Genomic DNA, 72,089 nt, shown 5'->3' with positions numbered 1-72,089 from the left:
ACCAGGCAGCTCGCCTAATCTATCATCAACCCAAACACCATCACGTCCACCCTCTGTTCCTTGCCCTTCACTGGCTCCCTGTATCAGAGCGCTGCAAGTTCAAACTTGGCTGTCTTACTCATAAATCTTTGGCCGGCATCGGCCCTTCCTTCATCTCTTCCCTCCTACATCGCTATGTCCCCTCCAGGCACCTCCGATCCTCTGACCAAGCACTCCTCCAGGTACCCAGACACAGGCGCAAAAAACATGGAGGTCTCAGATTTTCTTTTCTGGCCCCCTCATTTTGCAACTCTCTCCCATTAGAACTTAGACTCTCCTGCTCCCACCCTCAATTTAGGTCTCTCCTTAAAACCCACCTCTTCCGTAGTGTCTATTCATAGGCTTTTCTCACCCCCCCCTCTGCCTCCCACCGAATATAGTGAACAGCGCCAAGAAACCGTCCGGTGTATGCCGCGCTTTATAAGTAATTTTTACATTACATTACATTACACGGATGGCCTAACGGTGGCTTTTTATAAAGCATATCAAGATGTCCTGATACCACACTTAGTCACGCTCTATGAAGAAATGGTACAGACCGGAGTAATGCCACCTTTGATGCGCGAGGCCCTTTAGTTGCAATACCTAAACCTGGCAAACCTCCCAATGCCTGCTCCTCCTGTGGGCCTTTATCGTTATTAAATGTTGACGTGAAAATATACGCTAAAGTACTTGCCAATAGGCTGGAGTTGATATTACCAAGAGTGGTGGGGCCAGAGCAGGCGGGATTTGTCCCGGGTCGGAGTCTGAATACTAATCCTAAGGACGCTGCTGGATGCACTACAGCACCTGCACCAAGAAACAGAAGCGGCCGCAGTATTTTTGGACGCCGAAAAGGCGTTTGACTCAGTGGAGTGGGCATTCATGAGAGCAACCTTGAGACGGATTGGAGCGGAAGAAGTATTTCAACAATTGGTTAGGACACTGCACAACAAACTGGTGGCACATATTCGTATTGGTGCAATAACCAAGTCCCAAAGTCCGATTACAAGAGGCACCCATTAGGGCTGCCCACTATCGCCCCAGCTAATGCTCTCATAGTAGAGCTGCTGGGCTCATAGCTCTTATGAAAATGGTAGTCCTCCCTAGGTTTCTGAACACACCTATTCTCCTGTCTAAAGCAATTTTTGCGACATTATGCAGTTTTCTGACAAAATTAGCATGGACGGGAAAGCAGCCAAAAGTTCGGTGGGAGGTCCTCACTTTACCTTATGACATGGGGGGTCCTAATGCGCCAGACCTAGAATTGTACTATAAAGTGGTGCAAAGCTCCTTCCCCTACTACTGGATTCATGGCCCACACGATCTGCCTAATCAATGCTTGGAGAGAGACGACGCACACCCCCACACACTCCCACAGTAACCTTCGAGGCTCCAACCCGCCAAATTGGAGTCTTTGATCTACTGAACGCTACATCACATGCACGGTAGAGCTTGTGAGATAAACAAGGGGCACACTCTTGTATTCCCACGTTAAACTAGAGCGGTGCACCTGGCTCTCGTTAGTACTGGTAACAAATATGAGAACTGCCCTGCAAACACAAGGGGTAACAAAGATGGGAGATCTTATTAACAAAGTAAAGGTTGGGAATTGGAGGAATATCTCTGAGCAAATCACCCGCCATCAGCTCTGACTCGATATCACTGCCATGAATTGAGAGAACTATTAGGACAAGACTTGCAAGAGCCACCAGACATGCCGGCACGTTCTGACCTGAAACAGAAGAAGCCCCAGACAAGTTAGTAAGAGTGCTCTATGCTTACACACAGGCAGGCGCAGACCCAGTGCGATTGAAGCAAGATTGGACTAGCCGAGAGACTTGGGTCGGCCCGTAGAAGATAAGGTACGGCAGTCCTGCTGCGCTAGAACGAAGGAGGGATCTGTAAATGGGGACACCAGTTGATACACTTTAAGTACATAAACCGTGTGTATTATACGCTGGAAAGATTGTACCAATATGGCCTACGGGAATCTGCAAACTGCCTGCGATGCAGTGAGCAGGAAGAAGGGTTTATACATGCTGCTTGGTACTGTCCGGCGATACTTCAATTCTGGGAGGGAGTTTTCCAGGCATTGAAGGCTAGAACAGCCTCACTATACAGATGGAACCAATGCTAGCTTTATTGTGATATGATAAGGACCTAGGAAAATCGGTCAGGAAGCTAGTAACTATTGGACTACTATTAGCTAAGCGCAGAGTAGCGATGCGCTGGGCAAGGGACCCTGCCCCAAAATAGGGGGATCGGCACTCGGACATGGCACACTGTAATGAGTAGTTGGACACTTCTAATGAGCTTCAGTCTGTGCAGAACCACCCTAGGGACTACTGGGCCCTTTATATGGCATACTTAGTGGACAAAGGCGAAAATGCCGAGGAGGAAGGGCACACAGAGGGGCGATGCTGGACACAGGATACTAAAAGAGGATTGCAGGCTGCAGCGTGGTGGGCTATGGAATGGGGCTGCGGTAACCCCAGACCCCTGCAAAGGACGAACGAATGTATGCAGTTGAAGAATGTACTGACGACAGGTCCTCTGGGGCAGATGTGTGGGGAGAGGTCTATCGAATTAATATCAGCAGGAGAAAGGTATAATGAAGAGCGCCACTTTCCACTGAATGCTTTGTACTACTTTCTGTATCATACAAGAACTATGTTGTGCAGTGGGACTATGAGGTGGTCAAATGTGCATGTGTGATCTTTAAAATGTTAATAAAAAAAGAATTAAAAAAAACAGCAGAGAGGAGTTGGACAAGAAAAGAAAGGAATCCCCTGAGAGTGTGAAACATTTTTCTGGACTACACAGCTATTTCTGATATTTCAGGAATTGCCTTAAATAAATGGAAGATCCAAACTACCTGCTTGTGGAACGGTTGAGGATGAGTGGAGCCTGCAACCTGCAACCAATTCTCAATTGCATTTTGTTTTCGTTGGACTGGTAATGGTGAGCCACAGCACAGTGAACATGAAATGCAAAGTGCAAAGTGCCACAGAAAGAAAGTGCTTGTAGCTACGAAACAAAAAGGTTTAGGCGATCCTCTAAACCAAAACGTTTGTTGATCCTCAGTTACAATAGACACACATACAGCATTGTTCCTGTGTCTTAGTAAGCATGTAAGGTAGCGCAGATGGTTAAGGCATCCACTGCGGACTTCTGCAGCACGCAGAGCACAGGCTTGAAGCCTTTTAAGATGCAACACGTCCTCGACCCTCCTTTTGTGAAGGCGTCCCCTCCCTATAATGGGGAATGCTATACAACACGTGGAGTGGAGTATAATGGACATAAGGTGTGGATATTCTTAAAAGGGTTCATGAGTGTGTGTGTCTGTTTTTTATTTCCAAAACGCGTGCAGGTATAATCCTATGTGCTGTTCCTCCCACTAAAATCCAACTTTGCCGCTGCATTTAGGAAGCAAACTGCGTTTTTAAATGAAACATACGGGAAACTTATTTTAGGCAGAATGAAGTCCTGCATGAACCAAGAAGAGGTAGATGAAGGGTTCCTGCCGCTCAGGTGTCGGCAGTGCAGTGACTCGTAATAATGATTATTTTATCTGAGCATGGGCCTGAGAGATCGACTCTCCTTCCAAAGCGTACGCCAAGCTCGGGTTTATGCATATTTGTGGAAAGACCAGGATGCCATGAGCTCAGGTGCAAGCAAAGGGAATCACCTATTTGACTGTTGTTGGGCTGCTAATATACAGTAATTTACAGGGTCAACGGGCCCCTCATAGCCCTGGGCCCCGTGCCACTGCACCTGCCGCACCATTGATAAAGTGCACAGAAGCATAAAGAGTCAGCAAGCACCAGCAGGAGTGTGTGATGATTGGACCAAGAACAGCAGGAGCATCTGCCGTCTGCTGGGAAAACACGAACATGGACTTCAAACAAAATATTATCTCCAAGCCTAAGACTGAAAGAGACATCTTCAATCATGAGGAGCACAAATAAATGAATGCTTGCAGTGATTAATTTGTTTTTTTTAAAAACCTAAGTGCCGGTGCTCATGCCACCGCTGTTGCTGCACACGTGTTAAGCTCGCGCTGCACCATTAGTGTAGTGCCCTATTGGCTAGTTCTCCTGCTGGGGGAGTAAATCATTAGGGGCCCCTTGTACAAAGCATTTTTGCAGTCGGAAACGTCCAACCGCAAAAATGCTTTCACAAATCTACCAAATACAAATTGTGATTCAGTAAAACGCTACTTAATTGCATTTAGTGTTTGAGATTTGGTATTTAAAAGGGGCGTGTTTACGGCATTTCTTCCAATTACTGAATCTGAATGGGCTGTATGAAAGTTTTGCGACCGAATTAAGGTCAAGTTTTACTGACTCCCTGCAGGAGGTGGTAACCCATTTGCAAATAGGTACGGGACCTTTGAAGAATGGAAAACAAATATTTTTAAGAGCAGGCAGCTGTCCATCGGACCCCACTGTCTACTCTTAAAAAATTCAACGAAAAAGCTTCTTTTTTTTCTGTTTAAATGCATCCCATTATCCTTTAAGGAAAACGGGCTGCATTAAAAAAAAATAAACAGACTGCTTTATTAACAAGCATTTGCAATGCAATAGGTCTCGCATTATTAGCGCTGGGACGCTCAAGGGCAGCCATGCGCTCTATAAATCCAATTCCATTCCATTCCATTCCATTCCATTATTAAAGTTAGAGCTATTGGCATTGTAAATGGCAATGTCTTTTATTTATGTTTTTGCTTTTAAAACATAAATAAAAGGCATTGTCATTTACAATGCTAATAGCTTAAACTTTCGCAAAAGTGAGACCTATTGCATTGCAAATGCTTGTTTAAAGGACGCCCAAGACACTTCTTCCCCAACCTACCAACCTTCAGCGATAGGACAAAACTGCAAGCTTATCTTAGCAAGTCCATACCTGAATACAGCGTGCTTCGAAGAGCAGCACATGCGCTGCTCAGGATCGACCAAAAAAGTCTCCGTTTTAATAGCATTATACAATATGCTCGGGTATACAGGAAAGAGCTGGCAGTGTTGGATAGTTGTCAGGGGCTATTCATTCGTTTTTGTGTTAAGCGCTACACATGGAACATTGTTTAATGTAATTGATACCTAGTGTTAATTTGTCCTTTTTTTCAGTGACTTTGTGTGCATGCGTGCGTGTGCATATATGTGTGTGCGTGTGTTTATGTGTTTGGGTTTGTTTGTGTGTGTTTGTATGTACGTATGTGTGTGTGTGTATGTATGTGTGTATGTATGTATGTATGTGTGTGTGTGTGTGTGTTTCTCTGCAGATTATAGGTTCACATCTCTGCTGGGCAGCCTCTACCTTTCATCCTTTGGTGTCATTCTCCCTCTGACACGTCATTGGTTTCACACCAGTCTCACTGTGGTGAGAGTGCTTGACCAACCAATCACCTCAGACTGTTTGAGTGTTGAAAGAGGAGTGATCAATCTTAGGAAGCTTGTATAACTTGTTAAAATGAATACAAAACTATAGAAGAAGATACCAAGGAACGCTGTTGTAGACAATTTGATCAATCATGATACTTCTCCAGGTGTTCTATCCATTGAACACCACAAGCATGCAGGGGATGGCTTTCCAGGGCAGACAGGCGTCCACTATGTTGGGCACCTATGAGGATGTTAGCGGGGCCGAGCTCTGGTACTGTGAATTGGTAATGCTGGCCTAATAACAACAGTTATACTTTCTGAACATTTTACTTACTTGTGCGTGTAAGGCGTCAGTAAGTCATACTGCATACGGAATACTGCGCTCTGGATGGGTGAGCCCAGTATCTCCAGTGGCAGTCCAGGAAATTCTTCCTTAGTATCGATTGTTTTAAGGCCATTGGTTCTAGAACTGGGACAAGGACCACTACATATTTTTTTTGAATAAGCAAGGTCAGTCTTGTTATATGTTTTGAATTATTAGTAACAACAGTTACTGCAACAGGAGCCTTCCTAACGAAAAAGGTATGAATTTTCATGGGTATATTCGGTGGCTTGGAGTGAAAAATGACAGCTGTCCAATTCCCCAATGTATCCAATTATTTAAGTAATAGATTTAACACCATCAGGCCACATTATTGCCACTTTACGGTTCTGGAAGCGCCAAAAGAAGTAGATCATTCTTTCCACGTGGCCCACATAGGGTTCCTCCTGTCTCAGGTCAGGGGCTCTCTCACTCAGCACCAGTCAGGAGTGCTCCTCCTGTCTCAGGTCAGGGGCTCTCACTCAGCCACCAGTCAGGAGTGCTCCTCCTGTCTCAGGTCAGGGGCTCTCACTCAGCCACCAGTCAGGAGTGCTCCTCCTGTCTCAGGTCAGAGGCTCTCTCACTCAGCCACCAGTCAGGAGTGCTCCTCCTGTCTCAGGTCAGGGGCTCTCACTCAGCCACCAGTCAGGAGTGCTCCTCCTGTCTCAGGTCAGGGGCTCTCTCACTCAGCCACCAGTCAGGAGTGCTCCTCCTGTCTCAGGTCAGGGGCTCTCACTCAGCCACCAGTCAGGAGTGCTCCTCCTGTCTCAGGTCAGGGGCTCTCACTCAGCCACCAGTCAGGAGTGCTCCTCCTGTCTCAGGTCAGGGGCTCTCACTCAGCCACCAGTCAGGAGTGCTCCTCCTGTCTCAGGTCAGGGGCTCTCTCACTCAGCCACCAGTCAGGAGTGCTCCTCCTGTCTCAGGTCAGGGGCTCTCACTCAGCCACCAGTCAGGAGTGCTCCTCCTGTCTCAGGTCAGGGGCTCTCACTCAGCCACCAGTCAGGAGTGCTCCTCCTGTCTAAGGTCAGGGGCTCTCACTCAGCCACCAGTCAGGAGTGCTCCTCCTGTCTCAGGTCAGAGGCTCTCTCACTCAGCCACCAGTCAGGAGTGCTCCTCCTGTCTCAGGTCAGGGGCTCTCTCACTCAGCCACCAGTCAGGAGTGCTCCTCCTGTCTCAGGTCAGGGGCTCTCTCACTCAGCCACCAGTCAGGAGTGCTCCTCCTGTCTCAGGTCAGGGGCTCTCACTCGGCCACCAGTCAGGAGTGCTCCTCCTGTCTCAGGTCAGGGGCTCTCACTCAGCCACCAGTCAGTCTCAGGTCAGGGGCTCTCACTCAGCCACCAGTCAGGAGTGCTCCTCCTGTCTCAGGTCAGGGGCTCTCTCACTCAGCCACCAGTCAGGAGTGCTCCTCCTGTCTCAGGTCAGGGGCTCTCACTCGGCCACCAGTCAGGAGTGCTCCTCCTGTCTCAGGTCAGGGGCTCTCACTCAGCCACCAGTCAGGAGTGCTCCTCCTGTCTCAGGTCAGGGGCTCTCACTCAGCCACCAGTCAGGAGTGCTCCTCCTGTCTCAGGTCAGGGGCTCTCACTCAGCCACCAGTCAGGAGTGCTCCTCCTGTCTCAGGTCAGGGGCTCTCTCACTCAGCCACCAGTCAGGAGTGCTCCTCCTGTCTCAGGTCAGGGGCTCTCACTCAGCCACCAGTCAGGAGTGCTCCTCCTGTCTCAGGTCAGGGGCTCTCTCACTCAGCCACCAGTCAGGAGTGCTCCTCCTGTCTCAGGTCAGGGGCTCTCACTCAGCCACCAGTCAGGAGTGCTCCTCCTGTTTCAGGTCAGGGGCTCTCTCACTCAGCCACCAGTCAGGAGTGCTCCTCCTGTCTCAGGTCAGGGGCTCTCACTCAGCCACCCGTCAGGAGTGCTCCTCCTGTCTCAGGTCAGGGGCTCGCTCACTCAGCCACCAGTCAGGAGTGCTCCTCCTGTCTCAGGTCAGGGGCTCTCACTCAGCCACCAGTCAGGAGTGCTCCTCCTGTCTCAGGTCAGGGGCTCTCACTCAGCCACCAGTCAGGAGTGCTCCTCCTGTCTCAGGTCAGGGGCTCTCTCACTCAGCCACCAGTCAGGAGTGCTCCTCCTGTCTCAGGTCAGGGGCTCTCTCACTCAGCCACCAGTCAGGAGTGCTCCTCCTGTCTCAGGTCAGGGGCTCTCTCACTCAGCCACCAGTCAGGAGTGCTCCTCCTGTCTCAGGTCAGGGGCTCTCACTCAGCCACCAGTCAGGAGTGCTCCTCCTGTATTGCGATTTATATAGCGCACGTATCACCCGAAGGCATCAAGGCACTTGCCTTGGGAACCCGTCCTGGTATTCCCCTGTGAGATAACCCCAGCAGGGTATCCCCTGTCTCAGGTCAGGTTCTCTCACTCAGGCACCAGTCAGGAGTGCTCCTCCTCTCTCAGGTCAGGGGCTCTCTCACTCAGCCATCAGTCAGGAGTGCTCCTCCTGTCTCAGGTCAGGGGCTCTCACTCAGCCACCAGTCAGGAGTGCTCCTCCTGTCTCAGGTCAGGGGCTCTCTCACTCAGCCACCAGTCAGGAGTGCTCCTCCTGTCTCAGGTCAGGGGCTCTCACTCAGCCACCAGTCAGGAGTGCTCCTCCTGTCTCAGGTCAGGGGCTCTCTCACTCAGCCACCAGTCAGGAGTGCTCCTCCTGTCTCAGGTCAGGGGCTCTCTCACTCAGCCACCAGTCAGGAGTGCTCCTCCTGTCTCAGGTCAGGGGCTCTCTCACTCAGCCACCAGTCAGGAGTGCTCTTCCTGTCTCAGGTCAGGGGCTCTCTCACTCAGCCACCAGTCAGGAGTGCTCCTCCTGTCTCAGGTCAGGGGCTCTCTCACTCAGCCACCAGTCAGGAGTGCTCCTCCTGTCTCAGGTCAGGGGCTCTCTCACTCAGCCACCAGTCAGGAGTGCTGGTCCTGTCTCAGGTCAGGGGCTCTCTCACTCAGCCACCAGTCAGGAGTGCTGGTCCTGTCTCAGGTCAGGGGCTCTCTCACTCAGCCACCAGTCAGGAGTGCTCCTCCTGTCTCAGGTCAGGGGCTCTCTCACTCAGCCACCAGTCAGGAGTGCTCCTCCTGTCTCAGGTCAGGGGCTCTCACTCAGCCACCAGTCAGGAGTGCTCCTCCTGTCTCAGGTCAGGGGCTCTCTCACTCAGCCACCAGTCACGAGTGCTCCTCCTGTCTCAGGTCAGGGGCTCTCACTCAGCCACCAGTCAGGAGTGCTCCTCCTGTCTCAGGTCAGGGGCTCTCTCACTCAGCCACCAGTCAGGAGTGCTCCTCCTGTCTCAGGTCAGGGGCTCTCTCACTCAGCCACCAGTCAGGAGTGCTCCTCCTGTCTCAGGTCAGGGGCTCTCTCACTCAGCCACCAGTCAGGAGTGCTCCTCCTGTCTCAGGTCAGGGGGGCTCTCACTCAGCCACCAGTCAGGAGTGCTCCTCCTGTCTCAGGTCAGGGGCTCTCACTCAGCCACCAGTCAGGAGTGCTCCTCCTGTCTCAGGTCAGGGGCTCTCTCACTCAGCCACCAGTCAGGAGTGCTCCTCCTGTCTCAGGTCAGGGGCTCTCACTCAGCCACCAGTCAGGAGTGCTCCTCCTGTCTCAGGTCAGGGGCTCTCTCACTCAGCCAACAGTCAGGAGTGCTCCTCCTGTCTCAGGTCAGGGGCTCTCTCACTCAGGCACCAGTCAGGAGTGCTCCTCCTGTCTCAGGTCAGGGGCTCTCTCACTCAGCCACCAGTCAGGAGTGCTCCTCCTGTCTCAGGGCAGGGGCTCTCACTCAGCCACCAGTCAGGAGTGCTCCTCCTGTCTCAGGTCAGGTTCTCTCACTCAGCCACCAGTCAGGAGTGCTCCTCCTGTCTCAGGTCAGGGGCTCTCTCACTCAGCCACCAGTCAGGAGTGCTCCTCCTGTCTCAGGTCAGGGGCTCTCACTCAGCCACCAGTCAGGAGTGCTCCTCCTGTCTCAGGTCAGGGGCTCTCTCACTCAGCCACCAGTCAGGAGTGCTCCTCCTGTCTCAGGTCAGGGGCTCTCACTCAGCCACCAGTCAGGAGTGCTCCTCCTGTCTCAGGTCAGGGGCTCTCTCACTCAGCCACCAGTCAGGAGTGCTCCTCCTGTCTCAGGTCATGGGCTCTCTCACTCAGCCACCAGTCAGGAGTGCTCCTCCTGTCTCAGGTCAGGGGCTCTCTCACTCAGCCACCAGTCAGGAGTGCTCCTCCTGTCTCAGGTCAGGGGCTCTCTCACTCAGCCACCAGTCAGGAGTGCTCCTCCTGTCTCAGGTCAGGGGCTCTCTCACTCAGCCACCAGTCAGGAGTGCTGGTCCTGTCTCAGGTCAGGGGCTCTCTCACTCAGCCACCAGTCAGGAGTGCTGGTCCTGTCTCAGGTCAGGGGCTCTCTCACTCAGCCACCAGTCAGGAGTGCTGGTCCTGTCTCAGGTCAAGGGCTCTCTCACTCAGCCACCAGTCAGGAGTGCTCCTCCTGTCTCAGGTCAGGGGCTCTCACTCAGCCACCAGTCAGGAGTGCTCCTCCTGTCTCAGGTCAGGGGCTCTCTCACTCAGCCACCAGTCAGGAGTGCTCCTCCTGTCTCAGGTCAGGGGGGCTCTCACTCAGCCACCAGTCAGGAGTGCTCCTCCTGTCTCAGGTCAGGGGGGCTCTCACTCAGCCACCAGTCAGGAGTGCTCCTCCTGTCTCAGGTCAGGGGCTCTCACTCAGCCACCAGTCAGGAGTGCTCCTCCTGTCTCAGGTCAGGGGCTCTCACTCAGCCACCAGTCAGGAGTGCTCTTGGGAGGCATGTGGGTGTACGGGCCATTTCAGAGGCGGGGGCTGCTTTATCAATGGGAGATTTTTAAGCTCTTCTTGAAATTCAGCATGCAGGACTGTGCACAGTACGTTTTTAGAGACAGGACAGATACCACAACGTAATTGTAATTGCATTTATATAACGCTTACTACCCCTGATAATTATTTTATGTTTTAAGCGATGAAAGTGGTTCTATATGAAGGTTTTTGAAATTTGATAGCATCAACTCTACATCAGACAATGACGACAGACGGTGTCCCTCTGTCCCACTTCACCCCTGCACAACCATCCCTCCGCCACCTCAGTCACACAGTAAACTCGCAGCTGCCTGAACCAAGTAATCCTATAATGCTCGAAATGACATGTCTAATTCAAGCGAATCCAAATGCTGCAGGAATGCAGCCAACCTGGCAGGGGACATTCAGTATAAGCTGGGGGAGCCCTGGCAGGATGGTGCCCTTTTCGAGGGGCGAGAGGCCGAAACATAGCCAAAGGGCAAGTAAGGAGAGCCCTCCTTCCGCCGCTTTACTTCTTCATAATAGAGGACAGCTTAAAGGTATTTTGGTCTAAGGAAAAATCCCAACTCATATATAATCTTGTAAAGCTTTATTCGAGTTATACACTCATAAAAGCGCAACATACATATATATAAAAACATCACACTTAGTCAAAACATTTCATCTAGTACATTAAAACGGTTGCGCAAGCTTAGTCATTATAAAAACAAAAGATATACAAGTTAAAACAATAATCAAGAAACATTAAGAGAGAGAGCTCTCCGCCTGATGGACCAAGCCCACCCCAAGTACTTAGCTATTCCCATAACAATAGGCTCCTCAGAAGTAGTACAAATAATTCTCTGCGCCTCAGCTGCACTAGATGTCCCAAGGTTCTTACAGACAGGAGTTAACCAAACCCTTCTTGGGGAGGCATAAGCCTTACAAGCAAATAGGAAGTGTCCCACACTTTCGTTAATTGCGCCGCACGCTGGGCAGCACTGAGTATTCAAACTCTTCCATCTGCCTGTTAAGTATCTCAACGGGAGGGAACCAGATCTTAATTGGAAGAACAACTTTCTGTCCATAGGGACAGTTATACTGTCCCAGTACTTTTCTAATACAGGACACATTTTACTTTCCAGAAAACGACCTCCCATTGAGTCCGATTTAACCCCCCTCCAAAGCCTCACGTCTATCCATTCCCAATATAACGCTTTAAGTGTGTTTTTACTTGGGAATACTTCCCCCGATGGATTGTCCCAAAGGTTGGAAAGACCTAGTTCACCTAGCAATACCCTTAAGTTTTTCAGCCATGATATTTTATGGAAGGTATCAATTTTGATTATTGCCAGGAAACCTTCCGCATAATGCCTAATTTCAGGGGTGGACCAAAGTCGTCTCCAGTATAGGATGGGACGCAATCTGGCTCGGTCAGTAACCGATCTTCTTCCCAGGTCGAGGCTAAGAGGGATTAATGGGGTACTCTGGGGCAGTCCCGTGATTCCCCTAAGAAACCTGTTCTCTGCTATCTGCAGGGAATTAAATTTGTCAAAACCCCACAGCTCCGCCCCATATAAGGCCGACCCTACGACTAACTCATATATATTCATGAAGCAAGGAAGTGAGTTATATCTCAGGATTTCTTTTATTAAAGTGAACCATTTTCCTCCAAATAGTTCATGTGTGACCCCCATAAGACTATTTACAACATACTATATGTGTTATTACTTACATTGGAGTGATCTAGTCCCACCAGCCAATCCCTTTATTTTCTTCTTCCAACCCCACTCGCTATCACAACCGCAACATTTGAGAAACGTATGCACTCCTGAATCAGACAGACAGATGGGCGGTCAGGCAGGCAGACGGTCACAGAAGAGAGCAATGGTTTTCATCAAACTTTTGACCCTAGTGTTTACCATAAAATGCGTTATTGAACATGCCAGGGGCTCTTGGGACACAAAGGGAGCTAAAGCAATCTGGGAACCCAAGGACCTGACAGCTGACGGATGCAACGAGTTTCAGCTTTGGACTCCGCTCAAGGGTGTGGCCAGACTCAGCAAAGATTTTTCACAGTACACAATACCACAACTGGGACTTACAACGGGGACTTGCCATGGGGACTTTCAGGGAGGCATCGCCATAGTAAGAGCGCAGGCGAGAATAGGTGAACTCCTGCATACCGACAAACGTTGGGAACAATAGGATGGAGAAAGGACTGGCAACAAAAAGCAACCATGCACAAATAAATGTTCAAATCAGCCATTCTTCCTTCCCAAAGCTTAACCCCCCCCCCAACCCCCCCCCCCCATCTCGCCCTCTGCTGTATTTACCTCTGGAGGAAGTGACAGGGGTCTCAACAGCAGGCCCCTGTCCTAAAAGCAGCCACCAGAGGCTCCATCTCGCCGGGGAAGTGCCCTGAGGAAGCCAAACGAGCATTCCAGACCTGGAAACTGGCCCTCACTCTGTAGGTGTCATGGGAGAGCGGTCTGTTAGTTACAAAGGGAGAGCAACCCCTGATTCAGTGCAGCGGGTACCTCCATTCAGCACGGGTAGGAAGGGACCCTCATTTATTGAATAAGGCCACCTCCCCATTCACCAAAGCAGTCATATGTACCCACGTCTAAAGGAGTAGGGAACTGGGTTATATGTTGAGCCCAAATTAGAGGAGTGATCCCCACAGTCAAAGTAGTACTGAAGGGTTTTACCCATTCTGTGCAGCAGTATTTGAGGTCAAACAATAAGAGTAGCATGGATGAGCATCCACGGTTAAACGAAGAATAAATCCAGTGCTTAATTTGAGCCGGTGGATTACGGTACTCAGCACCATCGCTAAATTGTCAACACCGGCGCTGGAGAAAGTCTGCCTCAATGTGGCGCTGTCCGGATAATTTAGAGATGACCACAACCTCAGGTAATTTTTAATTTAATATACATAAAAAATGACTATTACCTGTCGCTCAAGCCATTCTTACAGCTTTTGGGGCCTGGAATAGTCTGAATTGTCATACTTGCAGAAATGTGATGGCTAGTAGTTGGCAGGATGACAGGGGCAATGTGTAGTGCAAGCAGCAGTATTCTCCTGACAAGAGCCCCGGCAATTATATATATATATTTTTTTACAAATTAAGCACTGAAAAAATCCCAATGCAGTAACGGGGAGTGGGGGCGGAGGGGTGGGAAGGATGCATCAGTGGTGCAGCAAGGGTGCACTAGACCCTAAAACAAGCACCAATAATGACCGCCCACCTCCTAATTTAATAATTTAAAAAGGTACTAATTGCAACTGCAGCTCCTATGATAGCTACGCCCCAGGGGAGCATTCGGTGCAGTAGGAAACGCACAATTTTCCCGCGCTGCACATCTCCACTGCACATGGAGAGGCTGCACAACCAGTGCAGCGGCAAGGGCCGCAAGCTATGCCGATTAAATAAAGAACTCCCCATGGAGAGTAGGATGTGAAATTTGTGCTGACGTGAATGGTTCAAGTCGACCAGTTACTTCTTATATCCACTCGGACTCAGGGATTCTCTGGATGCACATTCGATGCATTGGCTAAGGACCGAACATTACAGTACGTTCAGCACAATAGTCAGTCTACGTAAAGCGCTTTGAAGCTTCGTCAGAGCTAGTAAGCGCTATATAAATGCAATTACAATACAATACGTACATTCGGTGCAGTGGCCATACGGTACACATTCTGTGCGTGAGAAGACCAATTCAAAGTAAATTGCAGAGAAACCAACAGTCAATGACGTAGAGCGCGTTTCCCTAAAGAAACATCAGAACATCAGGGCGCCCAAATGTCACGTGGCACGCGTGTGCAAACGGCGCAGCAAAGGTGTATTGGTTCTAATGCAAGGGAGGGAAATAGGCCCCGTACCCCGGTTTGGTTAGTAAATCGAGGGTGGGTTTGAGATTCAATGGTACAGAGATGGCGTCATTCTGATTCAGGATAGGAAGTATAATGCCAAAATGTGGTGCCGCGGGTAAGCAAGACTGGGTGCAAGGCGCTGAGAAGACCAGCTGTACTTCACAATGCGCTACAGGAAGGTTTCCGCATGTATCCACCGAGAGATCGGCGCATACACCAGCGAGTACGGAAGTCTGCAGAAACGACTGGGGGCACTGGCTCTCGGGAGCACAAAGCAGCCATTCTCATTGGCTCTCAGGCGTGACGCGCTTTAGACAGCACCTGCCTGAGAGGTGTGCGAATCTGCCATCGCCTCGCATCAAGATTCAACACCTACGGCCGACAGCTCATGGTAATCCGAGGATGATGCTGGTGGCGGGTTTACGAAATATGAGTACGGCTTCTCAGGGTCTTATTCAGTACACGAGCCCAGGCTGCAGTCAGTGCGTGTCACGACTGTCGTGCTCGCGAGGCGCAGACCGCCGATCGGCGATACAGGATTATTTAAAGTTTCCATGCAGAGGGAGGGATGGTGCAAGGTGCCGATTTTTAACACCATGTTGCAAGTAACCTCAAAGCACCGTCAAGATAAAGTGTACCCGAAAATGCTACCCCTCGTGTGTCCCCCCGCATCACCGCCGCAGCCCGGTACAAACCGAAGATCGCCGCCGGCCTGCGACCAGGAAGTCAGGCAGGCCGGGCGGGACAACCGGAAACAGGAAGTAGGAGGGCGGGAGCCTACCCCGCCTCCCACGGAAGAGCCGCGGCTGTTTTGAGCATCGGAGCAGGCAGGAGCCTACCCTGCGCCCCGGTGCCGAAGGAGGGAGGAAGAGTCCTGCTGCCGGGCCCTGCAGCTGCCGATGAGAGGAGAGCCGCCGCCGCACCAAGGAAGCCGGTGAGTGGGGCTTCGCCTTGTTGCTGTGCTGCGAGGGCGGGGGGCATGTGTGTGTGTGCGCGTGCGGCGGCGGGGGGCTGTGTATGTTTGTGAGCGTGCGTGTGTGTATGTGTCTTGGAGTCTGTGTGTATGTGTGTGTGTGTGACTGTGGGGGGGGAGGGGGTGTGTGTGATCGAGTGTCTGTCTGTCTGTGTATATGCGCGCGCATGTGCACGGCGCGGGACGGAACGTACGCGTTCGCGCACCCAAATCTGGCAGCAAAAGCTCGTAACACTTTCTTGTCCCTCATTCCCCCGAGTCAGGCAGCTATAAGTCTCCGCCTGGACGCATCCTTCGGATGCTTATTCCAGGATCGACCTAAAAACCAATCATAGACATTGTAGTCTGCTGACCTCAGCAGGATGCCATCTCTGTGATGGCTGTGATTCCTAATGGGTCTCAAATTGCGAACTACCTCACTAATATGCATGAGGTAGGTCTATTTGTCACTTGCTAGCAAATCGCTAATGAAACTCAAAAGAGTTTCATACATTAGGAATTCCGATTTCAAAATTGCGACTCATTGAGAAAGGCAAATAGGAAATCGGTATTCCTGATGCTAGTACATCCTGCCCTAAGTCTTTTTGTATTTTGCATTCTTCGAATGAGGTAAGCAAAAAAGGGCTGGGATGAAAAAAAGAAATTAAAAAATCAGTCTGGACACAGTACTTACTCCTTACAAGAGGTAAATCAAGTTATACTTGGCGGCACTCATAGATAAGGGGCTGCTCAGTGGGTTAGCTGCTTTGCAGTTGGTTGCGGCAGCACTCTTCACTACCGAAGCCTGAGCGCTGTAGAGTGACCAAAAAATAAATGTGAGCCCTATAGGAGGGGATCTTAAATGCACCGAATGCTGACTCGAACCCATTGCAATGCAAGATACAGCAGGATTTATTTACGAAAAGAGGTCTACATACATTTGCAATAAACAAAGTTCAACTACTAACTCTTAAACATATGTGGTAAAAGGTATGATGGGAAGGCAAAAGACCCCATGTTTCTTTCTGCAGCTCCAACGGTAATCACACACCACAAAGAGCGAGCAACACCTGGGCTGAAGATGGACGCAAGTCTGTTCTGAGAGGCGAGTAGGGACTTTGGCATCTGTGAATAGGGGTCTGTGCTGAGAGCCCTAGCTGTGAGCTAAAAGTTGTTGTGACGTGTAAGTAGTAGTTTAGTGTGTGTTTTCTAGGCAGTGTGATAGCATTGCGGCTGTGCCCTCATGTAATGGCGTGAGCGAGGTGGTAAATGAATCCTATATTCGGTTGGTACAATAGAATCAACTAGCAGTGAGAAAGACTCAGAACATTTATAAAGAAATACCACAAGGATGTGATTGGTTACCGATCATATCTCCTTACATTCTTGTACGGCTGCTCACAATCACGCTTCACAGGTGACCAGAGCTGCAATTACAGAGCCCAGGTCTAGGCCGGGAAAATTACTCATCTTAATGATGCTGCCTCACTGGGGGCACATATGACTTGGCATGCTTGCGGCAGGGTCAGAAATGACTTCTCTAAATAAATGTAGCACAGGCATACCATTATGCCTGCCTTTTGAACACTTTTAGCTGGGACATAAACATCAGTATGCCGTACATCGTGCCCTTAAATACCGAAATATGCTAATTAGTGCATGGACTTTTAAAATAAATTAATCTGCAAGGCCCGGATCATACCCGGACAGCCACTTCAGCCTGTAAAGCCCTGCAGCCTCTCTCAGACAGTAAGGCAGCAAATGGTTTGGGAAGAAGAAAGATGCTGCACAACTTGTGTCCCTTGGCAACCCGATACACTGCCGTTTAAGAGATACGCTGCAACATTCTCCCCTCTTCCACGGTGGTATGCTGCTAGACCCAAGATCTGCTCTCTGTGCTCCTTCACGCAAGAGATCTTTTTTTCCATGCTGCTCGCTTTTAAAAAGCAAGAGCTGCAAATGGTGCCTCAGTGATGTGTGAAGTGTATGCGCTTCGCAACGGAGTTTGTGCGCTCAGGGTTATTACACTAAATGCACGCTCCCTACAGGGAACACTGGCCATTAGGAATTTATGACTATAAGCCCTCGCTAAGTTACAACATTCCAGTAAAACTTACTTTGGGGTAAGCAGGACATATGATTGTTACAGTGAAAATGGATCTATCTTGTTTGTATTAATTGGTGTTGTAGAAACGTTCATTTTGAGTGAAGTTCCTGGCATAAACTGTTCAGTGATAGGGTTCAGTTTAATGTGTATTATTTGGTGCTCTCCTGTGTGTGTTCTTTGATGCAGTACAAGGTTCCACTTCTGAGCAAAGCGCGTGGAACACACTGTGCAGTGATAAGGCCGCTCTCATGTGTGAGTTCTTTGATGCAGTACAAGGTGTGCCTTACGAGAAAAGGTTTTGGAACACACTGTGCAGTGATAAGGCTTCTCTCCTGTGTGTGTTCTTTGATGCAGTACAAGGTTCCCCTTCTGAGAAAAGGTTTTGCAACACACTGTGCAGTGATAAGGCTTCTCTCCTGTGTGTGTTCTTTGATGCAGTACAAGGTTCCCCTTCTGAGAAAAGGTTTTGGAACACACTGTGCAGTGATGAGGCCACTCTCCTGTGTGTACTCTTTGATGCTGTACAAGGGTCGACTTATTAGAAAAGCGCTTTGAACACTCAGTGCAGTGATAACGCTTCTCTCCTGTGTGTACTCTTTGATGCCGTATAAGGCCTCTGTTCTGGGAAAAGCGCTTGGAACACACAGTGCAGTGATAAGGTTTCTCCCCTGTGTGTTTTCTTTGGTGATTTAGTAGATTTCCCTTTTGATTGAAGCTCTTCTCACACAAGGTGCAGCGATAAGGCTTTTCTCCTGTGTGTATGCGTTGATGAGGCCTCTCTCCTGTGTGTACGCTTTGATGAGGCCTCTCTCTTGTGTGTACGCTTTGATGAGGCCTCTCTCCTGTGTGTACGCTTTGATGAGGCCTCTCTCCTGTGTGTACGCTTTGATGAGGCCTCTCTCTTGTGTGTACGCTTTGATGAGGCCTCTCTCTTTTGTGTACGCTTTGATGAGGCCTCTCTCCTGTGTGTACGCTTTGATGAGGCCTCTCTCTTGTGTGTACGCTTTGATGAGGCCTCTCTCCTGTGTGTACGCTTTGATGAGGCCTCTCTCCTGTGTGTACGCTTTGATGAGGCCTCTCTCCTGTGTGTACACTATGATGCCGTAAAAGGCCTTTCTTATTAGCAAAGCGCTTGGAACACACTGTGCAGTGATAAGGCCTCTCACCTGTGTGTGTTCTTTGATGCTGTAAACATGTTGCCTTTTGAGTGAAACACTTTTTACACGTTTCGCAGGGATATGGCCTGAGGCTGGTGTGTCTTTTTTTGTGCCTCACAAAAAGTGTCTCATTGATAAATTCTTTGTCACACACATTACAAGCAAAGTGTCTCTCCTTCATGTGCATTCTGCGCCGTTTCCTTAAGTAGATATTTTTAGTAAAATTCATCTTGCCTCCGGAACCTTTATGGCTTTCTTTCCCATTCATATTTTCTAGATGTGATTGTTGTTCTGCAAAATAGAAAAAACATTGAAAATTACATGAAGAAAATATTTCTTAAAAAAGCTGCCTTAATATAAATGGAGAAGTGAACAGTTACAATTCAGGGGAAAAAAATTTAAGTTCTAGGAAAAAGAGTCACACTTCCCTTTGAGACACAAATGGAGGCTAGTCCTCCTACATAAAGTGCATTGACCTGGTCCTGCAGCAGGAGCATGCTGGGAAATCAAGTGATTCACAAGAACCACTGTTCGACATGGAGTTTCTGGTTGGCTAGGGTAGGCACCTAAGGCGGGCAGAATCCACCACTCTAGTCAGTGTAAGCCAAATACACACCTGAGATAACCTGCGCTCACCCTCTAGTAGCTTGGCGCAGAGCAGTCAGGCTAGTTTAAAGAGGCAATGTGCAGAGCATTTGTGCAACACACTCGTGCAGCAACACAGTGAGTAAACCACATAAGGGAATCCATGCAGGATTATGTAAAAATAAATTCTATATTGTACATCAAACAAGACCAAAATGACTTAAATCACACCGTTCACGTAAATAATGCAGGTTTGACAGAGAAAAACACAAATTACTATGAAAACATAGGTCACAGCGCACCTGAGCTCCTATTACATTTCATACGGTAACTGTAGTGAACGTGGTTGACGTGATTGCATTTAGAAACCAAACGTACGGCGCAGGAGCACCTACTAAATGCTAAAAAGTAATTTAGCTTGAGTCTTCCAGCAGTTCTCCTCTATGGACGGCCCTGCGCCATTCTTGCGGTCATCTCCAGAGCAGAGACAATGCTGAACAAGAAATGCCCCTCGCGCTCTTGCGAATTTGGAGCCAGCCGGCGAGGCTTGAATCGCGTCTCTTTACCCAAGGGAAACCAAGCCACCCGTGAAGGAGAGCAGGGCGGCTTTACCACTCTGCTCGACTCAACCCGCCTCACAGTACCTTTGTGGGTGCAGGGTCACTGTCCTCAGGGCATCTGTAACTTGCTAACAATGTTGTCATGTCTCGGGAGTGGGACCCAACGTGGAGAGCTTCGTGCAGTATACGCGTTAAAACCAGAGGGCGAGGCTGGCTGGAATGAGCCTCAGAATGCTGGCCCGCTACATTTTACAGAACAACGTGTCGTCGAAAGGCCTGCCTTGTAGGCTTTGTGCAGCTCCTTTAGGTCTACAGCCTTAGACGCTGCACTGTACCACCTCAGAGCAGTACACGTCTTCAGGGTTCTGTTCCTCAAGTCTCACGGCCAGAGGGGCCGCACCAGTTTGTTCTTGGTGGCATCTGATGGTGGCGATATCTTGCCAGTGAGGGTCACAATACAATTCAGCTGCAGTGAGCACGATGCTCAAGGACGTGTTTGTTTCTCTGGTAATGCCTCCAGGCGAAACAACGCTGTTCAAGCTAGAGAAAAAACGCTCACCACATGCTGGTTTGTAAAACATGGAACACTTCCCTAGAATGCACAAAGGCACTCCCCTGGTCAGAGCGCTGCACTGTAGTCCCATGGTGCACTGTCCTGTAATGCACAAAGTTTTACCTTGGTGCAGAATGGAGCACTGGTGACATGCTAGCCCTTGTAAAATGGGCTCACCCAGCAGAAGTCTTGGAGAAAAGAGGCAACAAGGTCTTTGATGGACCTGAGATCTCGAGAGAACAGAGGGCAAGTAAACAAGCCTTTGGAGAGCACTTCGGGGCACAAAAGGAGGTGGCAGGCAGCAGACAGCACATACAGTTAGGTTGCAAATTGGTAGTCCGTCCTGCAGCCCAGTAGCAGCAGGTCAACACAACAAGGCAGTTAGTTGAAATGGTGGTTGCTCCTGGCAGCACAGCAGTCCTCATGACAATGCGCAGTTTGTAGAGCCAACAATGTCTGGCTACAAGTCCAAAGCAGTGTCTAAAACCATGTGATCAGAGCTCGAGTACATATACTCAAAAATGTCTTTGATGAACGGGTGACTTCAAAGGAACCCTCAGAAGTGTGCAACAATCCCTTGCAGCCCATTCCTGGCTCCAGACGATCAGTAGGGGGTAAATCAGCCCTTTGAGGGAGGGCAGGACACAACCTATTCAAATTCAGGGTGCAGATGAATGCAGATGTATCCCCTGTCACACCCAGCCCCCCCCCCCCCATTGGGAAAGCTTGGTTGTCATGACTCTTCCAAACATGATAGTTCCAGGGGTTTCCTCTGTGGTTGAGTGAGGGGGTCAAACAGTAACCTCAAAGAATAGTGTTCAAAACACCTTCGAGGTCGAGCTTCCCCAATGTAGAATACTGAACAGCTTTCTTTAGAGTACTCATGAGGCGTTCTAACAGATCATTGGCCTGGGGTCAAAGGGGAGTGCTTTTTTGATGCTTCATATTGCGGTGATTTAGAACGTTTTTGAATTCTCGACTATTAAAAGGTGGGTCGTTGTCAGATTTTAAGATTGCAGGTACAAGTCATGACACAAAGATGCCATCTAGGTTTTGAATAACCCTGCTCATGTGTAGTGGATGAAAGGTCTTCTACCAATGAAAAATGTGAGTATTGATCAACAATAACTAGAAGATGATGTCCAGTCTCTGGAGGGCCATATAAAATCAATAGCAATTCTCTCCCAAGCATGATGGGGCAATTCTGACATAATCGAAGGTTGCTGACTAACTTGAGATGAAAGACAGTTGCATATGTGACAAGTCTTCAATTCTTTTTTGACCCTTTTGTCAAGATACGGAAACCAGACTCGATCACGGAGAGCTCTCTTAGTGGCAACTATTCCTCGATCTCCTTTTTGGGCAGATTCGACTACTTGTTGTCAGAGACTTTGGTGAATAACAATCTGTGTACCTTGCAGAATGAGGCCTTCCTGCGTTACTGAAAGTTCATCTCTTACATTTCTGAACTTCATATACTCGCTGTCATTAGTGAGAGGTCTAGAATACTGGTTCCACAACTTTTAATCTTGACATGCCACAACCTTAGCTCGTGGCAGTTGCAATTTGCTCTAAAGACATGGCAGTTGGTGTACTCGATTTCACAATAAATTGGATGTAATCCTCCACTGTCTTACATGGGGTACCAGGGCATAATCAGCCAGTTTCTGATCTTTCCCTGGACGATGAAGAATCTTTTAGTTGTAATTCTTGTGACCTCAAACCCCAATGCTCAATTCGAGGAGGCATTTTTGCTGTGGGATTCCCAAATACCATTTACAATGCTTGGGGATCAGCCACTAATGTGAAGGGCTTTCCATACACAAACACATGGAAATTATTCACAAGCCCAAACCAGTGCCACACTTTCTTTCTCAGGGTGCGAGTATGCACGTTCAGTTTGTGACTGGCTCTTATTGGCATGTACCACGATATGTCTCCAGGCAGTTTGCGGTCCCTTGTGCTGTGCAAGGATTGCGCCAAACCCTACAAGGCTAGCATCAACTACAACCTCTGTATGGAGTTTGAGATCAAAGTCGGGCATTTCAATGGCGCTCTCAATGGCTTGTTTGATTTTTTGGATGCTCTTCTCACACTCACGTGACCAATGAAAAGACACACACTTTTTGGTTAGTTCTGGTGCAATGACCATAGCAAAGTCTTGTATGTATCTAGAACAGTAATTGACCTTTCCAAGAAATGACTGTATCATAGAAATGCATTGTGGGGGATTTGCAGTAGACAATGCTTGCACGCTAGCTGGATCAGGTTTCATACCCCCATCACAAAAGACATGGCTGAAGAATTTCAAGCTTTTCTTGTGCAATTCACATTTGTCAGCATTCAGAGTTAAGGCTGCATCATTCAGCAAATGATATACTTGCATGAGAGTTTTGTAATGCTCTTTCTGTGCAGCCCCATAATACCAATATATCACTATAGTTAAATGCATTTACTACAGGCTATATGATAAGTCAAATGACGACTTGGAAAAGTTCTGCAGCAGAGGATATACCAAAACTCAATCGCTTGTAGCAAAACAAACCAATATGCGTAGAAAAGGTTGCAACGTACCTGGATTTTTCTTCAAGTGCCAATTGGTAAGATCCTTTATTTAGGTTGAGTCGAGAGAAAAACTCTGCGCCATTCAATTCAGTTGTTATATCAGCAATGTGCGGACTGTGAGGTTTCTCTCGCTCAGTTGTCTTGTTGGCCTGACGCATGTCAACACTTATGCGTACAGCTCCTTCCCTGCCTCTTTTAGGCACTGTTACATTGGGAGAAAGCCATGGTGTCGGACCAATGGAGCTTTCAATGATGTCATGTATAAGTAAAAAATGAAGTTTCTTTCCAACAGCTTCTTGTAAGTGAAACGCAACTCGTCTATGTTTTTTTTGTCAAAGTTATGTTTATTATTATTTAAAACAGAAACATGTGACAATCCCGCTCATCTTCACACGCTCGGGGGTAGCAATTAAACCAAAACGCCCAAATGCAACATGGTGGAGCAAAACAAAACCCTAAATAAGCAGGACCCCTATCACACAAGCTAGCTCTCTGAAGGATACAGCTTCTGACAGAAACGGGGTATACCATGCGACCTGCCAAATGAAGAGGAGAAGTTGCGAAGGCTCAAGGCAATCGCACTCCCGGCGGCTCGTATAGTGGCCTACAGTCCCAAGGCTAAAATGAATAGCCACCGCATTGCGGAATGTCAATCGGAGTGCGTCACCAAGTAGTTTCCCTTGTGGGCATTGTCGTAAAAGAAATGATAAGAAGGAACAAACACACAAACAACAACAACATATGGAACCCCCTCTCCACCCAAAACCCTCCCCCCTCCCCAGTGGTGGTAGCAACTTAAAAAAGACGGAGGTCAAGTACACATATTGCCAGGGATTCATAGCTGGAAGAGGTGGAGGGCTCTAACACTAGCAGGACACACTGCAGACGGAAGACCCTTGGAAAGAAAAGCGACCAATGGGCCCCAGTGGAATTCAAAGTTCTTAAAATCATCCCTAAAGATGTCAGCCATCCGCTCTAGACTCAGTAGCTTCCATAGGCGCGAATGCCAGAGGGAGGTGGCCGGATCCTCCTTCCTTTTCCACGCCGCAGCCAGGGTGAGCTTGGCCGCCCCAATGCAGAGCCACACAATCTTTTTTATCTGCCTTAGTCTGATGTTCGAGACTTGGATCACGGAGACCTAGTAGGATAGTAGCCATCGATGTTGGGATGGAGTAACCCAGCATCTCTTTAATATGGGCAAGAATTTCCTCCCAGAATGGACGGATGCTGGGGCAGTCCCACCAGATATGGTGAAAGTCCCCTAGTCGCCCACATCCCCTCCAGCATCTGTCAGAGGTACCAGGGAATATCTGTCTCAGCTTGGCTGGGTATAGGTAGCAATCAATCATGGTTTTCATGTGCACCTCCCTAAGTTCCAAGGAGTGATTAAACTGTGCAATATCTGACCATAAATACGTCCACTCCTCGTCGGTGATTTCTTGTCGAAGGACTCCCTCCCACATGGACATGTATCGGGGTCTAGGAGAAATCACAGTGGAAAGTAAGAACCCGTATATGAAGGAGATGACACCCTTCATGGAGGAGGTCTTGGTGAGAAAGGCCTCAAATTTCGTGAGGGGCCGTGTAGCTGCGTCTCTCACCTGAGGAGATAGTGCCCAGTGAAGTAGTTGTGCGTGATGATACCGTTCATTGTCCCCAACCCCATAGTTCCCCCTACAATTGTCAAAGGTGAGCGGATCGAAGTTATGGAAGAGATGTGTTAATGCAAGGCAGCCTCCCTTCTTCCAAGCCTCAAAGGGACCCTCTTCTAGCGCTGGGGGGAAAGCAGGATTGAAGTGTATTGGCGTAAAAGGGGAGGGAAAGGTAGTCCACCTGTCATCCTTGGAAACCGAGTCCCAAACCTTCAAAGTAGTGCGGGTGGGGGTGCTGATATAATTTTTTTTAGGCCTGTCACTCTTGGGCCTCCATACCAAATCCCAAATCGTCCTCCCTGCAACGCTCCGATCCATATGTAACCAGTGTTTTTCTGACTCGTGTTGTGTCCATTCTACCGATACTCAGAGTTGCGCTGCTTTGTAATACAATTGAATGTCGGGAAGCCCCACGCCCCACTCCTTCCTCGGTGTGCGCAAAATAGAATGTTTGGATTTTCCCGACCCATGAAATAATGAAGGAAATTGACTTACAATTTCACGATGAGCATTCATAGTGTAGTTCACTGATATCAGTCCCATATCAGCAGCACTATGGAAACTCAGCAAACACTTGAAGCTGTTCCTTGAAGTACATGAATAGGTGCATTCACCACAGTTTTCTTAAGTTTCATCGTGGCTACAAATTTTTTATTTGACTTTTGAAGAGCGTTGAGGCAGTCAATGAGTATATTTTAGTCTTTGAATTCGTAAAGTTGTGGTACCGGAGATAATTCGTGATACATCTCCAGAGGCATAATATTTATCGACGCACAGCTGTCTTCATGTTGAATTGTCTTCACTTTGGATTTTTTCTCACATTCGACTAGCCCCAAATGTGCATGCCTTTTTGCAGTAAACATTAATATTGCACAATTGTCATAGTCCATTTAATTGTAAACACACCCAGAGGAATTCTTTCTCGATGATTTAGACACAATCATTTTGCGTCTATTTGCCTCAATTGGTGTGACCGCTTAGCCTTGTGGGAGTACATCGAATGTCACTGATGTAGCGTTTGGTCGGCCATTTTGTCTTCACGCTGCAACACACTTACTTTTATCTTCGCTTTGCAAGTCGTCACGAAATGATTCGCTTTACCACAGTCTATGTATATCTGTCCAATGGGGGGACATTTACCTTCGTGTGGAAATGACAGCCCGTATCTGTAACACGTTTTGTTTTTCTGTGGAGACAGGATCTTGTGTCCCTCTGCCTTGTACCTTGGCTTACTTTTCATGCTCATGACCGATGCACTTTGGGCACCTACGGCTCCATGTCAGTCACTTGGCGATATGTAAGCTAGTCAGCGCAAGCAGCCTTGAGGACTTGATACAAGCTCAGTTTCCATCAGCATTCGTCGTTGAAATGCTTACGACAGACATCCATTGATCACTCTGAGGAGGGTAGCCTCCTCATCATAAATTAATTGAATTTACAGTGCTTTACCAAACATCCAGTCTTTAAACACACTCATCAAGGGTCTAACCTGGTCTCTGGATGAATATATATCTTTTATAATTCACATTTGGCACTGGCTTAAACTTGACATTAAAGGCCTTTTCGATTTGATCATATGTCTTTTCACCTTCTTGTAAATTCTTTTTCATGGCTTCTTTCCTCCTTCACCGGATATGTTTCTCAAGATACTTTATACTCTTTTTCATCTATTGCATCTATGAACTCTTCAATAGTCTCTATCCATCCATCTATCACCAATATTCTGTTTTTTTGCAATATCAAACACAGTTGGCGGAATTAAGAATGCAGCAGCCGTATATACATTGGAGGACAGTAGTGGTCTCTCAGGCACTCCCTGTGGAACTTGATCAGACAGAGCTTTTCTAGCGCCTCGTGATGTGCTGGCTTTGAGGTCAGCCTTAATTACTTTTGGAGCTTGGATCTCGTCCTGGCTCTCCATCGGAGCTCTGTATGTTATGGCTGTCTATGGAGTTGTACTGGGCCCCTTATGCAGCAGCTTTGGTGGTGGGCCGCTTCGTCTGGGGAAACTCGGCAAACCCAACCCAACCCGCTTTCTGGTACTGCTCTACAGCATGTTTTGAGACTATGATTTGTTGATGGTTTAGAGAAGGAGATAAATCTTTGTACACTACAAGTACATGAAAGCAGATAACACTGGTCGATTTTGTGCTTAATTGTTTCTTCATAAACACCTGGTTAATCTCTGCTTCATAGCATGTGAATTTCAGTGTAATGTGTACTGAACTATTTCTGCGTGCTTTCCTTGTCCACCTTTAGTTTTCTTACTCCACATAGCGTAATGGTATTAATTTGCGTAATGGCGCCATATATTCCATTAGAAGCTGTTTCGTTCAGTTCCTGTCCAGCGACATGTAGACTTTCAGTGTCGCTGTCTTTATCCTTAAGCATTTTATTCAGGCTGGCATTGCACTGAGACTCCATCAGTGCCAGCATTGATTCTGCACTTCAACTGAGGCACATGTGGCACACACGAGCAGTGTGCTGGACCACGGCAAACTCTCTGTAAGAGCGCTTTTAGTGTACGGGCTTCGTATCCCCTATCTTGTCACCAGTTATAGTATACTGCCAGCCCTGGTACTCACCAATAACCAAGCCACACGTGGAGAGTAGTTGAACACATCTTGATTACACTGCGTGTGCGTCAGAACTCAACTTTCTACGCCGGCCTTTAACTCATCTCTCCAGCGCTTACGTCCTTATCAATGATATACCTTGGAAGTCACTCATGAAGGATCGATGCGACTACTGCAAGAATAAGCTTGTTAGTTGCACTGAAGAAAACAGCTATTGAATTTGGTAGGCATTGCCCTCTCTACATGGTCAACCCCAAACTGGTGCCTTCACCCTTCCTATTACTGCTGAATTTGTTTCTGTTGGCCTTAGGACACCCTCCTGTTCTACGCCACTGTGAACCCATGTGGTACCCTTTGTAAAAACTCTCATGACCAACTAGGCTACCCCACTGGTACTTCCTAGCTGCCCGCGGCCAGGACCCGGCCCTAGGCCACCCAGAAGCCACTGGTCCTTGCCTATCCACAGAGTGGGGGTAGTTGCCCCTGGCACATAGTACCCATTCTCCACTCTTCCCCTCATAAGGGCAGTTCTAGACTGACACTGATCCTCCAGCTTAGGGTCAGCACCCTCAGGCTGACCAGAAGTCACGGGCGAGGCTCTCCTCCCCCTACCTCTCCTACTAGGGTTCAGCACTCTCCTCCTTTGAGAGGCCCCCCCAGAACACAACTCTCCCACCAGTTCAGGACCTCTCTCCAGCAACTGGTCTCCAAACCTAGGGTCTAAACCCTCAGGTTGCACCGGGGTCAGAGGCAAGGGCTCCCTCCTTCTGCACCCCCTTCCAGAGTTCTGCACCCTCCCAACTGGAGCGGTACCCCTGAAAGCCAAACTGGTCAAGACACTGGTTACAGATGTCCCTCCAGGTCAGGCAGATCCTGAACCTGTCCTTCCAACCAAGGGACCAACCCCTGCGGTTGAACACTTGCCTGGACTTCTGGGGACGCACATAGCCTCAACCCCATGAGGGTAACACATGACTTATGTGTCGTGTTAAAGTCTGCCTGGCGCAGATCTCCTGACCCCTGTTCATCTGACAGCACGCGAAGATCCCCCAGGACAGAAGTGGTGGCACCATTGCCATTCAATGGTGACTCAGTCCTTCTGGCTGGCCCCTGACCCACTGGTTTTTCCACTGGGGAACACATCCCCCATTCACCCCTCACTTCGGACGTCTGTGCCCTCCCAACTGGAGCAGTACTGCCAGACACCAGAACCACTGGAGCTCCGTTTACAGATGCTCCAGGGTCTCCTGACACTAGGAGATCCCCTCAAATGGATTCCTAGTACAGCCTAGGCCCTCAACCTGGTGTTCCCTTAGAGAACCCTCCAGGCCCATAGACTCGGTTTCGTGCACCTGGGGACACACAGTCCCACACTTACTCCTACCCCACTGAGACAGGACGTGAGCCCCTACACCCCTCCCACTACACTGGGACCTAGATGGGCTACACTGAACTTCTTCCCCCACGCAGGACGCGAAGATACCCAAGCCACTACTTTTGGAATCACTCTCCAATGCCTTGGCAGAACTTCGGGCACTTACCCAGAAGTCTGCCTCCTGTGCAAGTTCCCAAGGATTAAAGGACTCATACTCCAACAGGTGTTGGCACAACCCCGGCAAACAACAACTGCGCATGTGCTCTTTGATAACCATATTGATCAGTCCCTCAAAATCATGCTGCGGGTTAAACGTCACCCAATCAACCAGTGCATCATAACATTCATCCGCAAACTCCCCCAAGACTGGTGAGACTGTTTCTTACTGCCACTGAACTTCAACCTGTACTCCTCTTCTTGGGAACAAGGTACCATACTTTGGGAACTGGGAATGGGACTTCCTGCACTGGACTCCATATTGCTGCCACCTCTGGACCCCACCCTCACTGGTGAATCCAGAAAACCACAACTGCACTCAGGGGATAATCTACCCTCTGGAGCTAATTTCTCCCTGGCGAAGGCCCTCTCAGCCTCTGCCATCTGCTCCTGCGCTAAGACCCTTTCGGTCTCTAGCTTTTTCTCCTCTACCCTCAGCTCGCTATCTCCTTGGCATGCTCTAACCTGAGCTTCTCAAAGCCAGCTGATGCTCCCTTTCTTCCCTCCTATCTACCCACTCCTCTGGGGATAGGGAAAGGGATGGGGCACTGCCCCCGACACTGGACCCAGCTAGGGACTCCCTATCTATGGGGTCGTCACTATCGACTAGCGTCCCTGTCCTGTCATTTTCTTCCTCCCCTTCAAACTCCACAGGGCCCCCCGCAGACCTACCACCCTCTTGGCGGGCGGCCAGGGTCCTCATCTCCTCATTGCGCACACTTTCTCATTCATCCTTCTGCCATTGGATCAGGTTTTCCCGAAGATTTGACGTGGTGTCTGACCCACTCACTGCTATGTCTCTCTCCTCACAGAACCCCAGCAACTCCCACATACTGTATCTAAGCAGCGGTTTGCGGTTTTGCTGTGACTGGGAGCATAATCTTTTGCCTTTTTAAACTTGCCACCAACCTGTTACTTCGACTAGGACGTTTGGAAGTGGAGCTGACATCGGAAGAGGCGCGGCGGGACTGCGAGATCCAGCAGCCCTACCGCCGGACCATTGGGTGCAGCTGGGACTCTTCCCGCCCTTTCTTGCCTGCAGTACATAACTGCTCGCGGCCCCTGCTTTGCGTGTGCCGCTCGCAGCGGTTTGCGGTTTTGCTGTGACTGGGAGCATAATCTTTTGCCTTTTTAAACTTGCCACCAACCTGTTACTTCGACTAGGACGTTTGGAAGTGGAACTGACATCGGGAGAGGCGCAGCGGGACTGCGAGATCCAGCAGCCCTAGCGCCGGACCATTGGGTGCAGCTGGGACTCTTCCCGCCCTTTCTTGCCTGCAGTACATAACTGCTCGCGGCCCCTGCTTCGCGGGTGCCGCTCGCAGCGGTTTGCGGTTTTGCTGTGACTGGGAGCATAATCTTTTGCCTTTTTAAACTTGCCACCAACCTATTATTTCGACTAGGACGTTTGGAAGTGGAGCTGACATCGAGAGAGGCGCGGCGGGACTGCGAGATCCAGCAGCCCTAGCGCCGGACCATTGGGTGCTGCTGGGACTCTTCCCGCCCCTTTCTTTGTTTCCCTCATCCGGTCCCTATATAGTAACACCTATTGCCCGCGTTACGCGGGATGCACGCGTGCCGGGCGAAGCCCGGGCCAAGGGCGGGCCCGTTTGAGCCCGTTAGAGACCGGGTGAGACCGGATCGGGCCCTCCCTCCTTCGCCTCCTTTGTTTACAACAGAGTAAATTGTATGTATGCCTGTGTGACATTAATTAAGTACATTTGAACTGTGGGTATATATCACGTTAACTAATAATTATGTCTACCCGAGGTAGCAGGAGTAAAACTGCTGCAGAGGGAGCAAACTTAACAGGCACCTTAGACAACTTTATAATACGAGCAAATACTGTAATCGATCAGGGTATCAGTCTAATGGAACGCAGGGTATCCCAAGACTTAGCATTTACTAAAAGGTCATCTATGGGGCACCTTGCGGCGGCTCGCACCCCCGAACCGATAAAGGGAGTAGCCCTCTTAGAGGTTAATGCGGAGGTGCATAGTATGCCGCTCTGGGGAGATCAATCAACCTCGTTGTCCCTATCAGACTCATCGTTGAATTCAGATACAGACCTGGAAAAACCTCATCACTCATTATGGAGTACTCACAAGAAGAAATAAGCACCAACTTATCCAGGGAGAGGAGGGAGGGTGCAATCCCTAAAAAGAAAAGCATTAATTTTAACATGACTATCCCAGGGGCAAAAAAATCTAAAGTAGCTAAATCCAATGGCATTCGTAATACACCCAATAAACAGGGGATGGGCCAAGAACAGCCTAGTAAGAAAGGGCATGAACGATTAACAATAGAAGCAGTAAACATGGTTTCGGACCCTAGTGGAGCTGAGGTTTTAACAAGCATAGATGTGGAAATTAAGGAGGACTCCAAGGGTCAACTTTTAGCCAATATGGGGAAACTATTTAAAACCCTCCTCGCACCACTAGAAATTAGATTAGTAAACATTGAAAAACAGCTTAATGAATTGCATAGTTTGATCAAGAACCCGGTGAACCCTGGGGCAAAAAAAATACCTAATATTAAACCCCCTAAGGTTGGTCAAGCAGGACTACCAACAAAAAAAACCTTAACACCAGAGAAAAAAGTAACCCTGTAACTGCAACTGAGAAGAAAGTAGCAGATAGACCTCTTGGCCCGATTCAGCAACCTGGGAGGGAGGAGAATCCATCTATTACTCCCGTTGTTCACCCTAAAAAACATGGGGGAAGGGAGGCTACTGAGGGCAGATTTGTTGTGAACTTGCCCCCAGAGTCGAGTCCTTACGTAGTAGTCCTGACAGGGATACCGGAACTGGAAGAGTTTGTCGAGGAACCAACTTGGACTTTGAAAAATAAAGTTTCCCATTGGCTGAACATAAATCGCCCCCTACCACTAAATATGTCAAGCAAGATTTTAATGGTGCGTAGGGTGCCATGGGTAGGACACGAGAGGAAATCAATAAAAGGGGACTGCGTGCTGGTTAATTTTGAGGACCGGTGCACGGTTGATTATATTTGCACATGGAGCACACAAACTAGTGACGTAGGGATAGAAACTAGACGGCTCTCATACTTCTACCCACTTAGGAATTATCAAGGCTTTGATTATGGAGGGCATTGGGGTAATGCGGGGAATGCAGGACACCAAGAGTGGGGAGGATATCCAAACAGGAACCTTTTACATATGGAAAATTGGAGGGGGATTCCCACCACCAATAGGTTCAGATGTCTTGAGATGGTGGACTGACTGGAAATGAGATCAGGGAGCATAGATGAATGCAGGAGGGGGTAAACTAATACAAATACACCTTTAAGTAGGGCCGCCCATCCCATAATCAATCCATCACTTGAGCAAAAGCCGGATAACGGGGCAGATAACTTCACTATCGATTGTCCTTCAGTAAAGGGGAAGGCACTCAATGATTGTACTGGAACAATCCTTGCCCATGAAGACCCGAGCAGTAGGGCTCACTGCCCAACGGTCTTAATTCATGGGTTGGGGGATCATGGTGAACTTCTAGAACCTAAATCTCAGGATAACGGTAGCCACATGCAGGTGGAGGCAGGGGGAAATGTAACCCTCCTGTCTTGGAACTTAGCGGGACTATCAAGCAAAGTTAATAACCCCACATTCCTGTCATTTGTAGATCATTTTAACGTCATTTGTTTACAGGAATGCTGGGAAAAAAAGGAGATACATATAAATGGCTATCGTACATTCTTCACAGCAGCGAAACAGACTATTAGGGGCAGGAGTTCAGGTGGTCTTTGTATTTTTATATCAAATATGTTGAACGCGGTGGTAAAAACTCTAAGTACAGGGGGAGACTACTACCAGCTACTCCTACTTATGGTGGGAGGAAAACAACAGGTGCTCCTGATCAATCTATATAACAACATCCCAAAGGATGTCGCAGATAAGGTCCTTAGGGACCTAAATAGCATCCTGCATACTCAACAGGATCTGGGGCAACAAGAGATGTGTGTCATTTTGACTGGTGATTTTAACTGCCACCTATGCCCTCACAGTGAGCTTGGCACATGTGGGCTGATTAATCTTAAGGGAGATCCCTGTACCCATTTTGAGCACTCAAAGATTGGGAATATTTTTAATAACTTGATTTATGAATGGGATTTAGGATTCGCAAATGAGTTTTGTAGCCATCAGGTGGCCTTTCAACATACCTTTAATGGGCGAGGTCTTAGGTCAGTGATCGACTTCACACTAGTAACAACAAGCTACCATCACTGTGTCCTGAGTTTTAAAACGGAGGACAACGCAATGAGCGATCATTTTCCACTTTCTTCATCTTTTAGCTTTGGGGCGGACAATCCCCAGAACATAGATGTGGCTGAAAATATTTACCACCATTTGATTTGATTTGATTTGATTTATCAACTTGTATAGCGCGCGAATGCCCGAAGGCGTCTTGGCGCTTATGACAGACAGCAGTCCTCTCTGAGAAAACGGGCACCTAACAGGCCTAAAAGAGACTAGAGATGGGCTATTTTTTATATTGAGTGGCAGCAGGTTCCAAGCCTGTGCTGTATGTACAAAAAAGCTCCTTCCACCCCAATTGGCCCGTCTGATTTTCGGGACTCTAATTAATTTCAATTGGCTCAATCTGAGCAATCTGGAAGGTTCATACAATTTCAGATTAGTTCTCAAGAACTTTGAGCCTCATCCCTGAACAGCCTTGTATGCCAAACATAGTGATTTAAATCGCACTCTTTTTGCAACTGGAAGCCAGTGTAAGCTTTCCAATTTATGTGCAATTGGCTCATGGGATTGCACCATGGGATTGCACTGTCTAGAGTTAACGGTTATTCCATAAAATAGAATAAGCTGGACCCAGTTACCTTTCTGCGTACCTTAATATCAGGCAATTTAAACAATTTTATGACCTGCCTGGAGCAAGAGGTCAGTCCAGCACTGGTTGTATCCGCCTTTCAAAAAATAACAGGTCAAATCTGTAATCAATTAACACGCAGGTCAAGGGAAGGCGAGAGACTTAAGATTGAAGGCTAGTTTAACTCAGAGTGTAGCAAAGCGCACGCTTTTTTAATGTCAATTCTTAAAAAAACACCCAAAAATATTCCAGACATAAGGTCAGCTAGATTAGGTTATAAAGAATATCAGAATATCTTGGCCACCAGACAATTGAGGAGCCCGATACCCAGGGATTATTCCCTCTGGAAATAGCATTCTCCTTAGCGGAAGTAGAATTAGCTATTACAGAAAGCTCCTCAAATAAAGCTCCGGGACCAGACGGAGTACCGATAGACATTTATAAGGCCAATATCTCCCTTTGGGCACCCCTCCTGACAAATGTACTCAACAGCTGTATTAAAAATGGATTTCCATCGACCTGGCAGGAGGCGATTGTAGTGCCAATCTTTAAAAAGGGAGATCGAAGTGATCCTAAGTCTTACAGGCCAATATCACTACTAGACTCATTAATGAAAGTGGCCGGCAGAATCGTACTGATAGATTACATACATGGGCCAAGGAAGTAAATGCCCTTTCTAAATTCCAGTATGGTTTTATGTCTGGCTTAGGTACTGTCGAACAAGGTCTTAACTTGGCCATGATCACGGGAAAGTATGTAGTGGCCAAAAAGGGAAATTTATTTATGACCTTCGTTGATTTGAGTTCAGCGTTTGACTGTCTGAGTCATGAAGTGATGTGCGACACCTTAAAAGATATCGGCATTGACCCTAATATCCTTAACTTTATAAAAGAATTATATAGAGGGGCAGGGGCGAAGGTGCGTTTCGGTAAAAACGGTGAATGCACAGCCAAATTTCAAATTATGAAAGGTGTACGGCAGGGCTGCATTTTGGCACTCTTTTTATTCAATTTGTTTATAAATAGTGTGGCAACTTTTTTAATTGACCAAGATCTGGACTACCCCTGCATTGAAGGTGTTGCGGTACCCATACTTTTGTACGCAGATGATGCGGTTATAATGGCAAGGACCCAAGTAAGCCTCCAGAAGGCGCTAACTAGTTTTTCAGAATACATGGGCGCAAGAGGTTTAAAGATTAACATCTGGAAAACCTTTATCATGTGCTGCTCATCTAAAAAGAATGTACCTTGCAACATTTTCTTAAAACAGTCAAAGATAGATGTTACGAATACCTTTTAATATTTAGGGATCGTTTTTAATAAAAAAGGTACATGGTCTACAGCAGTAGGAATGCATGGGGAATGTCTGTGTCCCTGGTACTTCCTGATGCGTGAGGTGTGCATGCTCGAGTTTGGTATGTGCGAACTCGTGAGAGTGAATGCTGCGCAATGGTATGTGCGGCGTGTATGTGTCTAGTGTGGAAGTGCCACTTCTAGACATGGCTGTGTGTGTGCTGTGAAGGTGCTGGAGCTGGCTGGGATGCCAGGCTCCATGAGTCATGATGGGTCTGCCCGGTGTTAAGTGTGGAGATTAGCATGCTGATGGCTGGGGAGGAGTGCACCTGTGTCCTGAATGGGGCTGGGCTTTTCCCACACAATGCTGGCTCCGCCCAATGTGGTGCGACTGATGACTCTAGCCTGCCAGTGAATGTACCTTGCAACATTTTCTTAAAACAGTCGAATATAGATGTTACGAATACCTTTTAATATTTAGGGATCGTTTTTAATAAAAAAGGTACATGGTCTACAGCAGTAGCTTCAAGGAAATTGGCTTTTTGCCGGGCCATTGGAGCGGTAAAACAGTTTGCAAACAAACTGGGGGGAAGGCCGGTACGCATCTTGCTGGATATAAATAAGGCTAAATGCGTGTCAACTGCCATATATGGGGCGGGCATCTGGGGGGCTGCTGACTGCTCGGAAATTCAAATATGTGAAATTAGTTTTCTGAGATATTTGTTAGCCGCCCCAAAATTTACCTCCACTTATGTATGTCATAAGGAGCTTGCCTTGCTCCATATATCAGATCTGGTAAAGACTTCTCCAGTTTTGTTGTGGCATAAAGTATTGTTGGACTTGGCCCTTCTGGCAGGTTCACCCCTAAACTTTTTGCTTGTAATGGTGACCTGGTGATAGTGACGTTTGGTTTCTGCGCACTTTCACTGTGTCCCAGTGGAAAGTGCGTGCGCACTCTGAGTGCATGTGGTGAGATAGGCCTGCCCTCCCATAGGAATGCATGGTGAATGTCTGTGTCCCTGGTAGTTCCTGATGCGTGAGGTGTGCATGCTCGAGTTTGGTATGTGCGAACTCGTGAGAGTGAATGCTGCGCAATGGTATGTGCGGCGTGTATGTGTCTAGTGTGGAAGTGCCACTTCAAGACATGGCTGTGTGTGTGCTGTGAAGGTGCTGGAGCTGGCTGGGATGCCAGGCTCCATGAGTCATGATGGGTCTGCCCGGTGGTGAGTGTGGAGATTAGCATGCTGATGGCTGGGGAGGAGTGCACCTGTGTCCTGAATGGGGCTGGGCTTTTCCCACACAATGCTGGCTCCGCCCCCTGTGGTGCGACTGATGACTCTAGCCTGCCAGTGAATAGAGAGGGTGGTTGAGCACATCAACAGTGCTCAAAGACCAGCTGCGACTGGTTCTGCCCCCACCCTGCACCTACAGACAAAGGAATTTACAGTATAAGAAGGGGCTGTGTCCCCTAACAAAATGTTCTCTTCCGGGATCCTGAGGGGGGGCTGCTGCTGCTGGTGGGGCCCAGGAGGGACCGCCATGGGGGCTTTCTCCTGCCCTGTGCGCTGGCCCCTGGGCCCTGCATGCCCCTCCTGATGCCCAGGACCTTCTGCTGTGCCTTTGTCCTTGCCCCAGGGCTGTGGCTGCCCCTAGCGCCCAAGAGCGCTTTATTTTGTCCTAGCGCTGGGAGCGCTGTATTTTGTGCCCACAAGCGCCTGTGAGCGCTTGATTTGTGCACTAGCGCAGGGAGCGGTTTATTTTTCACGAGCGCTTTGGGAGCGCTTAATTTATCTTTACCGCCGGTGCCCACCCGGCATTGCCCGGTGAAATTGTCCCTGTTGCCGCCCGGCCGCGACCAGGAAGTCAGGTAGGACGGGGGCGGGACTGCGGGACATCCCGGGACATCATCCCCTGGGCCGCGCTCTGATTGGCTGCCGGCCCGTGACAGGAAAGAGGAAGTCGGGAGCTGCCTGCCGGGGCTCCCATGTGAAGGGAGAGCCCCGGGGAGAGAGGGAAGAATTCGCCGCCTTTTGCAGTACTCGGTCCCCAGGAGCGGGATCGGGTGACCAGGAGGGCGCAGCACAGAGGGAGCAGCCGCGGCTCCAGAGAAGGAGAGCCCCCGCCAGCCGACCCAGTGAGTGCGTTGAGGGAGAGGAGGGGCGTCGGGGCACATTGCCGGTGCCCGCCCCTCCCGAGCGATTCTCTTTGCGCAAAAAGGCCCGTGGGGCCTTACCTGATGCAGAGTCCCCGAGAGGGACTCCCCCGACCCGGCCCGAATTAGTGAAGAGCCTCGAGAGGCTCAGGCGGCATTCCGGTGATGACAGAGCGGCCCCAAGAGGCAGCGGGCCGCTCCAGCGGGCATCGTCAATTCGAGCCCACGGAGTTCTAGAGCCCAGCGAGGCTCCAAAGGGCCCACTCATTTCTTGAGCCTGCGAGGCTCCCACGTTGGCCCCCCATTGTGTTGAAGAGCCCCAAGAGGCTCTAAAGCGCCACAGCTCTAGATCAGAGCCACGAGGGTTCTAGAGGGCATTACTTGTTTGAAGAGCCCACGAGGCTCAAGGGGCCATGTTTGTTTCTCGAGCCCTGAGAGACTCAGCCCCAGCATCATTGCTCTCGAGCCCTGGGGGCTCCCCCCTTTGCATATTTGTTCTTGAGCCTAGAGAGGCTCCTACGTTGGCCCCATCATCTACAGCTGCCCAGCACTTCGTGGGCAGCTGCCACGTTTAGGTCATGGCGCAATGGTGCAAACTGGACCCTGGACTTTTGATGTAAGTTCTGTGTTAATGTGATTCATGCGAAGTGTTCTTTGCTGCACCTCTGAATGTGTTGTAGATGCATCATGTGCCTTGTTCCTTACACCTCGGAATGTGTGTTTATGCATCATGTGTTTCTCTTACACCTCTGAATGTTTTTAGGCATCATGTGTTCTCCTGTGCTGCACCTCTGAATGTGTTTTGATGCGTCATGTGCCTTGTCCTTACACCACTGAATGTAGGTTCTGCATCATGTGTTTTCCTCCCTTACACCTCTGAATGTATGTTATGCATCATGTTTTATGTGCTTATACCCCTACAGGTATTGTGATACTTAGGTGGTTTTTCTCCTAGTATAGCTGGTACTAGTGAGGTCCTGGTTACCAGTGGTTACTGGTTGTGTGCTATTTTGTGCTACAGTGATTTATATTCTATGTTCTAAGTGCTAATTCTACTTAGTGCTAAGTTCTGAAAGTGCTGATTCCTGACAGTGGTCCATGTGGCCCTGTCTTGTACATATCCCCTGTAAATTCTGCCCGTGCCTGTTGGCACATTGTAAAGTGTGTGTTTTTATCTAATGTGTTTTGGTATAATACAAAGGCTTTTTTTATATATAACCTTGTGTGGAGTTTCCTTTGTGGTGGGCCTTGGGTGTTGTTGCTGGAGTGAATGCGCAAATACTTAACTCACATCGCCTCCAAGTTTAGCCTTGCTGCTCGCGCCACGTTACCTAGAGGGTGAGCAGGGGTTATCTTGGCGTGTAACTTCCTTGCCCTGACTTAGAGTGGTGGTCACTGACTGACTTTGGCGCAAGCCCTGGCCAGCCGGGGATCCCATTTCTAACAAGTATGGTCATCCACTGAAACTGAGTTTAATAGGGCCATTATTCAGGACTGTGTTAAACACCACGGCGCAAAACATATCCAGTGGTTAAGATATGTGAAAGCTTTTCTAACAGACATAGGCCACCCTGAGCTCTACAATGACCCGTCTTCTTTATCCGGTATCTCTAGAAAAGCACTGAAGGAGGCCTGCTTTGAGTATCTGGAAGATAAACGCTGGCAGTCAGAGGGGAAGAAGGTGCCTGTTATCCAACACCAATATCTATTGCAGGGCCCGGGCATTCAGTTGTACTTATCATCTAACTGGTCCAGCTATAGTAGAATGTAACACGATTGAGAACTGGTACTTTCTTTCGACTGGCCACTTTTCCAGACATAAATGACTGGTCAAAAAACTTAATACCATGCCCTTGTAATGATTCCTCTTTACAATCACCCATACACTGTATCCTATTTTGTAAATGCTACTCACATAGTAGGAAGGTATACTTGTTACCCTTGTTAAAAGTATGGGGATTGAGACAATGTAGACCTGCCTTTCTTAGGATTCAGTTATTACAAGATGAAATGTCCATAACTACGGTCTCTATGTTTTTAAAAAGTATTATTAGATGCCGATCCTCAATGTGTTAAAAACTTTATAGAACTTTATTGAACTGCATAGAGGATTGCTTTTTGATTGATCAATTAATTACTGAATTTTATTGTATATACGTAATTTTATGTGCTTTTATGATTTTTTAATGGAATCGAATAAAGCTATCTTTGACTTGACTTTGACTTGTATCTAAACAGACCATAGAAATTAAAGACAGACTCTATTTTGGCAGGACGCTCAGAGACACGAGCAACACAGGAAACCTAGGTGCAAGAGCTGCAACAGGGGTACGTAATTGTAAAATGACACTTTTAGGAGAAAAAAATAAAATAAAACTCAAAAACAATAATCCCCAAACACGTGATTATCTAAATGTCGGGTTGTAGAGTAACCAGTTGTCGCTGTGGTACTTGCCAAACGCAGGTCCTATCCTCACCGCTGACCACCAATGTTAGAAATGGGATCTCTGGTTGGCTAAGGCTTGCGCTAAAGCCAGGCAGAGACCACCACTCTAGTCAGGGCTAGGGAGTTACATGCCAAAGGTAACCCCTGCTCACCCCCTTGGTAGCTTGGCACGAGCAGTCAGACTTATCCCGGAGGCAATCTGTAAAGCGTTTGCGCAACACACACATACACAGCAGCAACACCCTAGGCACACCACAAAAGGAACTCCAAACAAGGTTATATAAAAAAAAGCCTTTGTGTTGTCATAAACACATTCAAAACATAGTCACATAATATACACTGTGCCAACTGGCACTAGGCAATATTCACAGGGGATTATATACAGGACCAGGCCAATCGGGCCCTGGTCATAACCATCAGAACAGGTAAGTAAAACACAAGTAATGAAACAACCAGTAACTACTGGTACCATAATGACCTCAGCATTATCATCTGTAATAAACACATTATGTCTGCATCACTTTGGGCATTCACACATTACACTATCTCATTGGGCATAAACACATTAGGATAGACCTCATACTCATAAATCACCTTAGGGCCTGGCGCCCTACAAACCTATTAGTCCCCCTGGCCAACTGGCCTTCTCAGGGGCTCTAATGCCCTATGTTCCAAATGTCAGGGCTGCTGCCAATGCAGCGGAATACGCAGTGTGCAATTACGCTGGGCAGAGGAGTGCATATCACTCCTACCTCATTCAGAGATGCCCCCAAAGGAATGCTGGCCTAAACGTGGCAGCTGCCCTCTACCTGCTGGACAGTTGTGAAATCCAAAAAGATGGGCACTGGCACGGCCACTCTTGTAGTTCCTCTGTGTTCTCGGCGGCAGCCTCATGCGGGGGGCCAGAACCGGCGGCGTGGGCTCCCGCTTCGTTTTTTTAAATAGTACTAATCCGTGGAAACAGCGGCAGTGCGAGGTGGGCACCCACTCTTTCAATAAAGATGATTGCGGGGTGGGCACCTGCCGGCAGCACACACAAATGCAAGGTGGGCTCCTGCTTCAATAAGGAGCTCAGGGGGGAATCCCACACGCCAGGATTCCCTCGCAGCCTCGCGCTGCATCAGGGCCTGCTCCTCTCCCCTTAGGCACCCCAAATACAGCGCTCACGAGGCGCAGGGCCACAAAAGTCTTCAAAAAGGCAGAAATAAGAGACTCCTTGGTGCTGGGGAGACCCCAGCAAAGTGCAGCGAGGCAGGCCAGCACGCAGCAGCGGTTTCTCCTGGCAGAGTGTCCTCCCAGAACAAGCGTAGCACTTCATGGGGTCACAGCCCCTACATTTATAGGACAATTTCCTTTGTGTTACAGGATTGGGCTTGGGAAACCAGATGCAATTGGTTTTGGAGCACTCTGTTTACCAGGCTCCTCTTCCCTATTGTTAGGTGGGGGCTCACAGGAGGCGGAGCCAGCATTGCGGAGGGATGGCACAGCCCTATTCAGGTCCCAGGTGCAACTCCTCCATCCCATCTGCATGCAGATCTCTCTATTCATTACTTGGCTGACTCACCCTGTCTCCTGGAGCCACTCACACCATCCAGCCCATGTCACTCACAAGCTAGACATGCAATTCAACTCAGGCAGGCAGACACACAGCAATGCCAACTTCTAAAAGTGGCATTTCTCCACCACTCACCATAAATCTGTGCACACCATCGCGCAGCATTTATTCTCATGAGTTCATTCATGTGGAGAAGTGTGGCTCAATGGTTAGAGCGGCAGACCCTGATGCAGAGGTCTAGCCCGGGACCAGGGTTCAATTCCCGCCTCGGCGGGTCTTGGGTTCAATTTCCGCGGACCTGATAATTCTCGCCTCGGTGCCGATTCTAATCATGGGTCCCACTCTGCAACTCTGGGCAATAGCTTGCTTTATCTCCACAATGGCCCCAACAACGCTAGGATGCCTGGCTTCACCTTGGGGGTGTCCAGGAGTGGGCACCTCACAGGGAAAAGCCAGGAAGGGTTCCACAGCGGTATGCGTACAAGCACCTGAGATACCCCTCCGGGGGTCGATTCGGTGCGCTATACAAATACTACTACATTTACATTTACATACATACTAAACTCGACCATGCACTCCTTTCATACCTGGAATTACCATGGACACACATATCCCCATGCATTCCTATGGGAGGGCAGGCCAATCTCACCACAGCACTCAGAGAGCGCAGGCACTCTACACTGGGCCACAGAGCTAAAGAGCACAGAGGTCTAAAATCAATACCACCATATCAGAGCTTAAGGCAAAAAGTTCAGGGGTGAACCTGCCAAAAGGGCCGAGTCCAACACAGATGAAAAGTGGGTGGAGTCTAGGGAAGAGCGAGCGCTGCACTCAGCTTTAAAGTTACAAAATAAACCTTAAACGGCACGGCTGAAGCGGCGAAAGGAGAGGGGGTTGTTTGTAGTGTTGCTTCTGGTGTATGCAGCAGAAGGGGGGTAGGGTTGATGAAGGAATAAGAAAAAAATGTGAGTAGACTGACAGCAACATACTGGTTACCTTGGACTTCTGTGCATTATATACTAGTATCCCCAAATCTGGGGGGATTGCTGCCATACAACATTTTTTTTAAATCGGAGACGCAATTCTACTTGAGCATTCTGGAATGCTAATAGATTTGATTACTGTTGTTTTGGCTAACAATGACTTTATCGGGATGTCGGAGGGATGGGCGGGAATGGAAACTAGGAGGCCGGATTGGGGGTTGAATTGTGAGATTTATTGGGTATACAGTACAGAGAATAAGATGGGTGATGAGTATAGCGGTTGGTCAGATGGCTGTATGGATGTTCCGGTAGATGTCTGGTCCTGTTGTTGCTTCCTTCTTCTGGGGTCTGGGTTCTGGTATAGAGTCCGCCGTCCCGGAAGGCTCAGGCTCAAAGGAAAAAGAAAGAGCGGTCAGTGGACTGTTTTAGGGTTTGAAAAGTGTATCACCTTCTCCACAACCCGGAGTGTCAAAACATCGAGGGTTTGCGGTCTCAAATGCTTTTAACAAAATCCAGTTTAGAGGGTAGGAGTGTGCTGTGGGCAAGGGCTTTGGGCGGGGTTGCTCAGGAGTACGGACGTGCAATGAAAGGGATTAGCTAAGTACCACAGGCTAAGGCTACCCGTGCCTCTCCCCTTCAGGTCCCTTTCTCCCACAGACACTCACCGCGTCTGCCGTAAATCTCCGGAGTTACGGCGGCCTTCCAGCAACCTCCGGTGGGGTCCACCAGTCCTCCGACCAACACTCCACTTCCTCCCCGTCAGCGTCTTCCGCCGTCGTCGTCCTTTGGAGCTTCTTCTCGGCCCGTAGATCCTTCTCCTCCAACTCCGCGGCGTCTTCCGGGTTGGTGCTCCCCGTCTTCCTTGGTGTCCGCTTCCATAGAGGGGTTAGTCCCGCCTCTTCCGATGAGTTGTTGCCCTCGGATTGGATCCTGTTGCCCTCCTTCTCCTCAGCTTCCTGTAGAGAGGAGGGAGGACCTATTGTTAATTCTTCAAGTCCCTTGTTTTCCTGCGGAGGAAGTACAGTCGAACGCTGTGAGTTCTCGTTCTCCGCAGGCTCCTCTGCACACGGGAGTAGTATGATTTTACAGCAAGTTGCAATAACTTAGAAGGGCCAGATTATCAGGCACAATCTGTTTTAGGATTTCACCCGATGCACTTGGCTCTTCACAGGGTATCCTTCAGGATCACAACGGTGTTCTTCTGTTTCTATCTGCTGGTGGTGACTTAACAGCTGCATTTCTAATCCCTATGTCATTGTTACAATTGTGTAAGATACTTTCTATATCCTCTTGCAGCCTTGAAAAAGTCTCTATGACGAAACACGTGACGGCTGCCTGTCTGTAATGGATTTTACGTCTCCAACGCAAGAAAGGTGAATAATTGTGGAAACAATAAATCTCAACAAACATCTCTGATCTTGCAGTACTTCTTTACGGGCCACAAGGCATGGCCATTGGACTACGCTGAGTTCTTCAATATTCCTCTGCTCATTAGGAAGCGAGTTGTAGGCAAGATAGGCCTCTTTGACTTAACGAGAGGGAGCAGCTGTCACTTATCACAGTTGCACATCACAAAGGCTCTGCACGAGCACTCTCACAAAGGTATTATCACTGGTCTTTTGTGACTCCAGACAAACTGGACCCAGGGCAAGGAGGAAGGGGATGCCTGACATGTCATGGCGGTGGAAGCCTCTAGAAACTCCTACTAGTGGGCACCAGGTATAAATATTGGACTCCAGACCGCAAAAGAATAAATGAGGTCCCAGTGCCACCCACTGTCCCTTCTAATACTTCATGCCAGTAAAAACAACTCTAAACAAAGTCCCACACAATTATAGTGTCAGACAATTTACATCAATGACACCTAGTGACCCCTCCTAACATATCTCACCATTAAAATGAACTCTCAACAATGTTCCACAATGCTAAAGTGCAAGATGGTATTTTGCGAGTATACTGTGTCTTTATATTGACACTGTTATTCTAAGCGTACATGGTGATTGTTTTGCCCATCTTATTCCAATATTATCTCCTGCATATACTCTCATCTCAAGTTGATGCTGCTTCCTATCCTACCTTGTGCCTATAACAGTGACCCATCCTTTGTGTTGTCTACGAGTCTATGCTGATATCATATACTACCCATGATGTGGGTGTATAACTTGTATATATGCTGTCGAATATAAAGGACGTTTCTGCAGACTGACCAATAAACTCCATCACAACCACCAGCTCCTAGATACCGTGGCCACTAAGAACCCAGTGACATCAACAAGCCCTAGGCGCTTTTCGGCATTCAATGCCCCCTTTTCCTCAAAGGGATCCTACCAGATCGCCTTGGTGACCTTTTTCACACGCCTCTGACACCCGCATCCCACTCTTCCAAAGAAGTGCCCACCAACCGTCCATTGAAAGGGCCCATGTTACAATCAGGCAGCCATCTCAGCTGTTGGAGGCTGCCTCTTGACCACTATGCACACCTCTGAATGCTTCTCCTGAAATCTACCTTTGGTTATCCCCAGAAACAACTTCTGAGTATCACTTCAACTCCGGGAGGGTGGAAAGATACGCCCCCAACTCATTCCTGCAAAACCTCTCCAAACACGCTGCTAAAAAGTACAAACACAAAATCCTTAAAGAACACCCAGAGACACTAATACCAGACATTTCTACAATCCAACACACGGAAGTCTTAAAATGGACTTCATCTTCTACACTACGAAACCCGCCAAAAGGAGAGAAAACGTCATTCAACACCTTCATGTAACTAATGCTACCAATGTCCCTTATGGATCTAAATAAACTATATCCCTATCCCAGAACTTTAGTGGAGATCGGTCCATAACTATATACAGAAATGGGAACATCCTAATCCAAGCCACTGAACAAAATTATCTATTTTCCACTTTCCGGCTCTCTGCGCCGCCAAGCCATTTGCTCCCACCACCACCCCTCCACCCTCTCCCATGCACGCCCTCATCTACTAGCTGAACATTTTACTCTCAAACCCCCTTGCACTGCCCCCACCTCTACCTCCCCTACAGCCTCTCTAATCCCCAGACGCACTGAAGCTTCTGTTTCGATACCAAAACTACTTGCCCCCTCTGCATGGCACACCTCCACTGCCCAGCTTGACTTATCTATTCCACCGGAATCCTCTCAGTCCTCCAACCACAGCAGGCTCGATACATTAGCCCAGGAACAGCTTGTGCAGGTAAGAGCAGTGGGGGCCGGGGGAATGCGACAGATGACGACAAGGGAAAATTAAATAAATCATTTCCCCCTCCTTGTTGTCTATTGAATCCCCCCACCCGGCCCCACCACTCTTACCTGCACGGGCCGCTCCTGCATTAGCCTCCGCACCGAATTCAGCCGAGCTCCATTGCACTCCACTTCCTACCACTGACCCAAATGCCACTCAACTGATCCCTACAACAGCTCAGCTTGAACTCACAATCAACACTATTCTGGATGAAATCTCATCACTACGTAAGAACGCAAAGATTACCTACTTCCTGCCCCAGCTTCATGCATCTATAGCAAACACTGTTCCTGCCACAAACATACACTCTGATCCCCTATCCTTTACCTCTAGACAAACTATTCCCTATATCCATCACCAACTCAAACATAGATGCACCACGACTGAAATCACGCAACGGGAAGCTGAAATGCTGAGCAACACGTATGACAATGCCCCGAGCAAGCCTTGCCGCCGCAAGATCCCGGTCATCCTTGGCACGAGTAGAACCCTGAACACCACTCACCCTCCCAGGCGGCCTACCCAAATAACGACCATCTCTCGTACGGGACCTACATGCTACTTGCCGCTCCGGCTGCTTTGGAATTGGAAACTCGGTCCTTATATACGGGACCGGGCCAGGAAAACATACCGACTCTAAAGAGAAAACACTAGCCGTCATTTCATCGAGGATCTTTCTAAATAAAGACTGGCCTTTTTGATTACTCCACGCCGTCGATACTTTATTGACGAAGGAACTACAATAAGGGAACACGATTTTCTGCTGTACACCAGTGCATAGTTTGATGCCCAACTGTACAACAAAGCTAAGACCACGGCTGACTGACGTTATTCTCATCCCAGGCCTAGGACATACTGAACACTATACTTCAATATACTCTACTTATCTTCATCTCTAAAGAAATCTATAAATTTATATGCCCTGAGGAAGCTCCCCTTGAGGGAGAGAAACGCGTTGACGGATTTATTTGATAAATGAGAAGCTGTTTTATGATAAGAAAATGTAAATAAAGAAGAAACTTTTTGTACACAAATATCATTCTCCTTGGACTCTCTTTACCACGTGCACCCCCATCCAAATCCACAAACATTTTATGGTTTAAATATTTTATTGGGTTTTCAAAACAAGAAAAACAAACAGACCACAGTTCCCCGTCAAACGTGATAGCATTGGCTTTTGCTTTAAAACCCCCAGGGCATACGGTAACAAATATGTTGACAAAGTCATAAATGTAGGAGTCTTGCAGCGGGGAAACCCAGTCCGTAACCCCTTCCCACCTCCCCTCCTTGTCCACAAAGCAAAAGAATAAGTAAAGGAATATCCCCACATCCCTAACAGTAGGCCATAGGTCAAACATCAGCCCTTAGTCTTGCGCCGGTGCTGCTGAACCTTAGGTTCCTCGAGTGGTGTTTCTGCAATGCGAAGCAAGCTGGACCGGAAACAAGCTTCCAAACAAACTTTGCCACTGGATTCAAGCAAGCTGGGCTGAAGACGGCTGGAATGCCAGAAACCGGTCCTCTGAAGCTTGTTTCCGGTCCAGGGAAGGCATGGCTTGGCAGTTCGGGCTGGACTGTTCCCATGAGGCACAGGGTCAGACTTATTTACATATAGCCATGTCTGAACTGGGTTGGCAGAGTGGGCTAAAGAACGGTGATGGATTAAACTCAGATCCTTTGACTGGGTGTGAGTGTTTGATTGATTCAGATGCTCGGTCCATCACCTCCCCCTTTTGTACAGCTTTTGGCTGCCATAGGTGTGGCAGGGTATGCTCAGACGTGAGTCCCTTGCTCACTTTGCCATTGGATTCAAGCAAGCCGGGCTGAAGACGGCTGGAATGCCAGAAACCGGTCCTCGGTGCAAGATCCGACTGCGTCCGCTGAAGCCAGCCCGTGGGTGGGGTAAAAGGGAGGGTCTGAAACACATATAGGATCTGTGGTAGCAGAGTCATTTTGACGGCCGCTATCCGTCCAAGCCAGGAGAGCGAGTGTCGTTTCCACCTTCTGAGTTCGTCGCTGAGGCGCGAGCGGAGTTTGGTATAATTGGCTTCGGTAGTGGCCTGAATGGTAGGGGCCAGCAGAACTCCCAGATAGGGGATAGTAGTGTCAGACCATTGCAGATCAAACTCGCTCTTGGCCTCCACTAGCGTGTCTGATGCGAAGGTATGAAGCTCGATAAAGAGCGCCTGGAGGGATTGCATCGGGTCTGTCAGGGACAGCAGGATGTCGTCCGCATGTAGGCTGATCTTGTGCACATCACCACCGAAGGGAATGCCTTTGATGAGGTTATGGTGCCTGATCCGCTGCGCCAATGGCTCCATATAGAGGGCAAACAGGATTGGGGAGAGCGGGCACCCTTGCCTGGTGCCTCTACTAATTGGAAAGCGCGGGGAGGTATGCCCATTGACCCGGACCGTGGCGTTAGGCTGGTGGTAGCAGTTCATTATGCGGTTACGGAGCGTCTCTCCCATCCCGACCCGCTGTAACACCAGCTTCAGATATGGCCAGTGCACTCTATCGAATGCTTTTTCGGCATCGATAGTCAGCAACATGCAGTCCGGCCGTGTCCGCGACCCAGCCTCAATGAGGTGGAAGACTCGTTTTGTATTGTCACTGGTCTGTCTCTGGGGGATGAAGCCTGCTTGGTCAGGTTCCAATAGCTGCTGCATATAGGGTGCCAGTCGATTCGCGAGGATGCCCGTGTAGAGTTTGAGATCGATGTTTAACAGGGAGATCGGCCTACACCGGGTGGGGTCACGGCCGAGATTGGGTATAACCGATATCGCCGCTTCCAGCAGATCCACCGGGCTGGTTGAATGTATTGAAGAGGTCCCGTAATAAAGGGGCCACCTGGTGGCATAGAGTTTTATAAAAGGCCGCCGAGTAGCCATCAAGGCCCGGCGATTTCCCCAGTTTGAGGAGAGATATCGCCCAGATCACCTCCTCTAGCCCAATGGGTCGATCAAGGAACTCCGCTTGTGCCTCGTTCAAGGTCGGCAGCGGCGCTCCTCCTATGTAAGCTTGGCCCGTTTGCGTGTCAAGCGAGTCTGCGGCATATAAGTCGCTGTAGAATTCCCCGAAGGTCGCGGCGATGTCGGCGTCGTAAGTGACAAGGTCACCCACGACTAGACCTGATTGTTCGAATGCCCTGTCTTTGGCGTTGCTCTCGCAATTTACTCGCCAGGAGTCTCCCGCAGCGATCTCCCCCAGAATAATACGCGTGCCGTAGGTGTAAGGCTGCGTATTCGGCCACATCTTGGTCCAAGGCCGCCAACATCTTTCCCTCCGTACAAAGCTGGCGCCACGCTCGGGCCGCCCCGGTGCGCTGATGCATCTGCTCCAGCTCCGCCACACGCTGGGTGAGTTCCGCCCGTTTCTGGGCACGATCTCTATTGTTAGCTAAGGCGATGGAGATGAATTCCCCGCGGAGGACCGTCTTGAATGCGGCCCACTGGGTGGCCTTGGTTGTGTCTGTGTTGGCATTATGAGTAAGAAACTGGGCGATGGCGGTCTTGATCTGCTCCACTACAGCAGAGCTCTGGAGCAGGGTGTCTCTTAGGCGCCAGTGCCGCTGCGGGCCAGGTGTGGGTGGGAAAAGAAAGGAGGCCAGCACCGAAGAGTGATCCGACAGAGAGGCCGGGAGGATGTCGACATCCTTTACGCGGAGCATCAGTTGTGAGGAGCAGAGAAAGTAGTCAAGTCTCGCTTAAGACTGTGTGCGGCTGAGTAGTAAGTATATGCTGTGGTTCGTGGGTGGAGGTGCCTCCATAGGTCAACAAGGCCCAGGTCGGAGAGGTGAGTGTGGCCTGTCCCAGAAAGTGGCCCGACTTGACCACTACGTTGGACTGAACGATCTGCTGTGTTATGGAAGACCAGGTTGAGATCGCCTCCTAGCAGCAAGTGTGGTTGCGTATTAGCTGTGGCCGATTCTAGTGCTGTGTGTAGGAATTTCTCCTGCCCTTCATTGGGTGCATATATAGTGTCCACTAAGAGTGTGTGCCCAGCAATGAGAAAGCGGTGGATCAGTAACCTGCCTTTGATCTCCGCTTCCTTCTGCATAACCCGCCCCTCGAAGGATTTGGACACTAGGATCGCCACCCCCGCTACCCTCCTAGTTGCCGACGAGAAAAACTGCAAAGGGAAGGACCGCGACCTAAGTCGATGATGATCTTTGGGCAGTAAATATGTCTCCTGTAGGAGGCAGATATCTGCAGCCGAGTGCTCCAGGAGGGAAAGTATCGCCCGGCGTTTGATTGGGTTATTAAGGGCCCTCACAATGAGAGAGGGATAGTCAATGGGCGTGACATCCTAAGTAGTTAGCCGGGGCGGCACCGCGCTGCACTCGATGTGTGGTGTACAAAGAAAATCTGAAAAATCAAGGTGGACCCCCCCTTCCCTCTCCCCCCTCTTGAAACACAACACCCCCCCTCCCGGAGCCCTCCCTAACCCAACCACAATCCCCCCCCCCAGAACTCCCTAAACCCCCCAACAATCACAATAGTCCTGAGCCGGTTATGTCCTTGTACAGGCCCTCGGAATGAAGTGGTGATGGGAAATGTGGCACTGGCGATCCCAGCGGCCTCCCTTCCGGTCCCACTCAAGCCCATATGATATCAATGCTAATAGAAGAAGACCACCCTCCCCTTCCACTGCGCATGAGGAAGAGACTCAGTCTTGTGTTGCAGTATCCTTGGACACCTCCTCGATGGCTGCCGCCTTCTCCTGTGCCACTGTCTCAGGGTCTGGCCTACGGGCCAGTCTGGACGCTCGTCGACGCTGCACTTTCTGCCAACTCTCCCCTGAGGGGCGGGGGGTTCTCTCCTGCGAGGGGTTGTCTCCATCCTCCCTGGCCTCGAGGACTCCTCCGACTCTATTCCTAGCAGGGCGCACGCGTCCGTCAGAGATCGGAACTGATGAAGTGTGCCGTTCCATTTGAAAACCAGGCGGAAGGGGTGACCCCAAGAGTAAGGGACCCCCTTCTCGTGGAGGAGCGAGGTGACCCCTTTGAATGTTCTCCATTTTTGTAAAGTAATAGCGGAAAGGTCTTGATACAGCGCAATCGGAAGGTTTCGATAGCGTAGAGGTTGCTTTCGCGCGCTTCTTGCATTATTCTTTCCTTCAGTGGGAAATCCGGCAGGAACGCCAAAATGTCCGGCGGAGGGGCGGGCGCCCTTCTTGCTAATCCCACTCTGTGTGCCCTGTCAATGCGTATCACAAAGTCTTCCCCTTCCCCTAAAACGTCCCGAAACAGGCCCTGCAAGAACTGGGTGATGTCACTCCCCTCCGCTTTGGACGGTACACCTCGGACGCGTATGTTATTCCTCCGGGAGCGATTTTCTAAGTCCTCCGCGTGGACCTGTAGGTCCAACTGCTGTTCCTGCAGACGCAGCACCTCCTGCTGTAAATGCTCCACTTCCTCACTCCGCGTTTGGTCGGCCTCTTCGACAGCGGCTACCCTTTCTCCCAGTCCATCGACGTCGCGTCGAAGCTCCCGATACTCGCCCGCCATTTCCTGTTTTAGGGTCTGGAAGTCCTCCCGTAGAGAGTTGAACAGGGATTCCAGGAACACCCTGGTGATCGGGGCCCCCTCGTCTTCTCTCTTCACAGAGTCCGCGGCCGCCGCCGGGCCCAAGGGGCTTTTGGTCCCCTTAGGTGCTCCCATTGTCAACATGTCTGTGATAGTGCGTCCTCCCTTGCGTGATCCCCCGGGACATGGCGGGGCCCGCCGGATAAGTGCCGCCCGGGGCTCCCTTCTGTGGCTTAAGGTTGCCTCCCTCCGTCTCCACCACCAACTCTCAGGCCCACCAGACTCGCCCAGGCCGCCCGTGCAGTGGTATCTTCAGGTGGTCGCCCAGCTCTCGGGCTCAAGGGGCCCTCACAGTTCAGTCTCAGTCCGCTTACCACTGGGTGCTTGAGGAGCTCGCCTGCGCAACACTCCAGGCGTCACGTGTCTCTGGTGCCCCCTCACGAAGGCTGTCGCCCGTCCATCAACCAGGGCTGCAAAGAGGGGTCCCCCCCAACTTGGTCTCGAGGGCGTTGGTACACTCTAAGGGAAGGTCGGCCGTCGGCGCTGGGTTCCCACTGCCACTTCAGGGGTGTCTCAAGTCTCTCCAAAGCTGCCAGGTAAGTTCGAAGCTACAGCAGAGACCCCACACTGTGCGAGGGCAGGCCCTACCGTCGCAGGCGTCCCACTCTATGTGCTGTTCTCGGGCCCCAGCGCTCCGACCCCGTCTGCCGCCAGATCTCCGCACTCACCCGGCTCGGTTAGGCGCCTCTTCAGCAGTAGGCCTCCAACCCCCGGCCTCGATTTTCACTGCACCTGCCGGGCCTCAGATCGGCTACGCCCGCCCTCGCTGCTCTTTCGGTGTGCCTCGCCGTCTCCCTCTGTGCCCCGCACCCAGGGGGGTCTCCCGGCGTCCCCTCCTGGCGGCCCCGGGGTAAAGGCCACTCTGCTCGCACCCGGCTTCACTGAGAGTAGGCCTCTGGGCCCGGACCTCGATTTTGGCGCTCCCCGGGTGCATGCGTTCACCGCCCCAGGGAGCCTCTCTCCTCGGCGACTGCTGTGTACGTCCCCGCTGAGGGGCCCTCGATGACCGGGCCGCCGCCCACCGCTCACGTCCTGCGGCTCAATTTGCACCCTCTAGCTCCGGCACACCACAGCCCACGGGCACACGGATCGTGGCCCGCGGCCGCGCCGCTGCGGCTGGATCTCTGGTTTCAAGTGCCACCGCGGCTCCAGCCGCTTTGTCGAGAGGTGCACTGTGGTTTCTGCGCCGGGGGCCCCCAACTGCGGGCACTGGAGGGGGGTCTAGTGCTGCTGATCGGGCGTTTACCAGGGCCGGGGTCGGGAGCCTCTTCAGCAAACGCCCGCTGTGGTCGCCATCTTGGCCACGCCCCCCCACAAACATTTTAGTGATCTGAAGCTCTGTGGCGCCATTCAGCAGCTGACGCAGTGGTTGTTTGCACGAAACTATATAATTGTTGTTGAACTGGGACTAAGGTGCGGCGTCTGAGGGCCCGCTGCTGCTTTCTGTTCTTGGTGGATAACAACCATTCAATCCTGTCAGTCTGGTCCAAGATCACTACCTACACGTTGCTGCATGTTACTAAGTCAGAAGTTAAGCATGCCACTCAAATAGCCGAAACCATCCTAGGTCACAAAATGTAATTCTGCTTTCCAACTGAAACCCGGCTGAACGACCACTCATCCTCTTTTATCAATTTCCTCAACCCACAGGGCTTCTCAATCATCCGTACGACCGCTAAGATCGTATTGGCGGTGGGTTAACCATTATACACAAAAACTACTTGTGCTTAACTCCATTCCTCAACACGAAATACCCTACCTTTGAATATGTAGGAGTTCAACTCTCGTCCAAAGGCCCCAACTCTATCACAATTCATGTCATCTATCACCCTCCTGGTAAAAAATGACAAATCTTTGAGGACTAAACAAACCTATTAACGCAAAACTACCTTAAAGGCAGCGCAGACGTTCTACTAGGAGACCTGAACCTGCACTTGAACAATGCCGATGATCCAACAGTACAAGCCCTAACCACCCTCCTGGAAGCGAACGATATCACCCAACACTGCAATAAACAAACTCATACCAAGGGCTCTATCCTTGTGTTGTATATGACTCTAGGACCCTAGTGTAATTTTCCCGATTCATGCCCATATATAGGTATAAATTACCCTATCCTTATATAGGCATAGAAATCATAACCATATTTAGACTTAGCCTATGCATCCCAAATATGGCATGGCTACTTCCACTAGTTCTGAGAATCCACAACGATTTCCTGGAAAAACCCGCCTTAAGCAGCTAGGGACTTCCCCTTGCTTGAATACTAATTTATCTAAGAAATCATGGAGTTTTCAAAGATATGAGTCTTTGATGACGTTATTATGTCCAACCGAACGTCAAACTCGGCACCTTCAAGGTAAAAATATGCACACATTTGCCCAGACAAACACACTGTGGTTTGGAGCAGTTCGACTATCTACTTGCCCGACTCATCACGCCGCAGCAAGTGCCGAAGGAAGCCGACCCTCCAGCAGACGCACTGAGAGACGCTGTCTTTTCTCTGGCCGAGAAATCCAGTTCCAGTGTTTCCAGGCCACCCTTGCGGGTTGCTGGGAAATCGAGTTCTGAGAGAGAGATACAAGACCTCCTTCATTCTAAACCAAGGTACAGAGCTGATTAGACCCATAGAGAATTCTTGGAATAGATTCTTGGCAAAAAGAATACTGAAACTAAGCTACACTTCACTTACTTCTTCCCTTGTACTAGACCTAGGTTAGGTACATCGGGGTAGGCGTATTTTAGAAGCACCAGTTGAGTACTTTTAGTCATTATTTATTAATGTATGTATTTTATGTTTTTTTATATGGCTTAGAAACCATACCCATGCTTTTACAGTACTACTTTATAATACTCTTCGTATTATATGCAGTGTACTTTATAACCAGTATTACGATTGTAGCAGTTCATTTCTTGTGCTTGAGAAAGAAGACTGTTCAATAAATACTTTTATTGAAAATGCCCGTCTCTCTATTTTCTCTGCACCTCTGGTGAAACGAAGCATGCACGATTGACTGAGTGAAATAACTATCTATTGTTTCTGCGACTCTAGAGATTGATTTCTTATTCTTGCGAAACAAAGTTGTCATGTTTATGCGGTTGTCAGAAACGAATCCCTTCTTGTCTATTCAAGAAAGTTTCTAGTGACCTCTGAGCTCGCTGGCACTCACAATTAAGTCTAATATATTCGATAGAGACCTAGTCGACCTCAGTCCTACGTCTAGACTATAGTATATGTGATTCCAATGTACAGGTCCTATTGGGAATATAGGAACTACACTACACTTGATGCAATCATCTCTAAGCAGAACACCTTATCCCTCCGCTCTATCCTACCCACTGACTGGACTCACCACCACCTAATTCTTTTCAATCTGAATGTCATCGAACCAAAGGCCCACCCCCAAAATACCCGGCACAAGCACTGAGAGAGCAACATACACTGAATCTCCCAGGCAGAGTTAGAAGCGTTAGTCAGTTCCCAAATTCCAAGGTGATGATCTCACCGCCCACTACAACAGAAAAATGGGAGAACTACTTGACATAGACGCCCCTTTGAAACTCAAGAAATCAAGAAGTATCCCTTCCAGATCTTGGTTTAACAAAGACCTTAACAAAGAGGCAACAACTCTGGTTGGCTGAAAGAAACTGGAGACAACAATCCTTGTTAACACATCTAGCAATATCGGGCGCTAAACGCATAAAATACAAAACACACATCTTCAGAGAAAAATCCCTCTTCTTCTGAGCCCAACTTGACCATTCTAGGAACAGACCTAAAGACCTTCTCAACATCATAAACAACAAACCTCCTCTTTCCCTCAACACTCAATAAATGACTCTACCATGCGCTGCAAAGAGTTGCAACATTCTTCTCTGAAAAAATATCTAACATTGAAATCTCTCTTGACCCACCCATCTCTCCGTCCTACACCAAAGATGCCCCCCCTAACAAAGAGTGTCTACCCACGGCCCTATCTCCAACTAATGGTCATCTCGGAAAACTCACCCTATGCCAGCTGGACTGAATTCGACAATGTCCCTTAAGAAGAAGTGCTCCAATTACTCGCTTGCATGAAACCAACATCGCACATTTCTGATCCCCTCCCTCCTGAGCGTGTCAATAATCACAGTCGCATCATATCTCGCCTGCATGGACCAAAATCATCAACTCCTCCTTTTCGAGAAGCTCCATTCCAACCTCCCTCAAACTCAGCCAAGTCAACCCCCTCATCAAACAACGCAGACGCCGACAAGTCACCCCCCTCATCAAACAACACAGACGCCTACTAGAACAACCTTAACAATTACAGACCTATATTTATTCTCATTTACCTTCAGAAGCAAGTCTCATCAAAGCACAAGAGTGCCTGACGAACTTAGAAGTCCATACGCTGGTACTTTTCAGACTGGATTATTGGAACTCTTTCCTGTCTGGCCTTCCCAGAGAAAATTAGCATCACTGAGAGAAATGCTTCATACAGTTATCCACTTTGTGACAGGTCACAAAGTTTTTATATCACATTTTTTCTATACTTCGCATCCTACAATAGCTTCCAATTGAAGCAACAGACCAATGTAACACTGAAAGCATCACCCACAAAGCCCTCCACAACTCCACACCCCCCTACTTGGTAGAAAAGCTCAACATCTCTCGATCTGAGCAAGGATTGAGAATTCCGAAAGTCCTCCTGCTGGAACAAGCGACATTCAGGCAAGAACGCTTTATAAAGCTCGCCTTCTCTGCCAGCGCTACAAGGATCTGGAACTCCCTCCCACAACCACCTTGAACAACCACAAGTCTTGCCACAATTATAAACTCAAAATCCCCCTATTTGAGAGACGCTCTGAATAATAAATCTGTGGTCACTTTTCTGCATCTACTTTTCCAATGTATCCAGATATTAACTGTTTGAACTTTCTCCCCTGACGTGATCTGTGGGATTAGTCTATTGCTTATCTGTTATTTTATGGCACATCTAATCTGCATTTTGGTCTTTCTTCTTTAGAAAAGTGCTTCAATGCCCTTCAGCAAAGATTGGATCATATAAAACCATAAAAATAAACACATTTAGTACCCATGTAGGGATCCAGCCTTATTTATTACTAGAAACACGTTGTTATTCCCGTATGTTGTTGACTAGATTTCGCACTGACTCATTTTACAGACTGGTAACTTTTCCACAATGTAATGACTGGTCTAAAGACCTGGTAATGTGCCCATGTGACGACACCTCCCATCAATTTAACATTCATTGCATTTTGTTTTGTAAATTCTATCAGATCCCCAGGAAAAGGTTTTTAAAACCTATACTTACAAAGTGGGACATAAGGGGTTGCAGAGTGGCGTTCTGTAAAATTAAAACAATTAGAATCTGAATATGTTATAAAGGCAGTATCTTCTTTTCTAAAGATACTTATCAGATTCCGGAACACCATATGATGTATGTATTCGTTCATTCTGTTTTTAACAGGAATATCATCTGAACATATGTACACAATGTATATCTAGATTATAATATTCTGAATTGTTCATGTATGTATATGAGTGCTCCCCCCTAACCTTGAGACTGGTAAAAAAAAAAAAATCAATTTGGAGATTGGTAAAAAAAAGAAATAATCCATTTGGAGCGATGATTATGGTGATTGACGGGCTTGCATAAATTGTACATCAGTTTTTAAAATATTTGTATGTCTTTTTAAATCATATAGGGCCAGATGTAGGAGCCCTAATACCGGTCGGTAACGGCCGAATTCGGCCGTTACCGACCGGTATTAGGGTTTCCTGATGTAGGGGGCTATATTTTACTGATTCTGTAAATTTACAGAATCGGTAAATTTACAGAATCGGTAAAATACCGAATCGGTATATTTACTGATTCAGTAAATCCATATGTAGCTGACGCTCCTAAGAGTGCCACAGGCTCTTAAGAGTCAGTATTTTACCACACAATCCTATTGTGTGGTAAAATACCGAATTCAGGTGTGCATGCACATCTGTGCATGCACACCTGTGCAATGTGACACACAGACATGCCCTTAGGGCATGTATGTGTGCCACATGTCACACAAGCCTGTACTTCGGGTGCTAGAGGGTGTCAAAGTGACACCCCCTGCACCCTTGCAGGATTCGGTATTTACCGATTCGGTAAATACCGATTCGGTATTGCCCAATGATTCCTATGGGCTTCAAGGCCCATAGGAATCAATGGGCAATACCGATTCGGTATTTACGGAATCGGTAAATACCGAATGTTACAGATTCTGTAAATTTGATTTTTGATTTACCTACATCTGCCTCCTTCTAATTTACCCATTCATAAATACTGAATCTGTAAAATTCAGTATTTATGAGTCGGTAAATTAGATTTACCTACATCTAGCCCATAGACTTTTTAAAAATTGCTTTTAATATGTGCTTTTATGATTTTGTAAACCAAATATCGAATAAAGGTTATTTGACTTGACTTGACTTGAACACATTTGGTATAATAAAGAGGAACCAGAAAAAAAATCTTTTTGAAAAGTTTGTGCAAATTTGTCAAAAGATTCTAAAATGATTAGCAACTAAATAATTGCTTTTCAAAAGAAACTCTTATAACCACAAACTACGTGGGAGGGAAAGAAGGAAGAGCAGAAGAGAGAGAGAGAGAGTGAGAGAGAAAGAGAAATAGAAAGGAAGAAAGATTGAAAGAAAGAGAAACAGAGAAACAGAGAAAGAGTGACAGAGAGAGAGAAGGAGAGAGAAAGAGAGAGACAAAGATAGAGAGAAAGAGAGAAGGATAGAAAAAGAGAAACAGAGAGAGACAAAGAGAGAGACACTATGGTTTAAGTGAGTTTCGAATAATTTTTAAAAATAAATTAAGATGTTAAAAGCAATCCCAATATTAACTTCATTGTGACCTTTGTGTTTTAGATCCAAGACTTCCTGACAGCGCTAAAGACATCTTGGGGATATTCAGAAAGCATCCCTGGGAATACATTCCACCCATTCCTTACCATTGGATTTGAGGTTTGTAACTCACATCCGTCCCTCCCGCTGCCCAAACCTTGTTTACTGTATTCTTCCACAAACACACTTTCTGTAAAAAGGCCTTTAAATCTTGTTTTTATCTGGTCACATTTGCATTGCATTCAAAGACAGAGGTCAAATGTCAAGCTCTCTCTTTGAGGGAGCTTGGTGTTTACTTTTCTTCCTATGACTTCAAAATGAGAGAATGTATGTGACAATTCTGCTGAGTATCCATACAAGAGGAGAAGGTGTAAGATTTTTTTCCTAGCACACAACAAAAAACAAGCACTGGCAAAGCCAATTGGTCTTGCCTTGCGAACCTACTGACTTTGCAAATGACTTTTAGCAGTGTCCCACACCATCAGTCGAAAAAGAAATATCCTAGTGTATTTTGCCGGGTTGCAAAGATTAACACGTAGTTACTGAGGCCTACCCTTTGAATTTCAATCAAATGTGGTGGATATGATTAATGAAAATAGAATGCCGGGAATGGAGAGTTATTATTGTGCCATCAATAAGCTCCTTAGGTGCTGCACCTAAAAATGCTGATATTAAATTTTTTTCTGAATGCCGGGAAAGGGGACTATTAGTCTGATAAGAAGCCTGAGATGTCCTGATGATTTTCTGCTTCAATATGGCCACCACGCAGGCAGCGTCAAGGGTGCTGGCATTGCAGGGCATGAAGGTAATTTTTCAGCCCTCACACACCTCACACACCTTCTTCACAGCAGGCACCAGGTGTGTGTAGAGGGGATCTCCCCACACTCAGGTGTGTTATTTATTTATTAATTCAGTGTTTTATATAGCGCAAACTTGACCCAACTGGGTATCAGAGGGCTTCACAATTCTATAGTACTGTACTTCTAACATTTGGTTTGATTAGTCCTTTAAACAAACTATCAAGTATATATATTCAATTTTAAGTGGAAAGCATGTCTACTTTAAAAATAACTTCTGGATATCGGGTTGTGCACCTGATAGGCAAAGCTAGCCGTTAGTTACGGTTAGAGCTGAACACCAGTAGGGGTATAACCAACAGACACATAATGTAGCATAATGTAACAAGCGCGTAACTAACAACAAACTAACAGCGAGTGTTAACAAACATAATAGATACTCGATACAGTTGCCTGTAACGGATAGACTAAACATAGCGACATTAGCCACATTTCACACTACAGCTGAGATTTCACTTACACACACAGCGCGCAAGAACAGTTCTAAGTAAAGTTACATGGATTTAGAAAATGTTTTGTTTGTTTAATTTTAGACGTTCCCTGACGAAGGTGTAGTTACACACCGAAATGCATTGGAACAATGGATTGTCTTGAATTTTGAAAGGAATGAAAAGTGAATAAAACACCTTTAGTTTTTGAACAAAAACATCGTATGGAGTATACATTTCTGAGCAATATTGAAGTTGAACTTTGAACTGAAACCATAGCTGGAGATTCCGGCATTAAATTACTGGTGCCTAGGGCGACACACTTATGAGGCAATAAGTGTGCAACTTGAAGTTACTTTACAAATAATACATGTCCTAAACATTACTGGAGATCAACTTGCATTACAATAGTATGTGTCCTAAATATTACAACAATTGACATTTTAGAAATACATGTACTAAGAATACCTCATATCATTTAGTACAGTGGATTGTACATAGCAAACAGACTGGTTACAGAATTTATAGCTATTATCCTATACTGCTTTCGGCCGGGAAACGTTGTACAGATGGGGCAGGGTCGCGTCATGATGCTGCTGGTAAGAGCTGCCAGAAGATGCTTCAATGGCACGGCCTTCTGTACATGCCAATGTCCCCTCCACCCCAAGCCGTCCTTCCATTACCTTAGGTGCCAACTTTACAGTCGACGGTGAAGTTTCTGGTCGGCAGCAGTAGACATGAGAACTTTAGTTGAAACGGCTGCTACCATTATGCGAAGGGGAGGTGGTGAAGGCAAGAAAATGAAGTAATTTGCTTTTATAAATAACAAGCAAGGAGAGGCAAGCAGCGATGAGTGAGACGGTGAGGAACTGGCTCTCTTACTTTGAAGTCAGAGAAAGAACAGGCTTTTTAGGGAAAACATTGTCTGACATTTGATCTCGGTCTGTGAATAAACAGCAAATGTGACGAGATAAGAACAAGAATTACAGCTATTTACAAAAAAGCTTGGAGCGAGTGAAAAAAGTGCTCATATGAAGTGCTCCTAGACAAAGAAAAAAGAAAAAGTTCTTAAAGCAGTTGATAATATGGGACCATTGCAAGGATACAAGTAATGGGACGGTGCTCCATGGGAGGGAACAATCTACGAAAAGGAGGGACAAGTAGGAAAGATTCGCCATTTGGAAGCAAGGCTGTTGAAAGGAGATTCGAAGAAACAAATAAAAAGCAATGGATGGGCAGTAAGCCCACAAAGTTAAGCGCTCTTGCGGCAAGACCTAAAGAAAAGAACTGTGCTGATGTTTCAGAATATATCAGAATTAGTACAAATGAAGCACATTTTTTTTAATTACTGAAGTGTGGAGAAAAATATTTGAATATGATTGAAACACATTAATACACTAGGGGATGACATCTGCAAACATTATCATTTATGTGCAGTAAAACCATATTTCGGTGTAAATGTAATGATCATTTCAACTGAAAATGTGTTGTTTGTAATGGCAGTGCGCTACCACACCAAGTATACACCACACTACGCCACTCAGCTTCACTCCACTCCACTTCAATCTACCTCAACTCCACTCCAATCGATGCCACTCCACTCCAATCCACCCCACTCCACTCCACTCCAAAGTATCCCAAACCATCCGACTCCAATTCACCCCATTCTAATCAATCCATTCCCAATTTACCCACCGCAATCTACCCCACTCTAACTCAGTCTACCCCATTCCACTCCAATCTACCGTAATACACTCAATCTAAACCAATCTACCCGACTCCACCCCAATCTACCGCACTCCACTCAGATTTGCAATATACCCCAGTCTACCCCACTCCACTTCAATCTACCCCAACTCTAATCTACTCCAATCTAATTGACTTCACCCCAATCTACCTCACTCTACTTCAGTCTAATTTACCCAACTCCATTTCAATTTATCCAACTGCAATATATTTAACTCATCTACACTCCTACCACAACCTACCCAACTCTAATCTACCATAATCTACTGTACTCCACTGTAATCTACCTCACTCCACCCAATCTATCCCTCTCCACTTCATCCAATCTACCCCACTCAATCCAATCTACCCCACTCCATCCAAACCACCCTACTACAATCCACCCAATCTACCCCATTCCACTACACCCTAATCTACCCCACAATACTCCACTCCAATCTACCCTAATACACTCAATCTAACCCAATCTACCCGACTCCACCCCAATCTACCGCACTCCACTCAGATTTACCCCACTCTGCTCCAATATACCCCAGTCTACCCCACTCCACTTCAATCTACCCCAACTCTAATCTACTCCAATCTAACTGACTTCACCCCAATCTACCTCACTCTACTTCAGTCCAATTTACCCAACTCCATTTCAATTTATCCAACTGTAATCTATTCAACTCATCTACACTCCTACCACAACCTACCCAACTCTAATCTACCATATCTACTGTACTCCACTGTAATCTACCCCACTCCACCCAATCTATCCCTCTCCACTTCATCCAATCTACCCCACTCAATCCAATCTACCCCACTCCATCCAAACCACCCTACTACAATCCACCCAATCTACCCCATTCCACTACACCCTAATTTAATCCACTCCACCCTACTCCAATCTACCTTACCCCACTCCACACCAAACTTACCTATCCCAATCCACCCCATCCAATCCACCCCACTCAAATCTACTCCAATGAATTCCACCACACTCTACCCCACCCCAACCCAATCTACCCTACACCACTCAATATAACTCTACTCGAGTCCAATGTACCGCAATCCAAACTACCCCAATATACTGCACTCTAATCTACTCCAATCTATACCCCTTCTATCTACCCCACCCGACCTTGTGCCACTAACTTTTAGCCATGCCGACCAGCAGTCACACTGGTGTACATAATGGCTAAAACTCGTTGCCAAAGCCAATAGCTTTCGGATAGGAGACACCTATTTGTTTTGCCAATGCTTGTTTTCAATGTTTTTTTCCCCCCCATCATATACACACGCAGCAGTTCCCTGCAGCCAACACCAAGCAGGCACAGCTGTTCAACAGTGCCTGGGCACAGCAGGGGATTCCCTAAAGGGCCTGGCTTATGTTTTTTTATTTTTTATTTTTAAGGGTTCCCGGACACTTTCTTGGGGTTCTCGGACCCTTGCAAACTTGTGTATCCTTATTGGACATCGATAGGGTTTCAGACCGAGCAGCAGGTCTCTGAACATCACAAATGTCCACCAGGGTACAAGGACAATTACTGTGCCTGCGCAGACACCTGCCTAAGGTTTGCGGACCTCAAGGGTCATGATGTGGAATCTAACCTCTGTTCAAAATCAGCAATTTCTTTCTACATTTTAACATTAGTCAGCCCCTGTGCCAGGGAGAGACAGGATGGCACCACAGCTCTTTATGGCTTCTTTAGTATTTTTACAGGATGCAGGGAACAAGTCTCTTCATCAAGTAATGGTTTAAGATGTAGCCAGCCAATGAGGGAGCTTCAGGTCCGCAGACCCAACTTTGGGTTTACGTATCCGAAATGGATGACGGGAGAAAAAGCTTCCTCATCCAATCGGATCCAATATATTTTTACATTTGTGTCCGCGAGTCCAGATGCACGGACCATTCATGGGCTAAAGGTCCCGCTAGCTCTATCTTAAATGACTAGTGGCTTAATTTGAGGACCACAAAAAAACACTGCATGAAACTAGCCATGCCAATCCCAAATAGTTTTGTGAAGATTCATTGAACTGTGCCAAAGTTATTATATGTGTAAATATATATAATTATATTACATGGGATTCTGTAATCCCTGTATAAATGGCAGTCTCTAATTTCTTTATAATCAGGAATTTGTGACGCACCAAGTCAGTGATTATGAATAAAAGACGTCAGAACTCAGCTTTTATATGTTATTACAGTCGAGTCCTGAGGGCACAATGCCTGCTGCCAGCGCCAGCAGCTGATGTGAAAAGAAGGTCAAGTCACGAAGCATAATTGAAGCAGCTGTTTACAGCAACAAACATAACTTTGCTTTTATTACTACTGCTGTATGTTACTAGTTTACTATGAGCAGCAGAGGGAGTATGTTTATTAGTTTCCTTAGATAAAGGAAGGGTGGAATCTTTCTGCATGTTTCTACACGTTTTGAGCTACTGCAGCTTTTTGTTTTAAATGGACTTTTATTGAACTGTTTCTAACATCTTTTTGCAACAAATATCTAACAGTTTTTATTTTTACTTTTGCACAAGAGGTTTAAGGTTCATTCTTTATGTTTGCAAACATGTTAGCTGCTGCATATGTACGAGCTACGCACCAAGGTTTGTGGGAAAGGTGATGGTGTGACCATGTATTATACAGGATAAAGTACCACCTGGTGCATATTATAAGATTATTGCAAGTCACCTCAGAGTTCCATAACCTTTGTGTATCTGTCTATCATGAGGTGGTGTGCACTCCTGGAGAACCCTGCAGTGACAACAACATCCCTGGTCAGCCCTGCTGTTGAGGCCGAATACAGACTAGGATTTTCATATCAGGAACTGGAGAAGACTGCGTCTTACCCAATGTAACTGTGCAACTAGAAACACAGTTCCCTCTCCAGACTGCGCATGCCTGCTATTCTTAATGAACACCACATCACTTGCATCCAACTATTACGTGTGATTCTGGCCAGTAATTCCTCCCATGAATTGCGCTATTTCCAGTTCCTCAGCCTGGAATGGGGACGAACAAGGAACGAGAAGAGCTACTGGCCTGTTTGTCTCATGCAGAGTCCCATTACCAGGCCTGTTTCTACACAGGGAGGATGCAGTCCTGTGTGGAACCAAATCTTCTCTAATTCTGCGTGTTCTGATATCCATACCTTCAAACATGGAGTCCCACAAGGCTCAATTTTAAGTCCACTACTTTTTAATTTATATATGAGCCCCCTTGCAAAAATAGCTAAGGAAACTGGACTGATAATGTTCTCCTATGCTGATGATTCTCAGCTTCTCTTTTCCCTTCCACCAACAGGCAATAACGATCCGTCTACTTTAAGAGTAGGACTTACAAAAATCGCTGGATGGATGAAAAAAAACTTCTTGAAGTTGAACGGTGAAAAAACCGAACTTATAATCCTGGGAAGAAATAAAGAACTCTGGGGACCCCAACACTGGCCCCCGGAAATGGTCTCTCCTCCAATTCCAACTAACCAGGCCCGGAACCTAGGCTTTGTTGTTGACGACACACTCAGTATGCACCAGCAGGCCATCAAAACATCAGCCACTTGCTTCGTCATCTTAAAGTGGCTAAAGAAAATCTGCTGGATGTTACCGGATCATACCAAAAGAATTGTCATTAACGCCCTAATAACATCAAGATTGGACTATGCCAATGTGCTGTACTTAGGGTCCAACAATGCCACAATCCGCAAGCTGCAGACTGTGCAGAATGCAGCTGCAAGATTGTTGGGTAAAATTCCTATCCATGCGCCCACTACCAAGCTCATACGTACATTGCACTGGTTAAAAATTGAGAACAGAATCAAATTCAAATCATTATGCTTCATGCATAAAATCTCAACAAATAAAGCTCCCAAATACCTACGAAGTTTGGTACATTGTTACCTTCCATCTAGGACGCTGAGATCTGCAACAGCGAATAAATTTGTTGTGCCCAGAATAAGACTATCACGCATGGGAGGCAGATCCTTCGCATACCTTGGTCCCTCCCTGTGGAACTCCATGCCACAAGCTCTGCGCTCAGAGGTTAATTACATCAGATTTAGAAAAGCCATAAAAACCTGGCTGTTCAACGTCTAAGTCAGCTGTCCAATTACTCTCCATTGAATCACAAGCGCCGGGAAACCCTTTGTTGGGTAGCTGTTTGCGCTATACAAAATAAATAAATAAAATAAATAAATAACCAGAGGAGGAGAATGCAGGGAAACATCTGCACCGTGTGTTCTCGTACTCTGGGGGTCAGTATCGCTCAGTGGGTTCCATCCAAACCCTAATCCTCCCCTCAGAGACTTTCTCAAATCTGCCCATACGCATTTTGAAGAGGTTACATGTGTTAGTATGCACTCCACAAGTCCATTTATAGTAAAACACATACCTTGGGTAGTTTCGAACAGCACTAAATGTGATTTTGTATTTCCTCTCGAAATTGAATCTTCATCTGCAGTATCCAGTCCTAAGAATGATGGAGGCACACACTGACCCCACTCATCAGGACAGAGCAATTCTGCCTTGCAGTTCTGATGTTGATGCTGCGATTCAGGGTGCAGTGGTTCGAGTATGCAGTTCTGATCTGAACCCTCTGCATCAGTACAGGGAGGTTCTAGCTTGTACTTCTGATCTGAACCATGTGCATCTGCACAGGTCTGTTCAAGCTCGTCGTTCTGATCTGGTTTCTGTGCTTCAGGAAGCACTGACTCTAGCTCTCGGTCCTGTGCCACAGTGTGCAGTGGTTCTAGCTTGTACTTTTGATCTGAACCATGTGCATCTGTACAGGCCGGTTCTAGATTGTCATTTGTATCTGGTTCCTGTGCTTCAGGGTGCATAGATTCTAGCTCATAGTTCACGTTTGGATCCTGCGCATAAGGAAGTTCCTGCTTCAAGCATAGGTGTTGCTGTAGGCACTGGGTTTGTTGTGACCCCAACTCATCAAAGGACAATAGCCCAGACTCTAAGTGTTCGTCTGATGACTTCCCATCAGGTGAAACGGGTTGTAGGCACTGGTTCTCCTGGCAATCTTGAAAATCAGAACACATCAATTCTTCCTCCAAGGGATCATCAGGTCCATTCTTATCTGGCAGGGCGGGTTGTATACGGTGGTTTTGCTGTGGTTCGTGCCCATCAGGAAATAGTGGGTGTGGGCAGAGGTTCTGTTGTTGGTCCCAGCTATTATCAGACAATGGAGATGGTTCTTGCTTCAGGGGCTCATCTGGCTCCCACTCTTCTGGGAACGCTAATTGTACGCTCTGGTCTTGCTCTGGTCTCTGCCCATCAACAAATTCTGAGTGAAGGCACAGCTTTGCCTCCTGTGATCTGCATGGAGGATCTGTCTGAGGGCACCGGGATAGAGGACAATCCTGTTGTACTCCATTTCTATCTGGAAACCCAGGCTGCAAGCCCTGGTCCTGCTGTGGGTGATGTCGATCAGTAAACATTGGCTGTAGACAAAGGTTTGGCTCCTCTGGACGCCCTTGAACATCGGTCGGAGAAGAGAGCGTACAGTCCTGCTTTGGTGTATGCCCATCAGAGAACACCGGCTGAAGACACAAGCTTCGTTCCTCTGACCTGTCCAGTTGAGGTGTTGCAGGAGACCCGCTAACAGCACAATCTCTAATACTCGCCGGACAGACCAACACCAAAGACACTGCGCCATTATCTAGATAACCTTGATCCTTTTCTATCCAGATTTTCTTAATCAGCCCAGCGACTCTAGAAGGTACGTCCTCTACAGTATTCATCAAGTTATCCAGTTTGGCTTCCAACTCCTCCAGCATGGATAGAAGAATAATGTGGGGCAGGTTCTCCGAAAAAGGTTCCAGGTCCTGGTCCCTCTGAGCATCATTTCGGATTCTTGAAGTTGAGATGTCATGAAGAGGTAAAGATGGGACTGTGGCTCTTACGGATTCACGTGAAGACAGCGCTGTCACTTTCTTTTCTGGAGCCCGTCTTCTGCCCATTCTGGTAAATTGATGTTCAAGTCTCAAGTGTCTGCAGAGGAGAGGAAAAGAGAAAAGACAACACGTTATTACAGGACAGTTAGGTCAAAATACTCCTGATCAGAGAAAATTGGGAATTTCTTAAACCTGAAAAAAATGGAATCATTAAAATTTCACAATACCCGCAACATAGTTCATATATTATGAAAGGCAAGGATTTGAAATGTGTTTCCAACACTATGTCTGTTCCTTGGTATGCTCAAATTGTACACTGTGCAACCACAGAAAAAAAAAGAATATAGTAACAGCTGTGCAGCAATGAAAGGTTTATAGCACCCTAGCAGACCAGAGTGCACTATCATTCTCACTTGCACTGTACAGCTCTCTTTTGCAATATTCAGTTCAGTGACTGAAGCACGTTCCAACATACCAAACCTCTACAGGATTTACAAAACGCTTGTTATGCCATTGCATATATAGAGAGCATGTTCAACCTGTGGTTTCTTGGAACTGAATCAGAAATACATTAAAGAGGAGATAAAAAATCAGACCAGGGAAGAATCTAGTCTGAATAGGCTTGTGGGCTGTCAGATTTCTGGATGAAAGGAGATTGTACCAAAGCTGTGACAAATAGTCATTCTAAACTAATAAGTTGTCATGATAGCTGCACCTGTCAGTCAAATGACGACAGTCACCACCTTCCCCCAGAATGCCCTGATTGCAGCCGCAGCCAACATACCGCCTGCGCTGCGACAAAAGCTCACCATGCACTACATCCAGGCCCCAGTACAGCCTGCCATATTATACGTAGAGACCCAGCCACAACAAGATGTACAATACGTCCAGGCCCAGCGACAGCCAGCTGATCAGTACATACAGCCACAGCCCCCAGAACAATACATAGCAGCACAACATGCCTACAGAAATGACCAACAAAATTATTATATAAATAACAGAAGGAATGCCCCCAGAAAATGGGGTATACAGGGAAGAGTGAATGGAATGGTACAACTGAGGTTCCAATCACAGCCAACACAGCGCACTTGTTATTATTGCTACAGAATAGGTCACATGCAAAGACAGTGCCGTACTAGACTTCGACACCAAGGCCAGCAACTTATGAGTCCAGCCCAAGGACTAAGCCCCTTTGAATGTGGCCCAAGTCCAACAATAGCTCCTGTGAATGCACGTTTCCATGCAACAGCAACAATAGACACCTATATACAAAATGATGCCCCAAAAAGAAAAATAACTGCAGCACCCAGGTACTAAGTACAAAATAATTTACTCATACCTGCGTCCGAATTCAGTACCAGTTAAAGCAGGCAAGGCATTGGTCTGAATGCAAGAACAGATTGGGGAGGGTGTCACAACAGAGCACTGACAGTTGATGTTCGCGATTACAAAATGAGGTTTTCGAAATTATGGCTCGCGTTCAAGTTGAATGATGCCACTAGCCTTAGAGCAACGTAGATATCGGAGCAGATAATAATAAACTAAAAGAATCTCCCCCAATTTCTTATGCACAGAAATAGTGAGAGAATAGGGGGATAAAATGATGGAATGGAATACACACTAGCATGTAGAGGTCCAATACATTATTGTAGGCCCTTAGGAGCAAAGGGCTAGAATATACGGCGTTTACTCAGCGTGCACGACATACAGAGAACATGAGCCTGTGTTTAATGTGATATTAAATATTCTGGTCAGCATAGCCTACAATTAAAAAGCACATGTTTTTAGATATTACAAGGTGACAAAAGAGTTAACAGGCTTTCTCTGCCGTTGGAAGTAGCACTCTTTGGCCGACCACACATTCTGGGCGTTGAGCCAGGCAGGAAATACACTTCCTGTGGTTTGTAACGAGAGTTTTAGGCAGTTGGAACACCGATCGCAGGATCACACAAAATGAGAAATATACACATATATATATATATAAGTATATATATTCCAAAAATACGGCGTTCCAACGAGCACTAGGAAAACAACACCAGGACTCCGGTATAGTGCACCAGAGCAAAAGGGTTTATTACGTCATAAACCTTGCGGCGCGTTTCGCGCTTGAAAATATATGTGCATAAAAGAAGTAATATGTATGTATATGAATTGTTTTGTTTCTAGGTTCTTCAAAGCTGCAGGAAATAGCGTGTACTTATACTGTATCGTGAATGTGCTAAAATGCTTCTTAAGCAGTACATAAGCCAGGGACTAAAATATTGATTGTGCATTGACAAAGCCAAAAGGTTAACAAAATATTTGAGGCCTACTGGTTTTGGCAAGGATTGTTTATTTTTATGTTGCAAAGAAATAGTACGTACCTGATTCAAGTAGTTTAGTGAAATGTTTTAGCATTTCGTTTTATTAAACTGGGGCAGGTTGTGAACAGGTGTCACTGTGACAGAGATTTTCAAATATGTTTGACATTGAGACAAACTATAGCCCAACATTTTTTAAATTCCTTCTTTTAGATAATGGATTTTTCCTTAAAATATCTTATAGAAAAGGCAATATAATTCCCAGATTCTTTCCTTCATTTGGAGTTCCCTCCATACCCCAGCTAGCCAACATACAGCATACAGCAGTGAATAGTACTGCTATTGCCAGGCCGGTTGAAGTACAGTTGCAGACTTCAGATGGTTGAGTATATGTTTTACCTGCTTTAAAAGTTTAAATACCCTTGGAATTATGACAGTATCATGTTTTTGGTGCTTAGTGCATTTTTTAAGTTAATGGATGTTCCAAGGTTTCACAAAATTATTATTTATGCATCAACACAAGTGAAAACTCTTCTGAAATAATGAAAAATATTAAAAACAAAAAAAGTTTGTATACACTAACATGCACTGCTAGGTTTTCTTTTAAAGTCAGGTTTCCAGGAAGTGGGGCCACATCAGTTCTGGCCTTTGACATATCAATAATGGAACACAGATCTTGGACCAAAGACTTTTGGAAATAATAGACTACTAACCAGCAGTTGTCCCCATTACCAAGAGGAAAGAAATAACAGAACAGACTTCAGGGTCAACCCTGCAAACTAGAGAAGATTAACTTGTTTCCATTTGACTGTCCAAGAGGAAGAAGGCGGTGACAGCTTGGTCGTTTATGGATTCAGACGTAGCCACAACACCTGCCGCACAGAAGTGTCTTATCTAAAGTTATGTATTTTGTATTATAATATTTTGCAATACTGGCAGAAGCGGCATTAGGTAGATGGAATTGGTTTTGTCTCATTGTGTTAATAGGAAGACTTGTATTGCTCATATTTTTGAAGTTGCCAATAGCAACAAAGTCACCTCCAATATATCTGTTAGCACATGGAGTAAATGGCCCTTGCAAGCATGCAGAAAGGTTCAACAGTCCCTCTACCAGCACAGTTAGCATCCCAGAATAATTGTATTTGCAACATGTGTCCTCATCGCCCTCCCCTGATGGAAGTAATAATGCAATAATAAGAAATAGTGCCCAAGCAGCTAGACAGCATCCTGCTCACGATTCTCTATACAGCATGTGATACAGTCAGATGACAACAATAGGTAGACAGAAGACTAAGGCGCACGGTTACATGACTCGTACACACCCCATGCAGGGAGAACAGATAGATTTTCTCACCTAGGCAGATACGACCACAGACTATAGAACACCTCCTGCAGGATACACAAACTAATGTCAGATTATTGAGGCCACTGTCTCTAAAGTGTTTATACATAGAACAGGAAGGGACCACCCCTCCACCTCAATGATGCATGAGGTCATCACTGACACATGCAGAATAGAAGTGAAGGCAACAAGGCTATTATAGATGACTGTTCATGATATGGCCCATAGTGTAGTTTTTTTTTTTGCGGCATCAATGGGTTTATGATAGCAGGTTCTATGTCAGACTAACGTTGCTCCGTCCCCCACACCCTACATTGCCCATGACAGATTAGAACGGCGTTGTTGTTATTCGCACAAAGTTACGCCCATGGCATAATTGAGTGCCCGAGGTTAGTTAAGGTATAAAGAAGCGCTATTAGGGCAACATAGGGTAGACTAGGATTATAAAATAAAATAGACAGGTTGTCTACTTAGGGTATATAAAGGGCAGCATAGGGGAGACTCGGATTATAAAATAAGATAGACAGGTTGTCCACTTAGGGTGTATAAAGGGCAGCATAGGGTAGACTAGGATTATAAAATAAGATAGACAGGTTGTCCACTTAGGGTGTATAAAGGGCAACATAGGGTAGACTAGGATTATAAAATAAGATAGACAGGTTGTCCATTTAGGGTGTATAAAGGGCAGCATAGGGTAGACTAGGATTATAAAATAAGATAGACAGGTTGTCCACTTAGGGTGTATAAAGGGCAGCATAGGGTAGACTAGGATTATAAAATAAGACAGACAGGTTGTCCACTTAGGGTGTATAAAGGGCAGCATAGGGTAGACTAGGATTATAAAATAAGATAGACAGGTTGTCCACTTAGGGTGTATAAAGGGCAGCATAGGGTAGACTAGGATTATAAAATAAGATAGACAGGTTGTCCACTTAGGGTGTATAAAGGGCAACATAGGGTAGACTAGGATTATAAAATAAGATAGACAGGTTGTCCACTTAGGGTGTATAAAGGGCAACATAGGGTAGACTAGGATTATAAAATAAGATAGACAGGTTGTCCACTTAGGGTGTATAAAGGGCAACATAGGGGAGACTAGGATTATAAAATAAGATAGACAGGTTGTCCACTTAGGGTGTATAAAGGGCAGCATAGGGGAGACTAGGATTATAAAATAAGATAGACAGGTTGTCCACTTAGGGTGTATAAAGGGCAGCATAGGGGAGACTAGGATTATAAAATAAGATAGACAGGTTGTCCACTTAGGGTGTATAAAGGGCAGCATAGGGGAGACTAGGATTATAAAATAAGATAGACAGGCTGTCCACTTAGGGTGTATAAAGGGCAGCATAGGGTAGACTAGGATTATAAAATAAGATAGACAGGTTGTCCACTTAGGGTGTATAAAGGGCAGCATAGGGTAGACTAGGATTATAAAATAAGATAGACAGGTTGTCTACTTAGGGTGTATAAAGGGCAGCATAGGGTAGACTAGGATTATAAAATAAGATAGACAGGCTGTCCACTTAGGGTGTATAAAGGGCAGCATAGGGTAGACTAGGATTATAAAATAAGATAGACAGGCTGTCCACTTAGGGTGTATAAAGGGCAACATAGGGGAGACTAGGATTATAAAATAAGATAGACAGGTTGTCCACTTAGGGTGTATAAAGGGCAGCATAGGGGAGACTAGGATTATAAAATAAGATAGACAGGTTGTCCACTTAGGGTGTATAAAGGGCAGCATAGGGGAGACTAGGATTATAAAATAAGATAG

The 72,089-nt window shown here is 47.4% G+C and overlaps 1 protein-coding gene across 1 annotated transcript; it reads right to left on the bottom strand.

Annotated features, from left to right (window-relative positions):
- Nucleotides 1-17,752: 17,752 nt before the first annotated feature.
- LOC147736847 (uncharacterized) lies at nt 17,753-66,736 on the bottom strand. The gene is made up of 3 exons (XM_086952709.1): nt 65,158-66,736; nt 18,573-18,954; nt 17,753-18,242 (listed from the first exon to the last, which is right to left on the bottom strand). The coding sequence occupies exons 1-3, from the start codon at nt 66,734-66,736 to the stop codon at nt 17,753-17,755; spliced, it is 2,451 nt and encodes an 816-aa protein (XP_086808835.1).
- Nucleotides 66,737-72,089: the final 5,353 nt, after the last annotated feature.

Source organism: Lissotriton vulgaris, chromosome 1_2 (assembly GCF_964263255.1).
Source record: "Lissotriton vulgaris chromosome 1_2, aLisVul1.2, whole genome shotgun sequence".
NCBI classification, from domain to species: Eukaryota; Metazoa; Chordata; class Amphibia; order Caudata; family Salamandridae; genus Lissotriton; species Lissotriton vulgaris.
Note: the sequence above shows the minus strand (reverse complement) of the source record. Positions and strands in the feature narration are given on the sequence as shown.

What these genes read in the sequence shown, in the direction of transcription:
- LOC147736847 (XM_086952709.1), bottom strand. Translation starts at nt 66,736, where the DNA reads ATGGGCAGAAGACGGGCTCCAGAAAAGAAAGTGACAGCGCTGTCTTCA. An exon ending in GCTGTTCGAAACTACCCAAG is followed by an intron (nt 18,955 to 65,157) that starts GTATGTGTTTTA and finishes TCTATTTTGCAG; the next exon opens with AACAACAATCACATCTAGAA. An exon ending in ACAGGAGAGAGGCCTCATCA is followed by an intron (nt 18,243 to 18,572) that starts AAGCGTACACAC and finishes AAAGCCTTATCG; the next exon opens with CTGCACCTTGTGTGAGAAGA.